Raw genomic sequence first — 72,089 nt, forward strand, 5'->3', positions numbered from 1 at the left:
TAGCAGCACTGAAAGTTCCCAACTCCAATCGTTCAAACAAGGAAAGAAGTTCACATTCTTAACAAACACAAAGAGAGGTAACACTCGCGTTGATGCAGCAGGCACATTCACTTTTATCCTGGGCAAGGCCTTCCGAGGTTTGGGCGTAGCGACTCTGGCCTGCTTTGGAGCCTTCTCAGATGGCTCGAGAGTGGACGTCCGAGTGCGCTTTGGGACTTGCGTGCTTGGCGGAGCTGCTTTTCCACGTCCATCCGCTAATTCGTGTGTCTGCTTGGAGCGATGCTCAGAGTGGGGCGGTGAGTCAACCTCCTCACTGCTATCGGAATCTTCACTCTCATCTTCACTTTCGTCGGCAGATTGCCAGTCATCACTCCCTGCATCACTATCCTCTCCCTCATGGAACTGCTCCCCGTTGGGCATCAAGTACATCTCGGTATAAATCTGCAAGACATGAGTTAAACAAGCATCAGTAAATTCAAAGACAGTTGCAAGTCAGAATATGGAAACAATCGATAAGGACCTGACCTTTTCCGGCTCATGGTTGGAGTCAAATGGTCGAATCCTCCTGGACCCCCTAGGGTTATCCTTGTTCCCAGTTATGCTCCACAGCCACTGAGCCACCGTCTCCTCAGCAACCTCCTCTGGGTGAATTCGAGCGGTCTTCGGTGCCCGAGTACAACCACATCGAGTGATCGCGGGCTTGGAGAGGCTGGATGCGTCGACTGAGGAACACCTCTAACAGATCCATGCCGGTTACACCCTCCCGGACTAAATTGACAACCTGGTCAACTAAATGTGAAACCTCGCCCCTCTCCTCCGGAGTCACGGTCAGCGAAGAAGGTAAGCGAGGTCGATCCATGGTGAAAGGGGGAAGGCCGGTCGACTGACCCGGAGTCGGAACGTCCTTACAATAGAACTAGGTCGACTGCCATCCCCGAACTGACTTGGGAAGAGTAATGGAAGGGAAAGTACTCCTACCTCTCGTCTAAATCCCTAGACCCCCACACATCTGAATTACATGCGTCTTTTCGTTAGTCGGATGGGCTTTCTTCACCGACTGAGATTGGCAAGTAAAGATATGTTTGAACAGACCCCAGTGTGGATGACAACCCAGGAAGTTTTCGCACATCGAGATAAACGCAGGAAGATACGTGATGGTGTTTGGAGGGAAATGGTGGATTTGAGCACCAAAGAAGTTCAAGAAACCCCGGAAAAAGGATGCGGAGGAAGGGAGAAACCGCGGACGACATGGGTTGCAAGAAGAACGCACTCACCCTCATGCGGCTGAGGTTCAGACTCGTTCCCCGGCAACCTCCAAGGTCCATGAGCAATCAAGCCCGCATTGGCCAGATCCTCCAAGTCTTCCCTCTAGATCGTAGATCGAATCCTGTCCTCCTGGATCTAACCAGGCGGCAAACCAGACCTCAACGACGACCACCGAGTCGTCTTCTTGCCCTTCGCCGCCATCGCCGCCTTCTTCGAGCGCTCCAAGGCCATTGTCTTGTCCTTTCCCATGGCGGCGGAGTGCGCACGGGCGAGCGAAGACGACGAGGGTGGTGGAGGACGCGGTGGAGAAGCAGAGGAGGAAGAGGACGATTGGGACGCACTGTGCATTGCGTCGACCCGAGCGCTATTTTATGAGGCCGCTTCCGAGTGGCTGACGAATGGGCCCGAGCAATCTTATCATATCCTACAGCAGACGCTCGCCCGATATGTGGCAAAAAAGGCGGTGCAAAGATCGAGGCGACCCTGCCTATCCACTCCGATGACTGCGGCACGCTCCGGCCCGTGCGCTTCTCCAAAATTTTGAATCCCGGGAGATCCGGGAACCGCAGAGTGACCAATCCCGCCGAAGATTTTGGACCATAGCACACTCGAAGACTATCAGCAAAACTCACTCGACGACCTCTGTATTGATCAAGGCGATTGAAACGAAGTTGAAACCCTGACATAACTCCCTGATTTCGGTGAAATGCCTCCGAAGCATGGAATCGGGCCAGAACCAACTTCAACTCTCTTTTTCACTCGGACCTCAATCCATTCGGGGGCTAATGACGATGCCATGAACCTAGGGTAGGGTCATAGGCCTGACCTATACGTCCTACCCAAGTTCACTACCCTAGAGTCAAGGACATTCAAAGTACAACAAAGGATACCGACTGAAGTCACCTTGGAGTGCAATCCACTCGACCAGTTATCCCACTCGGATACCGCAATTCCATTCGACCAAGAAAAATTCATTCGACCATACAAGAAACCACACGGAGTACAGAAGACCTAAAGCCACTCAGGGATGGCAACGGTCAGGCGTTCAGTCCGTAGTCTTAAAGATCATTTACGGCTCTTTATAGCTAGCGTTACCAGTAACGCCCTGTCTTAATGTATATTGAATCTTGTGTAACGTGGGATGGCTGGGGTCCTGGCGCACTCTATATAAGCCACCCCTCCTCTGGCACAAGGGTTCGCACCCCGTGTAACACACACACACACACACACACACACACACACACACACTCACACACACACACTCATATTCCAGTCGACAGCCTCAGGGCACCGAGACGTAGGGCTTTTACCTCCTCCAAGAGGGGCCTGAACTCGTAAACCCACGTGTACAACCTCGCCGTAGTTAGGACTTTGCCTCCTAATACGTACCCCCTATTCTTACTGTCAGACTTAGTACCACGACAGAGACCTTTAAGACCCTGCATCAAGGTCATGACCGTGTCAAGTAAGCTCACCTCTAGTCGCTCATGAGAAGCTACGGGTGTGTGAAGATGGAGAAAAGCGAAACGGTTGGTCAATTCGCCGCCCGTGTCACACCCTCGTCAACAACATACGTGGTTGTGTTTCAACCATAGAAGAAGATGCGATCGCCTGACAATTTTTGATGTTTTTTATAAATATAAATGTTTTGGTTATCGACTTTTTTCTTATACATTTTGCATTTTTGTATACATAAGGAACGTATTTTTATACACATTTCCATTTTTCAAGTACAATGATTAACATGTTTTTCAAATACATATTTTAATGTCTACTTTTTTCTTTCATATTTTATATTTTTCATGTAAATCTAAACATTTATTTTGTATTTGTTTACAATTTTTGAAATACATGTTTTAAAAAAAGTAAACACAATTTTCGATCTTTTTTTCAACATATGTTAAATATTTTTCAAGTACACGTTGAAGCACTTTTTTCCCAAATGTTATCAACATTCTTTTAAAATTTGCGCAAACAGTTTTTTACACTTCACAAACATTTTTTCCAAAGCTTAAATAATTGTTTGTGGAATATATGTATTTTATAACTTTACTCAAAATGTAAAATTAAACCAATATAAATGATTTTTTTAATAAACATAGTGAAGAAATGCACAAACCTGTTACTGGGCTGGCCCAACAGGGACGTTGCTTCAGGCGACGCTAGATTCCATCTGGCTACAAGCGCTATATACATAATGTTCTCAAAGATCTTAAAAAAAACGTAGTCTTCTCAAAACAAAACAAAATATAGTCGAGAACAAAACCAAAATCACTAGTTGAGGAGTACTCGTTGCAAAGATCACTCCAACCTTCCCAGTATACGACAAGTGGCGCGCTGCATGTGCGTCATTTGTCGCAACCTGAAAGTTTTCCTTCTTTCGTAGATCCGTTTATTTAAAACGTTTTATCTCTTAAACCGTGCGTCCAAATCTAGAACCGCTTTCACCGTCCGATTCCTCGTGTCGAGATCTTTAAAACTAGATCTCATGTTGATAGGTTTTGGCAAACTTTTTCTTCACAAAAAAAACCGAACGAAAAACCGAACCGGGAGCACGGGTTTTTTTTCCTTTCAGAAAGAGGCACGCCCGTGCCTCTGGCGGAAGCAAAACCGTGACTCTCGCCGAAGGAAAAAAATAAGAGAAAACGTGTTTTTCTTCGTTTCCGAGGAGGCACGACTGTGACTCTCGCGAAAGCACAACCGTGCCTCTCGCGGAAGCAAACCCGTGACTCTCGCGAAAGAAAAAAATAGAAAACACTTTTTTCGTTTCGGAGAGGCACGACCGTGACTCCCGCGAAAGCACAACCGTGCCTCTCGAGGAAGCAAACCCGTGACTCTCGTGAAAGGAAAAATAAATAGAAAATGCGTTTTTTTTTCATTTCCGAGAGGCACGGCCGTGACTCTCGCTAAAGCACAACCGTGCCTCTCGCAGAAGCAAAACCGTGACTCTTGCGAAAGGAAAAAGAACAGAAACGCGCTTTTTTTTCATTTCCAAGAGGCACGGGCATGACTCTCGCTAAAGCACAACCATGCCTCTCGCGGAACCAAACCGCGACTTTCGTGAAAGGAAAAAAATGCGTTTTTTTCGTTTCTGAGAGGCACGGTCGTGACTCTCGCGAAAGCAAAACTGTGCCTTTCGTGGAAGCAAAACCGTGAATCTCGTGAAAAAAAACACGTTTTTTCGCGCAATTTTTTTTCGAAATTTTATTTTGGTCGAAAAGTTAAGGAAGACAAGTGGAAACCAAAACGTCGAAAACTCCGAAAAAAATCGTTTAAAAGGTCGAAAACGCGTGTGGAAAATAAAAAAACAAAATTCGGAGGGAGTGCCTAAAGGGCGATACGTGATGAACGACTGAGAGCGTGTCAAGTGACGTTGATCGTTACGAGGCTCTCAAAGGAGTACTCGTTAACTAGTTGCTCTCGGTCCCTTCAAAAAAAAAAACTAGTTGCTCTCGGCAAAAACATAGTCTTCTCAAACAAAACAAAAACATAGTCGAGACCCCCTGCTCAGCCCTTCGGGCGCCAGAAACGCACGTTGGCGCTCGCGCGGGATAGACGGGCCGCGGGCCAATAGTGCTTTGTCAGTCTCTCAGTCGCCCAGCTCGTTCCCTCCGCCGCTCGCACGTCTTTTTCTTTATCTGAGTTGGCGCTTTCACTGGCACATACGTACGTTTTTTCCCTGGAAAACGTTTAAGAGCAACCGGCTGATAACAGCGCGACATAAACCTCCTTCAACGTCTGCCACACGTCCCTGTAGGACCCGCGCACCGCTTCTCCATCCTCAGCGTTATCCCCCCGCGAGCTCAGCCACACAAAGATCGTTGGGAACCGGATCCTTTAATATTGTGAAGAAAAGTTAAAAAAGCTGTAATACCCTAACTTTCCTTCTTTCTATCCATATGATTATGGCTAAAATAATTTAAATTAATTTACAAATTGATGATCTACCATGTACATTTATAGTAATTACATGTAAACAAATTAATGGTGAAATAAAATTAATTTTAAATTATTTATATCTACAGTAAATACCAACAGTAAACAACCTACTAACTACTCCCTCCGTTCCTAGATATAGGGTGTATAGTTATTGGCACGGAAATTAAAGAGCGCACGTGGAGCAAAATTTTCACAGGTTTTGAGTGAGATTACACATGACTAATTGACATGAGAAAATAGAGAAGTTTACATGATATAAGGAAATGTAATTAAATCCCTAAAAAAATTATCCAAATGTGTGGTGCAACACAATACACCTTATATTTTGGATTTTTTCTTAAAAATCTATACACCTTATATCAAGAAACGGAAGAAGTACCTACTAACAGTCCCTAACTTTTCTTCTTCATTTTACACTAGGCAAACATGGTAGCACGCTAGAGGATCCGGTTCCGGTTCGTTGACCCTCGCTCCTGTGAGATCTAGCTAGCTCGTTTTCCTCCCTCCGGCCAATGCTCTCCTCCATCGCCCGCCCCATTTTTTCACCGGTGAATCGAAGCAGCAGCCGAGCGCGGTCGTGTGTGGGAGGCGCCGCCGTTGGCTTCTTTTTTTAAAGGAGATGTTGCAGACGCGATGCTGCCATCGTGGAGATGAGGCAAACTCACCGGCGCTGGATGGCCAGCCGGAGACGCTGCAGACGCGATGCTGCCGTAAGGGCTCGTCGCCGACGTTGCAGCACCGACAGCCTGGGGGGAGGGGACGTTGCTCGTGTGCTACAATGGGCATCTAGGAGATGACGCCCGCTGCAAGCCCGCCCATTGACCCTGGTGCAAGGGGATCACCAGCGTTGCATTGGGGGTCGCGCTGAGGGTCGCACGGTGGCGCTGCAATGGAGCGCTCGCTGGTGGCTCCCGGTGCTGCGATGCAGCACTCGTCGGCAGCCCAAAGCTGCGATGGAGCCTCGTCGGCGGATCCTAGTGCTGCGATGAAGCACTCGCCGGCGGCCCAGAGTTGCCATGAAACCTCGGTGCTGCAAAGGAGCTTCGTCGACGGCTTCGGGTGCTGCGATGCAACACTCACGGGCGACCCCGGAGCTGTGATGTAGCGCTCGGTGTTGCAATGGAGCATCGCCGGAGTTGTTGGAGCTCCGTCCCGGCTACAATGGAGCTTCGTCGGGGGTCGTCGACGGTGCTACATCAGAGTTCTTTTCGTGCCGCGGTGCCGTCGGTCTGCAACTGACCACCTGTCGCATCGGGACGTCGACGCTCAGCTAGTGCTGCAAGGGTGCGGTGCTGAAGGCTGGCCGGCGAGCTGCAACAGCCGATGAAGCAGAGGAGGCTCGCCGGAGTTGCGATGAAGCATCGGCGGGGCCGTCGGAGTTGAAGTGAAGCGCGTGTGGTTGCAATGAATCGCTGGCGGAGCTGCAATGAAGCGTCGCCGGAGCTGCAACGGAGCGCGCTGGAGATTCAATGAAGCGTTTCAGGGGCGTTGAAGCTTTGTCGGCGCTGCAATGGAGCGCCGCCGGGTGTCGTCAATGCTACCATGGCAGCTGCCACAGCGGAGGACTTCAGAGAGAAGCGGGTTGTCGAACTGGTTGAGAGAAGACACGAGCTGGTTCATTGAAGCCCACCTTGTATTGAGAAGTTGATGCCTCTCGATTGTAACCCTATGCATATTGAATAAAACTCTCTTTCTATCGCAAAAAAGAAAAATGTGTTGAGCGCAACAAATAGGAATTGCGTACATGGTCGCACGCATTGGGTCCTGTCCTGACTGCTTGAGCCCAGGATGAGCGACGAGGTGGGCTGGGCAAGCTACGTTTGTCATCTCATCATCCAAAAGAAAAACAAAAGAAAAAAGGACCGGCTCTGTTTGCCTGATCAAGAGAGATCAGGCCGTTCGTCTTGGTCGTGCATTTCGTACTTTGCCCTAGCTGCTAACCCACCACTCCAAGTTCCATGCATCCGGCACACCGTAACTTGGCTAGATCCCATGCGCACAACTCGTAAAATTCGTCGGTCAACCATGGCGGAGTTCTCGCCCCGCCACCGGGTAATCAACTCCTATCGGTGGGACGTCGAGCGCCTCCTCGGCCGCCTTATAGTCATCATCCCTGCCACCTTCGTCGACGCCTGCTTCGTGGCGTGGCCACGACAACGCACTATGGCAGGGCAAGGAGAGGGGCCAATGCTACCAGCCGCTTCTTGACCGAGATGATGTGTTGTGGCAAAGCAAGGAGAGGGACCAATCCAGTGCGAAGGAAGAGGCTTGTTGGGAAAGGGAAGGAGCGGTGTTGCTGGCCACGGCCGCCACCGCCGCATGTCCATTTGGGGAAGGATGGAGCCCGTACAGAGGTGGGGCTCGGGAGCGTCGATCGCCTTGCATCACCCTTTGGGGTGTTCTCGAGATGGGAACAGACATCTTCTTTTGCACTGCTGCGATATTCCTGTGGAGCTTTGTTCATGAGGCTCTGGTCGTGTTCCTACAAATCCATGTCAACCAGACCGGGAGGAGGAGACGCCTCTTCTGACTTGTGTCCGTGGAGTTAGCTTGAACCCGGTGGCCGACGCGTAATAAGAAAGTGATTGAGCGAGCCTTCTTTAGGCAGGTCTCTAACTCTATCTTTAAATCCTTCAATTTTTGTAGCACCAACACCCGCTTTCGAGACACCGGGTCGTGGCCGGCATGGGCCCACGGCGGACAGCTACCGTGCACCGTCTTGCTTCTTCATAGATCACCCAAGCTTCCGTCCAGTTGGTGGTATTTTTTTTTCATTTTTCATTTTTGCTTTCTTTTGGGCATGTTTGTGTTATTACCCCAGTAGACTACTAATTTTTTGGCGCCGCACTTAAACTTGTTGTATCGACGTGTTAGTTGCTTTATTTATAAAGTGGGTGAAAGCTTATTTCGAGAAGAGAAAGTATTCATTACTATAATACAGTAACAGATTTGCTATTAAACATCTAGATGTGAAATAGTTATCTTACATCTAAGTCCAAAATCATTGGATCTTGTTTGTCTTTAAGATTCCCGCAGATTATTCGGCTTGCTCAGGCGCCCGCTGGAGTCGCATTTGTCGCGCGGCAGCCCGTGTTCCGTGCGAGGTGGGGCGGCCAGTCTCCAGCCCGTGTCCTGTGTGGGGCAGTTCTGGCCTCTTGTCGCTCGTTGTGGGCTTTTCCGTTTTATGTTTGTCCCCTGTTTTTGTGCTTTGTGCTTTCAGCCAGGGGAAAACGCGAATTTTTGTTGTTGAGGAAAGTGTGCCTAGTCGTTGTATGTCCTTGTAAATTTCCTGCTTCATGACAATTGTTTATTTTTTTGTCTCCCACGTGTGCGAATGAGGTGCTCTGTGAAGGGCTCTTTCTACCGGTTTTGGGAGAAGCTTCCAATCCCTTTTTTTTATTTTTCTTTGTCTTTTTTGTTCAGGGCTTTCTCTTTTTATTTTTTTTTGTTCTATTTGTCTTTAAGTTTGGCTATTTCACATTGCTATCTCACATTTAAGTCTAGAGCCGTTGGATCTCGTCCTGCTTTGAGATTCGCGCGAACGCGGTTGGATCGTTGTTGGCTGGCGCACGCTCGCTGCGGTCTCGCGTGCGGCCCGTGTCGAGGTCGTTGTTGTGGTTTGCCGGTCTGTTGTTTTGTTTTTTCCAGGCTGTTTGGCCTTGCTTTGTTCCTTTTTTGTCGGCTTGATACGGTGAGACATTGCTTTTTTTAATTTGTTTTTTTCTGCTACAGAATAATAAGTGGCAACGGACGCCTCTGCTCTCACTCTCTATTTGGCACTTCCTCTCCTTTTCTCTCTTCCCTTTGTTTGAGCGTTTTTTTTCTTTTGTCATTCTTCTCCTTTTCCATTTTTCTAATTCATGGTATTTTTAGGACACGAGCATTTTTTGAAGTGTGCAAAAACTTACTAAAATTCTTGAATTTTTTAATTTGTGAACACTTATTTGAATTTATGTTTTTTAAATTCATGAATATTTATAAACATTTGAACATTTTTTCAATCAAATTTGTTGTTGTTTTTTGCGCAAACATGACCCCACTTCATTTTGGTGTGGTTTGTCTGATCTATTCATTGTAATCTTTGCGCAAATTCGACCAGATGTTGTTTTTGTTGAGCGTGTCTAGTTTGTCAACCGGTTTTTGTAGGCCCATTTTTTGCCTCTGTTTTGTTTTTCCATGGTCATTTTTTGGGGGATTATTTTGCCATTTCTTATTGACCTTTTTCTATAGAAGCGGAAGAGACATGATGCCATGTTCGTTGTCTCTCCTGTTATCATCTTTGTTATGCGGCTGCAACTGGGGCCCGATCTGTTTTGTCCCAGTTGCAAGCTCATTATGACTCATAATTGTGGCCAATTTTTTCTCCCATTTACAAGTTCACTCTCGACTCAATTGGGGACCAACCTTTTCTTTGACCCAGTTGCAAGTCCACCCTTCACTCGCAATAGGGCCCAACCTTTTTTGTTCGAGTTGCAAGTTCACCCTCGACTCGCAACTGGGGCCCAACCTTTCTTGTTGGAGTTGCAAGTCCACCCACGACTCGCAACTGGGCCCGAGCTTTTTTAGTCCCAGCTGCAAGTCCACCCTCGACTCGCAACTAGCAAATGACCTTTTTTGTCTCAGTTGCAAATCCACCCTCAACTCGCAATTAGGGCCCAACCTTTTTTGTTCGAGTTGCAAGTTCACCCTCGACTCACAACTGGGCCCAACCTTTCTTGTTGGAGTTGCAAGTCCACCCACGACTCGCAACTGGGCCCGAGCTTTTTTAGTCCCAGCTGCAAGTCCACCCTCGACTCGCAATTAGTACATGACCTTTTTTTGTGCCAGTTGCAAATCCACCCTCAACTCGCAATTGGTGTCTGACCTTTTTTGTCCCAGTTGCAAGTCCACCCTCGACTCGCAATTAGGCCCAAACTTTCTTATCGGAGTTGCAAGTCCACCCTTGACTCGCAACTGGGGCCCAAACTTTTTTAGTCCCAGTTGCAATTTTACCCTCGACTCGCAAGTAGGGTTTGACCTTTTTTGTACTAGTTGCAAATCCACCCTCAACTCGCAATTCGTGTCTAACCTTTTTTGTCCCAGTTGCAAGTCCACCCTCGACTCACAACTAGGGCCCAACCTTTCTTATCGGAGTTGCAAGTCCACCCTTGACTCGCAATTGGGGCCCAAACTTTTTTAGTCCCACTTGCAATTTCACCCTCGACTCGCAAGTAAGGTTTGACCTTTTTTGTACCAGTTGCAAATCCACCCTCAACTTGCAACTTGTGTCTTTCCTTTTTTGTCCCAATTGCAAGTCCACCCTCGACTCGCAACTAGGGCCCAACCTTTCTTGTCAGAGTTGCAAGTCCACCCTCGACTAGCAACTGGGGCCCATGCTTTTTTAGTCCTAGTTGTAACTGGGGCCTAAGCTCTTTTCTAGATGCAGCGATGGAAATGTGTACGACCATCTCCTTGACTTGTAACTGGGTCTATAGTTTGTTTCATCCATTTGTAAGTCGACCCTTGACTCGTAACCGGACTTATCATTTTTATAGTTGTCCTAGTTGCAAATCCACCTCGACTTGTAACCAGGCTTGTAGTTGTCCGAGTTGCAAGCCCACCCTCAACTAGCAACTGAAGCATGTGTTTTTCCATCCCAGTTACAAGTCCACCCATGACTCACGACTGGGCTCATAGTTTATTCCAAACCAGTTGCAGGTCGATCATTGACTCACAACTGGGCTCATATTTTGATAGTTGCCCCAGTTGCAAGTCCACCCTCGACTCACAAATGAGCTCGTAGTTATCCCATTTGCGAGTGCATCCTCGACTTGCAACCGGGCATGTATTTTCATTTTTTATCCCAGTTGCGAATCCATGCTCGTCTCGCAACTCGGCTCATACTTTGTTATTGTCCTAGTCGTAGGTCCATACTCGACTCGTAAATGGTATAGTAATTTTGGGTAGTTGTCCCACTTGCAAGTCCACCCTCAACTCGCAACTAGGGTCAGGCCTTTTTTCGTCTCAGTTGCGAGTCCACCCTCGACTCACAACTGGGGCCCATCCTTTTTTGTCCCAGTTGCAAGTATACCTTCAACTCGCAACTTGGGCTCGACAATTTATTTCCCAGTTGCAAGTCCACGCTCGACTCACAGCTGGGGCCCGACTTTTCTTTCTTCTAGTTGTAAGTCCAGCCTCAACTCAGGACCGACCTTTTTTCCCAGTTGCAATCCCATCCTCGACTAGTACTTGGGGCCCGACTTTTTTCCCCCAGTTGCAAGTCCATCTTCACCTCGCAATTGGGCCCCGACCTTTTTTTGTCGTAGTTGTAAGTCCACACTCAACTCACAACTAGTACCAAACTTTTTTAGTTGCAAGTCCACCATCACCTTGCAACAGGAATATGACCTTATTTGTCCCAGTTGCAAGTCCACTTTCGACTCGCAATTGGGGCCTAACCTTTTTTGTCCAAGTTGCAAGTCCATCCTCAACTCGCAACTAGGGTTTCGACCTTTTTTGTCGCAGTTGCAAGTCCACCCTCGACTCACAACTAGGGGGCCCAAACTTGTTTGTCAGAGTTGCAAGTCCACTCTCGACTTGCAACCGGGGTCCGAGGTTTTTTAATCCCAATTGCAAGTCCACTTACGACTTCCAACTGAAGCACGACCTTTTAATAATTTTTTATTCATAGGTTTTCCTCTCCGTTTAATTTTTCTATTTTCAAAAGTCGATCTCATTTTTTTCATTTTCATTTTCTGAATCTTTTCCTTTTTTTGGGTAAATTCACAACTTTCAAAACATGTTCCAAAATTCATAAGTTTTTCATTTTCCAAAATTGTTCGTGTTTATCAAAAAATTTGAAAATTTGAAAATGTGTTCATGCTTTTCAAAAAATGTTCACAAGTTAAAAAAATGTACGTGCTTTTCAAGACAAGATCAAAATGTTTTATACAATGTTAACGTTTCCAAAAATTGTTTGCAAATTTCTAAAAATGTTCAAATTTTTGAAAATGTCTAAATTTTTTTCAAAAAAATGTCCATGTTTTCATAAAATGTTTAGAAGTTTGTAAAGTTATTTCTTCTTTTCAAAAAATGTCCATGTTTTCATAAAATGTTTAGAAGTTTGTAAAAGTATTTCTTATTTTCAAAAAAATGTTTCTAAATTTTTTTTAAAAAAATATCATTTTTACAGAAACATATCTCAATTTCAAAATTTGTCGTCTCTATAAAAAATTACATTTTCAAGAAATGTTCTCATTTTGACAAAAATATTACATAAATACAACATAATATTTTATTGCGATGGCGCGTGTCTCGCTTGAAGCAGCGATGCCCAAACGGCATTGCAAAATACACAGTAATATTTCTGAGTGTGCTTATTTCTGTCTTCTTTTGTAAGTAATAAAAAGTAAAACAGGCGTAGTATTTTGTTGTGTACCCAGTAGTATTTTGTTGTGTACAGTGACTAGTACTAGTACCCAGTAGTACTCCCACCAGAAAGGTAACAAAGTCAATGGGATTACACCAGTGAGCGTAGCCTAAGCTAAAAAAACAGTGACCATAGCCGGGAGAACAAATGTGCGTGCAGCGCAATATGGAGCAAGCGGCGGATGGGCTGGCTTTAGGAAAGAGGACAGGACGTGGTAGTGGGCCTCGTCAGCACACGTGGTTGACAGCCTGGCTGACGCGTGCATTTTATCAGGCGGAGGAAAAGGAGAGCTCCTATGCGCCGCTCGTTGCGGCGAATTGTCGACCCGACGCACAGGCGCGTCTCTAGCTGGGCCGGCCCATTAGCGCAACGCAGTGAAATATCCCCAAAAATACTCCGCTCGATGAAGGGATCGAACCAGGGACCTCCATTTTGTATGCACTAGCCTAGCCAACGCGATAGACAAGCATTCTTGGTTTGCCATGGCGCGCGAAGCTAAATGTAATGTAGATCCGAACATTTTCTCAAATTCCTAACGCAAAAATTATTTTGAAAACGTGTTTTTTAAAAAGCGAACACTTTCCAAATTTTAGTAGAAAAACTAAAAAGCTTGAACAAAGTTTTGACAAAATGAACATATTTTAAAATCCCGAACATTTTTTGAATTTAGAGAACAAAATTTTGAAATCAAGAACAAAATTTGAACATGAACATTTTTTAGAGCATGGATTTTTTTAATCTTGAGAACAAATTTTGAAACGGAGAACAAATTTGGAAGCGCAGATTTTTTTAAAGCATGAACATTTTTTTTCTATCTTGAGAACAAATTTTGAAACTTAGAACAAATTTGGAAGCGCAAAAAGTTTCTTAAAGCACGAACATTTTTTGAATATTGAGAACAAATTTTGAAACAGAGAACAAATTTGAAAAATCCCGAACAAATTTGGAAGCGCGAACATTTTTTGAAAACGTGAATGAAATAATTGAAGTCTGGTACATTATATCAATTTGGAAAGTTTTGAACTTTTTTGTGTAACGAGAACAATTTTTGAATTTTGAGAACATTTTTTAAAAAACTGAAAATTTTATGGAAAGGCAAACAAAATTTGAATATTTTGAAAAAAAAGAGAAAAGAGAAAAGAGAATGAAATAAGAAACCAAAGAAAGAAAACAAACAAAAAAATGAAAAAAGAAGAAAAGAAAAAAGAAACAGAAAGGAATTTGCAAATCTGAAGAACAAAAAGGGAAATAGAAAGAGAAGAAAAAGGAATTGAAAAATGAAATAAGGAAACAGAAAAACAAAGAAAGAAGAAAAAAATAGAAAGAAAAAATAAACAGAAAAAGAAAAAACTGGTCCAAGAACCCTCTGGAAGGTTCCCAAAACCGGTCAGGAACCTTCCAGAAAGTTCCCAAAACCGGATAATGTAGCGCGTGTACTATCTTGTAGTTGGGCCGGCCCATCGTGATCGCTAGGTCGCTCGCGTCTGTGCGTTAGCTCGACATTCTGCCGCAATGAGGGTCCGTTAGGATATTCCGAGGAAAAGTACCCTAAAAAAAATCAGGCGGAGGAAAGGAAGTCTTCTCTCCGACAAACTAACAGGCCCAACACACACAAAAACAAACAAACAAGTAAAAGAGACCACAAAAGTGCTGGTGTCATACTTAGATGTGAGATATTATCTCACATCTAGATGCCATATATTAACCCATACATTAATATGCTACACTGTTGTTTCCTTCATCGTTTTCAAGAGGACATACTAAACTGACAATTGTCAATATAATATTTTGCCAAGTTTCTGGGTCTTCATCATGTTATCTATGACTTATAATTTTTTTGTGTAAATTGTTGTTCCGCGACATGCAATTTCCAGATCTCATTTCAAGGGGCAATTCGCCATTGTGGTCCTTAAACCCCGGCATGGCGAGAGCATTTGCAAGTGTCCCTATCCGTTGGTTCATTGCAAAACACCAGCACATCCCACCACCGAGGTGTCACGCACGTACACTTGAGAGCACGGGGCAGAGGGCAGCAAGCAGCACAAGCAACACGCATGTCAACAGCACTCTCTAGAAGCAAGCCGTGTTGCCGGAAAGGGGCCGATGGTGGCTCGCTCTCTTCGGGAGCGTGGGCCGAGGCCGAGGAAAGGGGCCGCAGGCCCGAAGCCCAGGACGGCGATGGGGTCAGGCACCTTGAAATACCCCGCCTTGGCGCCCGGCGTAACCGCCGCAACCAACAGCCAACACAGCTCGCCGGAGCGCCAACCGCCAAGAACCCCCACTTCTCGCCACCGCGCAGCGCCCACCGCCTCTGCTCTCCAGCGCCGGCGAACGATGGACAGGTTCCACGACAGGCAGCACGTGTGGCTGCGGAGCCGCGTGCACGGCACGTACCTCAAGGCCAACAGCGACGGGAAGACCGTCTCCCTTCGCGGCCGCCGCGCCTCGCTGAAGGCCGCGTGGACGGTGCACATCTACCAGGGTGAGGGCGACGCCGTGTACCTGCTCCTCCACAGCGCCGCCTACGGCCGCTACCTCGCCGCCACGGCCAGGCGCGCGCCGCTCGGGCTCGGCCACAACGGCTTTCGCGCCGAGCAGCGCAACTACGATGAGCCGGACGTGCAGGCCATCATGTGGGAGGCCGTCGGGGCGGGCTCCGGTGACGACGTCATGCTCCGCAACGTCGGCGGCTGCTACCTCCGCGCCAACGGCAGGTACCTCCGCTGGAACACCGGCGTCAGCGTCGAGGACATGGACAGAGTCAGCAACATGGCGCACTGGATCGTCGAGCCCATCCCCGCCAGAGAGGCGGGCATGCCTGACCTTCCTGGCCCGCCCGTGAGTTCGCCATGACCTGACGACCAGCTTCTCGAATTGCCAATTCATTCGCTCAAGAGCAATTCCTGATCTGTTCTTGCCGAATTCCTACTTCTTGACTCAACTGCAGAACCGCGTCCTCTACATGGTGCTCGGCCAGGCGTGGCGGACGATCGTGTTCGTGCGAGCGAACGCCGAGGGGTTCTACGACGAGGGCAACTGGCACATCTTCCCTTTCAGGGGGAGGTCCGTGAACCACCTGAGGAATGAGCTGGCGGACCGCATCGCCTTCATCGACGGCCAGTACCCCGACGGCATCGCCATGTGCGTCCGGGCGGGCCTCTAAGGGAGGCCGACTCCACTCGTCGTCGATCTGCCCCGCTACTCTGGCCACGCCGAGGCCCACCAGATTGTCGTGATGATGTCCGGGACCCCTGGTGAGAGCCTCCCTCCATGTCACAACTCACAACTCATACTACCTAAAGATTTCCTGATGGTAGTCTTGATTGATTTTGTTATGCACAATTTACAGATTCACTTTTGGTGCAGTTACTATTTGCTGCATGGCTAATCTGCTTGTGTTTGAATTTTTTTTTACTGAAACTGTTATAGTCTGAGAAACAGTTTACTGAAACTGTTATAGTCTGAAAAAAAGTTAATTGAAACTGTTGTGTCTGAAACTTGTTAGGTGTTGGGAATTGTCTGCAACTGCAGTAATCTTTTAGATAAATGAAAGATGATCTGTGGAAGTTAGTCAGTTGATTCATCTCTTTTCAGAATTAACAGAGAAGATGGTGATATCCGTTTGATTTGACCCATTTTACTTGCATTGAATAACCTGTGAACAAAATTTAGGTTCCAACAACACTAAACTGAATCTTGTCTCTGCACATAAGTTGTATTCAGGTTTTGTGGGCTGTATTCTTGGTCTTGTTATTTTTTTGCATTACTCTGAGATTTAGATTGTTCATCTGCTTCCTACTGATCTTCTTTAGCGAGAAAAGTAATGTTGGTCTCGAATCTGCTACACACAAAGCACAGATGTCGGTGTAAATACTATTTTGCTGCATGAACACGATATTTGGAGTCTTACTTTATTGGAGTGCTACTGCTAGTGCTAATTTGATCGTGCTTGGAACTTGTCTGAAATTGCTGTAGTCTGTAAGGTAAAAGTAGTTGGATGGAAATAGTAGGTGCCATGTGGATTTATCAGTCTGTGACTCTGTACACATGGTAAAAGATGGTCTGAACAGTTCTGTCTTTGATTCAGATAATTCAGTTCGTCCATTTCGTAACATTTTCCACTATTAGAATTATGGACCCTAAAAAGCGAAATCAAGTTCAGTCATCTCATTTTACCTTTGCAGAGAAGATACTAATTTTTTTAACCTGTGAATAAACTTCAGTTAGTATCTTGCAATATTTGCATAAAAAGTTTAGTTCCATGCACATAATATCGTTTCAGTTTTTCTTGTTTATATCGTTATTGATTATTGGTCTGCCGCGTAACTGGTTCATACTTTCAGCTGATGTCAGCACAAATCATGATGGGCTAGTTAACTAACGTTATTGCGGGAACAAATCATTATGGAACTTAAAACTCCAAATCAGTTGATTCATCTATTTTCAGCATTAACAGAGAAGATGGTGATATCCGTTTGATTTGGCCCATGTAGCTTCCAACAACACAAAACTAAATACCGTATTATTTTTTATTTTGCATAACTCTGAGATTTAGATTGTTCATGTACTGTTGGTCTCGAATCTGCCATGCACAGATGTTGGTGTAGATACTAGCTATTTTGCTGCATGAACATGATATTTGGGATTTTACTTTAGTGGAGTGCTAATCTGATATTATGATGCGCTTGTCTGACACTGTTGTAGTCCTGTAGAAAAGTAAAGTAGTTGGATGTAGAAATGTAACAGTAGGTGTCAATGCCATGTGGATTTATCAGTCTGTACACATGGTAAAAGATGGTCTGAACCTAGTTGCACACTTCTGTCTTTGATTCAGATAATCCAGTACGCCCAATTCATAACATTTGCCGATTAGAATTATGGACTCTAAAAGCCAAATCAAGCTCAGCCATCTCATTTCTCCTTTGCAGAGAAGATACTAATTTTTTCACCTGTGAATAAAATTCATATACTCCCTCCGTAAAGAAATATAAGAGAGTTTAGATTACTAAAGTAGTGATCTAAACGCTCTTATATTTGTTTACAGAGGGAGTAGTATCTTACAATATCCTTGCACATAATATTGTTTCAGGTTTTGTCTTGTTCATTCCGTTATTGATTATTGGTCTGCTGCCTAACTGGTTCATACTTTCTGCTGATTCAGCGTATGATGATCTGCGATACCCGGATGTGGACGCAGTGTAGAGAAAGCTCAGAGCGGGAGGCCTGACAGTTAACCTGTTCATAAGTTGCGTCGCCTCAGATACGACGACAACAGAACTGGATGCCCACTTTTTGCCTATATATACGTAGATATAGGTTCAGAAAACTCAGCAGCTCCTGTGTTTCTTCTGCTAGCTAAACTTGGTGAAAACGTTGCGTCCAATGGCTGAACAACTCTGTAGTGATCAAAGATTGGTAGTGCGATGCTGGTTGTAGTAGTCGTTTCAGTGTCGCTCTTCTGAAATTCATCTCCTTAATGTGATTGTCAATGCTTCGGAGCATTTCACTGTTGGGGTTCTTGCAATGAGGTGATGAGTTGATGGTCCTGCATTCCTTTTTTACTTTGCATTTCTCTTAGATGAAGTATCTGATATCAACAACTATTTGGTAGTTCTGCTGTTAGTTGGACACTTGAGTTTACATGCCGTTCCTTGCTGTGATTTGGTGGTTTTTGATGTGTTCTCTTTAGCAATTTGCTCTTTCGTATATGACCCGCCATTCTTCAGAGAGGTTTCGTGGAAAATAAACATTCCCAATTTTGTTTTAAACAGAATTCACCTAAATGAATTTGCCCCTCTCTCTTCCCATTACCGAGACATTTCCACTGGACCTGAAGCTGCAGTAACTAAAGTAAGCAGAGGCGCAGGAAACTAAGTGTGTAATTGAAGGTGCAGTGCCTACCGTAATATGTGCTCTTGATACCACTTTTTTTGGAAAAGGAGGTTAAGTGTGTGTTTGTTTGGGCTGCAAATTTCACGGCTGCAACTGCAACAACTCCGGCTGGATCGAGCGGCTATAGCTGATAACTGCGGCCGGTTGAACGGTTGGAGCTGAGATGCAGTCATTTGGTAGTTGTGCTGTAGCAACTGCGGTTGGTGCAGGGAGGTGCTGAAATGACTGAAATGCCCTCAGTTGTGCTGTACCTTGAGTTTAAGTGTTGATTGTACTGTTATAACTGTATATGACTAGATTAAGAGCTGTTTTTTCATTGAATGTCATTTTTCGCCATCACTTGCTGTACTAGTTATATATTGCATTCCAATGGATCAAACATAGAGTATTCCCCTGGCCTCTACATCAATTGATGCATACAGTCATCTTTATTAATTATTCAATAAATGTCTGACAAGAACATATATCAAGCCACCGCTCACACCTACAAACTCGATAATGTGGGGGGTGCTCTCACTCCCCATATCTAAAACCGGAAGCCGGTGCAGCTAACCTAAAGCGTAGAAGGAGCAACACTGCCGACCGCCGCCGCCGCCTCGCGTCTGTTCGAGGAAGGAAGGAGCACGAGAACTATATCTTCCTCATAGCGAGACTATATTCGGTCTCGCCTGGAGACTTTCTTGCGTTCGTACAGTGTTGCGCCTGCCCATTCTATTAGCACGCATTCATTTGCTGGTTTTGCGTGCGCTGCGGGTTTTCTCGTTTTGTTTTTCTTATTTCTTCTCTGTTTTTTTGTTTTTTCATCGCTTTTCTGTAACGAACGAGAGGAGAAGGGGATCGAGAGGGGGTGAGGGAAGCGTGAGAGAAACTTGGTGAGGAAGAAGAACTTTACTTGCAGAGGAAAGATTAGGTGAGAGTTTGAACCGGTCACATCACATGCCCACACACAGCCACAGGCGGACAGCTATATACTCACGCGACTCACACACGCACACGCCGGGGAGGGTCCCACCCGCAGGGTTGCCAAGTCACACATGCCAAGTGGCCAGGTGTGACATTCTCTCCCCCTTAAGACTGAGCTTCTTCCTGTGAGCTTGGCCCCGAGTCCTCCCAAATGGCTGCTGTAGGGAAACGCTGCTGGAGAACCTCGTAATCTTCCCATGTGGTGGCGGCCGGCGAGCCCTCACCCCACTGCACCTTGACTTGCACGATGGCAGCATTCCCGCGCTTCATCATGCGCCGTTCGAGCAGCTGCGTTGGTGCCGCCGACGACACGGAGAGGTCCGGCACGCGCGGCAGCTCCGCATACACCGGCGTGTAGTCCGACGTGAATGGCTTGAGCTGGGATACGTGGAAGACCGGATGCACCTGACTCGCGGGCGGCAGGGCGAGCTTGTACGCCATGAGGCCGATCTTCTTGAGGACGGTGTACGGGCCGAAGAACTTGAAGGCGAGCTTGGCGCAGGGCCGGTTGACGACCGAACGCTGCGCGTAGGACTGTAGCTTCAGCAGCACTTGCTCACCGACCTGAAACTGGCCCTCGGTGCGATTGCGATCTGCCTGCTTCTTGAACCGGCGCTGAGCGCGCTCCAGCTGGGCGCGGATGTGCTCCGTGTGCGCCGCCCAGTCCATGTCTTCGCCGGCGTGCTCGTCCGCTGGCCAGGCCGGCATTGCTCCCAGATTGGCCTCCCTCCCATAGAGCGCCTTGAAGGGGGTGCAGTTGAGCGAGGCATGAAATGTAGAGTTGTACCAGAACTCGGCCATGGGCAGCCAGCGACGCCACTGACGCGGCGCGTCATGCATGGCGCACCGGAGATACATCTCCATGCACTAGTTCACGCGCTCGCTCTGGCCGTCCGTCTGCGGGTGGTACGCGGTGGAGTAGAGCAATTTGGTGCCCGCTCCGGCGAACAGTTTCTTCCACAGGTTGCTGGTGAACACCTTGTCGCGGTCTGAGACGATTGACACAGGGATGCCGTGGAGCTTCACCATGTAAGTGCATCTAGTGCCCCTTAGTGATTTTGGTGTATTGAAGATTTATAGGTTAAGGATCTAATGTGTTTATGAGTGTACACAGGTCTATAAGTCTATGAGGAGTTTGATATTTACAGAGAAAGTCGACCCCTAAAAATGAAGTTCTTCGACTGAAGACTTTGACAGTTTGAAGACTTTCTGAAGACTTTGAAAGTGAAGAAATTGGTGTGACCTTGAAGACTTGGTATTCATTCGAGGAACATGAAGCGTGAAGACTTTTGTTTTCGTAGTTTCATTTTCTCTTTCTTGAGTCATAGGAAACACCGTACTGTTAAAGGGGGTCGAGGAAATACTAAGGAGAAAATTTCCATGTGATGCTCAACTCAAATCCTACACCTACCAATCCCTTCGAGTGAAGCCATTGGAAATCTCATACAGTTCAGTCAATTTCTTCAGTGACAGAGACGCAGTTCTTCTGGTCACTGAGGACTTTGCTCTGACTGAGGAGTTAGGAATTCGCCAGTGCGAATTGCCTACACAGTGAGGAACATGATAGCCCTGAGGAATTTGTACCTCAAATTTCCGACCGTTGCTGTGCCACGCGCCAGCTGTCCCAAAATATCTTATCCATCCAACGGTCATATCATTGAAGGGCATTTATGTCTTATCATGTCGGGCTGCTCCCTAGGCTATAAATAGCCGCCCCCTACAACCACTAGCTGGTTGGCTGCTCCGCGAGAACTTGACACTTGTCATTTGAGAGCAACCCATCCTCCGAGGACTTTGAGCGAAAATCATCAAGTGAGGAAAATCCAAACCCAAACCCAAAACACCTACAAACCCAAAGTGATTGAGCATCACTGAAGAGATTGATCCTGCGTGGATCCGACGCTTGTTACCTTTGAAGACTGTGCTTCTTCCAGACGGTTAGGCGTCATGGTCTAGAGCATCCAAGAGGAATTGTGGATCGCCGAGTGACCTAGTCTGTGAAGGTTTGGAAGTCACCTGAAGACTTACCACGAGTGATTGGGCGAGGACTGTGTGTCCTTAGCTCAAGGAGAATACGGTGAGGACTGTGTGTCCGGGACTAGGTGTCCTCGAGTTTAAATACTCAGCCGCTCCAACCAGATGTACAACTGAGACAGCAGTTGGAACTGGTCTACCAAATCATTGTCTTCACCAAGCTTACTGGTTCTATTTCCTCAACACTTTCATTTCCTCATTACTGTGTTGTTGTTTGTTCATATCTGTGTTTGAAGACTTTGACTGAAGACTTTCTCAATTTCCTCAGTTCAATTTCTTCAGTCTGTTTGTCTTCATCTTGTGCTATCCTGTGTTACGCTTTCTGTACTCTGTGTTTGTCTTCATTTCATCATGATGACCATGCATGTATCTGCTATGTTTACTTCTGAGTACTTATTCCGCTGCTAGTAGTTCTTCGCTAAGGAATTTCCTCACGAGCAAATTCCTCAGTGAAGAATTTCATAAAAATCGCCTATTCACCCCCCTCTAGTCGATATAACGCACTTTCAATTGGTATCAGAGCAAGGTACTCCCTTGTTCTGTGTGATTTTGGTTTAACCGCCTGGAGTTTTAGTTATGTCGACCGCAGGTATGATCAAGGTCTCTGCTGGGTGTCCTACCTTTGATGGGACGGACTACCCCTACTGGAAGAACAAGATGCGCATGCATCTTGAGGCAATTGATAACGATCTCTGGTACGTTGTGGAAAATGGTGTTCCCTCCGTCTCTCCCTCACTGAACGCTACCGATGTGAAGAGATTCAAACAACTTAATTCCCAAGCGAAGAATATCATATGTGGCCATCCGAGTAAAGGACAGTATGGTAGAATGAGTGCTTTGGAAACTGCTAAGCTCATCTGGGATAGGCTGTCCAAGGTCAATGAAGGAGTTTCAACTCAGCGTGACTCTCGAGTTGATGTTCTTCGCAATCTCTTCAACCACTTCAAAAGACTCGACAATGAAAATGTTCAGCAAACCTTCGATCACCTCACTGACATCTCAAATGAGCTTCAAGCACTTGGTGCCACTGACATCACCGACCATGAGGTGGTGAAGAAATTGCTGAGATCGCTTGATTCCTCATTTGACACTCTGGCACTGATGATACAAGAGCGTGCTGATTACAAGTCACTTGACCCCGCTGATATCCTCGAGAGGCTTAACACTCATGAGTTCTAGCTTGCTGAAAAGAGAGATCTCTATGGTTCGAGCTATGGCAGATCACGTGCTCTGAAGGCCAAGGCAGTATCAGAATCCGAAGATGAAGATTCTGGTAGCAGCCTTGGTGATCCTGAAGAACTGAGTCATGATCTAGCACTGCTTGTGAAGAAATTCCATAAGTTCTCAAGACGTGGTCGCTTTGAAAAACCCTCAAGGAGCAATGATTCCTCATCCAGTGACTACAAGAAGAGGCTTTGTCACAAGTGCAAGAAACCAGGACATTACATTCAAGATTGTCCTCAGTGGGAAAAGGAATCAAAGAAGAAGAAATACAAGGATTACAGTTCTGATGATGCGAAGAAAAAGAAGAAGTCTTCAAAATCTTCATCGTCAAAATCCTCAAAGTCCTCATCTCACAAGAAGAGCAACTCCAAGAAGGCTCGGGCATTCATTGGCAAGGAAATGGACTCTGAAGCTGAATCTAAGGAACAAGAGGAAGAGGAGGCTTCTGAGGACTCTGAATCTAGTGTGGCGAGCCTAGCCCTCACTACTGCATTCATCAGCAAGTCTATCTTCAACTCTGAAGAAAGTGATCTCTCCAACAAGGCTGATGAAGACAGTAATGACTACACTCCTACCTATTGCTTCATGGCAAAGGGTGCCAAGGTACTCAAATACGCCTCATCTGAGTCTAGTGAAGATGAATCTGATGAAAATCTTAAGCCCAGCTACTCTAAACTTGCTAAGATTGCTGTGAAACAACAAAAGGCTTTTGAAAAGGTTCAAAACATGCTAGACAAAAGTGATGATATGTTGGGTGAAGAAATGGATCGCACTAAGGCCTTGACTGAAAATCTTCAGAGACTTCAGACTAAGTTTGACAACCTTCAAAATCATCATAACACTCTCTTATCTGATCATGAGAAGCTTTCTTATGAATATCTTCAAAAGAAGCAAGATCTTGAGGAGCTAAGAGTGAGTTATGAAGATCTTCAGAAGGAGCGCGATTCATTACTTGCTCAACAAATCAGCGCTGCTCAGGAAGAATTTATTCCTCCATGTTTAAAATGCATTGAACGAGAATCTGCTAATTCTTCACCTGAATGCTCAAATGCTTCAAATGTTACAAATTCTTCACCTGTCTCTGCTATCACTAATTCCTCATCTGAGGACATTGCTAGTATCACTGACGATGCAGGGCTGAAGGAATTGTACATGACAGGCATGTACAAAAGCCTCAAAGGGCATCAGGCTCTTTGTGATGTGCTTAAAAAGCAGATCCTCAACAGGAACCCTAGGAAAGAGGGTATTGCCTTTGAGAGGAAACTCAATGCGGATGGTACATATTGGAAGCCTGAGCAGTACCCCAAAACCTCATGGGTTGCTGCAAAGGGACCTCCAGTTGATCCATCTGATTTATCTGGCTATACATGTGAATCTTCTCATTCTTCTGATGAGTCATTTGACTCCAACTATAAACTGTTCAAGAATCAGAATGGTGAAGTATTTGCTAGATATATTGGCACTAACTGCAGGAACGGTTCCCCTATGAAGAAAATCTGGGTTCCCAAAAGTTTCCTTGAAAGTCTTCAGGTGAATGTCCTCATGACACCACCTGTGAAGAAAAGGAACCCCAGATCAAATTCTTCATATGGACCAAATTCTTCATATGGATCCAAGTCCTCATACGGACCAAATTCCTCAAGGGGATCAAATTCCTCACATGGATCAAAGTCCTCATATGAACATCATCGTGCTAACAACTCTGTTTCGCAGGGAAGAGCCAAGGGCTATGAATATGAGCATTATTCTTCTAATCATTATGTTCATAAGTCCTCGAAGAATTTCTCTGCTTATGCATATGCTTACCCTAACCCCTCTTATGTGAAACGAAATGGTTTGGCCGCTTTGCCACCATTCTCATATGGAGCTCGCAGAGTGATGAACTCTTTGCCACCCCTTCAGATGTGGGTGGTGAAGAAAAAGAACTAATCTCTTCTGCAGGGTCAGGTCTCCAGACGTGCTGTAACGTCTGAAGAATTTGCTGGGGACCTGACAAAATGCCTGAAAGGACGCAGGCTAACCATGATGAAATGAACTTTCATTTCACACGTCCTCCCTCTGTTTTATCTGTCTACTGCTTGATGAAATTGATCTGATGAATTGTGATATCATATTCTTCACTGCTGAAGTATATGAGGTCGTAAGTTGCACTAATTCATCTGCAGGATGATCAACCCAAAGCCACTGAATGGGTACTTGATAGTGGATGTACAAATCACATGACCGGTGACAAGAATCTGTTGATGGATGCTCCCTTATCAGCGTCACACATGAAGCATATCATCTTCGCTGACAAAAGCAAAAGTCAGGTATTGGGTCTAGGTAAGGTTGCTATCACAAAGGATCGACACATGGACAAAGTCATGCTTGTTGAGTCCTTAGGATACAATCTTATGTCTGTCTCAATGCTTTGTGATCTTGATATGGTTGTTGTCTTTGGCAAGTATCGTTGTGTTGTGATTATGGAAGCTGACAAATCCAAAGTCTTCGAAGGCTTTAGGAGAGGAGACTTGTATATTGTTGATTTCTCTACAGATTCACAACCTGCCATGTGCCTACTTGCAAAAGCTTCAGAAGGATGTCTATGGCATCGACAACTTGGTCATGCAGGCATGAGGAATTTGCACACGCTTGCAAAGAAGAAGCATGTCATTGGCATTGAGAATGTCAAATTCCTCAAGGATCACTTATGCGGTGCCTGTGAAGCTGGAAAGATGACCAAGGCCAAGCATCCAGCGAAGACTATCATGACCACTACTCGTCCATTCGAATTGCTTCACATGGACCTCTTCGGTCCTAATCATTATTCCTCTGTTTCAAATGAAGCATCTCAATATGGCTTTGTTATTGTTGATGATTACCCTCGTTACACATGGGTACACCTTGTCTCTTACAAAACTGAAGTGCAGGAAGTCTTCAAACGATTTTCTTCGAGGGCTTCAACCAACTTTGGTGTGAAGATCAAGCACATCAGAAGTGACAATGGCACTGAGTTCAAGAATTCGGGTCTCGATGACTATCTTGATGAACTTGGTATTACTCATGAGTTATCTGCTCCTTATACTCCTCAACAGAATGGCATCGTGGAGCGCAAGAACAGGACTCTTGCTGAGATGGCTCGCAGTATGCTCGATGAGTACAAAACCCCTCGTCGTTTCTGGGTTGATGCAATTGATACTGCGTGCCATATCATCAACAGAGTATATCTTCACAAATTCTTCAAGAAGACTGCCTATGAACTCCTCACTGACAAGAAACCCAATGTGAGTTATTTCAAAGTCTTCGGTGCTAAATGCTGGATTAGAGATCCTCATCACAACTCTAAATTTGCACCGAAAGCACATGAAGGTTTTATGCTTGGTTATGGAAAGGACTCGCACACCTACAGAGTCTTCAACAATGTTCTTCACAAGATTGTTGAAACTGTAGATGTGCGGTTCGATGAAACTAATGGCTTGCAAAGAGAGCACCTATCTTCTGTGTTAGATGAACCAGCACCTGAGGATTCTATCAAGCACAAGGCTACTGAAGATGTCATTCCTACTAAAGAATCTGCTGAAGAATTCATTCCAGAACATGAAGAACATCGAGCTGATGCACCTGAAGAAAATGCTGAGGAAATTGATGTTGAAGAAAATGCTGATCAAATTCCTCAACGACAACCAGCTCACCCTCGCGTTGCAAAAGAAGTGCAAGTGGAGAAGATCATCGATGACATTAGAGCCCCAGGTCCTCTCACACGCTCAAAAGCTTCACATCTATCTAACTTTTGTGGGCACTTTGCTTTTGTCTCTATCACAGAACCCACTAAGGTAGATGAAGCATTTCTGGAGCCTGAGTGGATTCAGGCCATGCAAGAAGAATTACATCAGTTCAAGCTCAACAATGTATGGGAACTAGTCAATCGTCCCGATCCTCGCAAGCATAACATCATTGGCACAAAGTGGATCTACCGCAACAAGCAAGATGAAAATGGTGTTGTGGTGAATAAGGCACGACTAGTAGCTCAAGGCTACACACAGGTTGAAGGAATTGATTTCGATGAAACTTTTGCACCTGTTGCTAGACTTGAGGCTATTCGCATATTACTTGCTTATGCTAACCATCATGATATCATCTTATACCAAATGGATGTGAAAAGTGCATTCCTCAATGGTAAGCTTGAGGAATAAGTATATGTTGCTCAACCCCCAGGTTTTGAAGATCCAAAACATCCTGACAAAGTCTTCAGACTTAACAAGGCCCTCTATGGCCTCAAACAGGCCCCACGGGCGTGGTATGATACATTGAAGGAATTCTTCATGAAGAAAGGCTTCACACCCGGTTCACTCGATCCCACTCTCTTTACTAAATCTTATGATGGTGAACTGTTTGTGTGCCAAATATATGTTGATGATATCATCTTTGGCTGTACTGACCAACGTTATAGTGATGAATTTGCCTATATGATGAGTGAAGAATATCAAATGTCTATGATGGGAGAGTTGAAATTCTTCTTAGGTCTTCAAATTCGTCAACAGCGCAATGGGATATTCATATCTCAGGAGAAATACCTCAAGGATGTCCTGAAGAAATTCGGCATGCAAGATTGCAAAGGCCTCAAAATTCCAATGCCCACTAATGGTCATCTATGCACTGATGAAAATGGTACTGACTTCGATCATAAGGTATACCGCTCCATGATTGTCTCTTTATTGTACTTATGTGCATCTAGGCCAGATTTAATGCTTAGTGTTTGCATGTGTGCACGATTTCAAGCTGCACCGAAGGAATCACACCATAAGGCTGTGAAGCATATTCTTCGATATCTAGCTCACACACCAACACTAGGATTATGGTACCCCAAAGGCTCAGATTTTGATCTCATTGGATATTCTAATTCTGACTATGCTGGTGACCGTGTGGATCGCAAGTCAACATCTGGTACTTGTCATTTCCTCGGACGATCCTTGGTCTGTTGGTCCTCGAAGAAACAGAACTGCGTATCACTGTCTACTGCTGAAGCTGAGTACATTGCTGCTGGTTCTTGCTGTGCTCAACTGCTATGGATGAAGCAAACACTCAAGGACTATGGCGTCAACGTGAAGAATGTGCCTCTCCTCTGTGACAATGAGAGTGCCATCAAGATTGCTCACAACCCAGTTCAGCACTCGAAGACAAAGCACATTCAGATTCGTCATCATTTTCTTCGTGATCATGTGTTGAAGGGCGACATTTCTATTGAGCATGTGAAGACTGAAGAACAACTAGCTGATATCTTCACTAAGCCCTTGGATGAGAAGAGATTTAGCAAGTTGCGGTGTGAGCTAAATATCTTAGAATCTTCGAATGTACTTTGAAAATGCACTCATCCTAACACATATGCAAAATTGATGACTTAGATGTGCAACACATGAAGAAACGTTTTTCTTCAATCAATGAAGAATAACACTCTAAGTGTGAAGAAATTAACGAAGAATTTGATTCTCAGAACCCTACGACAATTGTACGCGGTGTCTGAAATCATCATTCTTATACGGTGGGTCACGCCACCATAAAAGTTGAAAATCTTAAATTTGAGTTTTTCCTCATTTTTGAAATTCCTCAGTTTTTCAAATTCTTCAACTTTGCAAAATCTTCACTTGTACCGTCATTTTTCCTCATTGGCTATATATATATATATATATATATATATATATATATGTTTATGTCCTCTACAGCATTCACTTATAGCTATTTCTTCAAGTTGGATCTTTTCTGCTAAGTGAATGTGATCGGACCCTTCCCTTCTATGCTATACTCAATCCAATCTATTCACAAATTCTTCATGTGCGTTCTATTTTGAACTCGTTCAAATTCTTCACTGTGTCCTTGTCAGCTGAAGAAATTGCGAACGGAACGTTAAAACTAATCTTATCCAAACTTTCGGTTTTGCCGCTCAAATCGTTCTGCATCCCACGATGCATTATTTTACTCACCCACGATCTTACACGATATCCACTACATAGTACGTGGGTGACACATGTCGTGAGAAGGAGAACGGCCAGGGGCACGTTAGTCCTAAATCTTCGGGCAAGCTGTTTTTCACCGTGGCTATAAATACCCCTGTAGCCGTCCTCACTTCCTTTACCCCCGCTCGATCTCACTCTCCCGCTCGAGCTTCCGAACCCTAGCGCCGCCGCTACTCCATCGTCGCCAGTGAGGAAGAGCTTCACTGCCTCGACCTCGTCGCCATCGTACTCGCGCCGACCGCGGAAATCTTCACCTCCGCCGCCGCTGTAGACGTCTTCCTCCGCCAAGTTAGGGCGTGGAAGATCTGCATCGACGAACTTCTCTGTTTCACCTCACAGTTCGTCGTGTTCTTTGTTCAAGGTAATTAAAAGCTAATTTTACTGCCCTCTTTGATTCGAAACTTTTCTACAAAATCTTCAAAGGTGTTTTATTCTTCAAATCCTCACACACAAAACACCTCAGATGTTATCTGTTCTTGATTCATTTCCCTAAGCCTCATTTTCTTCAAGATTCCTCAATTGTGTGGATCCTCGATCTATACAACTCTGGAACCTAAGATATAAAGCGCTTAGTGAAATTCCTCAACACGAATCTGGTCAAATTCCTCAAACTTTTCCTTTATGAAAAACCCTCTGAGAACGCATATGACCTCTCCAAATTCCTCGCAACTATACTCTCTTCACAGGTACACATGTCCGCTGCTGAATCATTACGTTCTCATCAACTTAACTCATTTGCAGCGTTCCTCGAAGAAAAGTTGCATAGTTCTTCAGAGAATTCCATTGTTCAAATTCCTCAACTGAAGAAAATGGCTGAAGGAAAAAGGCCACAGAAAGGAGGAAAGAAGCCTGAGGTCATGACTGCTTTTGAAATCCCTGAGGATATTTATAAAGAGTACTGCACGCCTGATGAAGCCAAGTTTGGCAAAGAAGATAAAAATCAGCGCAAGGTGCGAATCCAGAGGATTGAACGGAGATGGGCACGTGAATGGAGGGAGTACAGATATGTCACTCCAAAGTACATGAAGAAATTCGCACTGAATCCTCCATGCCCAAGAGCCCCATTGGCACCTGGCCAAGAAGCTGATCCCACTAGCCTCAAACGCGGTGAGGATTTTCCTGAGGAATGGGCCAAGCGCCAAGCTAAACTGGCAAGGCAAGCCAGAGAAGCAGTGAGGAAATTTAATGAAGACTCTGCTGCTGCTCCTGCCACTAAGGTCTCTGCCAAGCCGAGGAAAGCCATGCTCAAAAAGCCCGCTCGAAAGCCAAGTGCTTCCTCATCAATGCCCTCACGGCCAGAATCTTCAAAATCTTCAAAGCAAATTCCTCATGCTGCTCCTGCTCCACCAAAGTCCTCAGCACCTCCTCCACAGTCCTCAGCTGTCCCTACAAAGTCCTCAGCACCTGTGCATCTGGCCTCATGCCAAAGGACTACAGGCATCTCAATTGCCTCTAGTGTCTCAGCTAGTTCCTCAGCTGCACCAAATTCCTCAGCTGGACCCTCTCTGCTGAAGAAAAAGGCTACTGCTGGACGCGGCACTCGCCCAAGTCCTCAGAAGAAGCAGGTAGTCTTCACTGTACCATCTGATGATGATGAAACTGATGAAGAAGAACTTGCTGAAATCATCAGGGACCGCCAAGAAAGGGCTGCTAAAGCCAAAGGCACACCTGTGCCCCTGCTATTGGATCCAAGGGCGATCCTAGATTATATTGATCTCTGGCATAAGGATCCCAACACACCTATGCCTGACTTCAAGCTGACACCTGGCCAAAGTCACATGTTGACTCACTTCATCCAAGAGGAGAAGTGGAAATATGATAGGGCCAGAGAGATCAAGAAATCCCAGTACCGCAAAGAGAAGCTGCTGAAGAAAAATGTTGTCAAGATGACACCTGAGGAACTCGTCAAGATGCAGGCTGAAATCAAAGCCCTCAGCGACAACTTTGACTCTTACTATGCTGATTGGCAAGGAGCCAAGGTTAGATTTGTGAAGCTGACTGATACTTTCACCAAGGGTGCAGCCTCAACACAACAAGAAGTTCCTCACACTGAAGCATCTGTTCAGCCCACTGAAGAACATGCCAGCACTGCTGATGAAGTTCAGGCTGCTGAAGAAAATGCCAGTTCCAGGGCTGATGACACTACTCCAGCCGCTGAAGAAATTGCCAGGGCATCCACTAGTGGTGCGCCTGAAGAAACTGAAGAAATCAGGGCAACTGCATCAGTTGCGCCTGAGGAAAATCAACCAGATTCCTCAGCTCCACCTGCACCTACTCCAACTCTTATTCTTCCATCTGCGTTAGATGTGAAGAAAACCAAGGCTGCAGAGCGAGCTGCTGTGAAGAAAAGGAAGGCATCAAATGCTTCAGAATCTTCAGCTCCCAAGAAGATGAAGCCAATGACCAGCTCGTTTGCAAATCCCATTGATGCCATTCCTATCTCATCCATGCCATCAAAGGACCTTGTTCCTTTTGGTGAAGATTATGAGATCCCAAGTGGATCAGATGAAAAAACTCAGTCTGCTGCTTCTTCAGAGCAGATTGATGAAGAAATTGAAGTGGATGCAATCCCTTCAACCCCAATAGTCTCATCACCAATGCCTCAGTTTGATGCTGAAGAGGCTGGTGTTGAAGAAATTGACAATGAAGATGTGGATATTGGAAGCACAACTCCATTGATGAATGACGACTTCTGGGGAAAGTCAGCATCCCAATTCCCCACTCTTCACTCCCCTGTAGCAAATTCCTCACTCTCCTTCACCAACAGTAAAATTGGGCTCTGAAGAAACTCATCCCACTGCATCTGTGAATGAAGAAATTCCAGCCACTAGTGCTGAAGAAACTGCTGCTGAAACTGAAAAGGTGACTGCACCTGAGGAAAATCCTGAAATTCCTCAGCCTGAAGAACCTGAGATCGTGATTCCCGAGGTAGTGGTGCAACTCACTGACACTCCTCTGCCCAAGCCAAAGGATCCGTTCTCAAGGAAACAGAAATTCAAGGCTGAAGACTTCTCTGGCGAGCACATGTTCTTCACTGAATGCAACCCATATGACTCTGCTCGCATAAGGAAGAGGCGTTTCTGGACTGCAAGCCAAGCAAATTTCTATTCCTCAGTGCTTTTCAATAAGGACAAAGTCTTCTACCATGCACATATTCCTCACGTGGATATGGAGTCCATGCCGTGCTTCACGCCAGTCCTCAGTGTTCTTCACGACGCTGGGCTACTCAATTTCTGCACTGACATGTGCGATTGGAATGAAGAACTCATTCTTCAGTTCTATGCTACACTGCACATCACCGGCAACTCTGAAGATATCAATTCGTGGGTTCTGGACTGGATGACTGAGAACACACATTATAAGGCCCCAGCATCTGAATTGCTTCGTGCCCTTCCCTTGAGTCCACCCACTGAAGATGCCCGTTGTGTGTACAACGAACCTGAGCTTTCAAATCACTATATGCAAGTGCTGATGAAGCCTTTGAAGCCAGGGCAGGCCCCTCGAACCAAATTCCTCGTCAAGGAATTGCTGTATGTGCCAAGGACTGTCTATCGCATTCTGACGAAGACAATGAGTCCCATCAAAGGCCATGACTCAACTGATGAAGAAGTCGTCGGTATCATGAAGAACATGCTTTTCAACATCTGTCATGGCGTTCCCGTCAACTTCCATGATTTCTTCATGAGGACTCTGGCCAACATTGCTATGTAACCTTTTGAGCTGAAGCCTTATGCACTTTGGATTATGAGATTCATCGGGACAAGGTCTTCACTCAACTACAAAGCTGAAACCCTCAACCACTGCAGCTACTTGCCCCCTATTGAAGTCCTCAAAAGGACATTTTCCTCAGCTGAAGAAAAGGGCAAGGCCACTGCTGTGATAGATGAAGGCATTCGTCCATTGGATGGTCAATTTCGCAAGGCTGCTTCTTATTCCACCAATGATGACTCTGCCACACATGACTCTGCTGCCAACACTGCCAAGCAAAATCCTCAAGCCACAGCACCCAGGGTGATGACTGATCATGAGTTACTCCTCAGTCTTCATCAAAAGGTTGATCGCAATCACAAATGGGTCAAGCGTCAGTTTGGTTCAATTCTTCACAACATGACTTCCACACATAATGCAGTGAAGAAAAACCATTACTACCTTCATGAAACCCTCAACCGCACCTGGGCTATTCTGTCTCAAGTTTACAATGCTGAAGATCTGAAGAAAATGGGTCTCAAAGAAGCTTTTGACTGGTCTGCACCTCCTCCGAAGAGATACAAGAAGGTCAAGGTTCCTTCTTTGGTGGCCAGCTCATATTCTTCATCACGTGAGACTAATGAAAATGAAGACTTGGACGACACTGCAGCAGGCCCTACTTCAACGACCGACCCCAACAACGCTGGCGCTCCTCCATCAACTTGAATATCTTTAGGGACGTTAGTCCTCAACTTCGATCCTTTTGGTCATTTGATGACAAAGGGGGAGAAATCTGAGTTAGTCTTCAAGCGGGTCTATAATAAGGGCATTTTTTATCTAAGTTACAACTCTCGTTCTTCCGAAACTTTTATTGGATCGAGTTGTAATCTTAAACCCGATGGTGCGCTGATACTTTTGTTGCACTATGCTTGATACTTTTGATGCGCTATTCTACATGCTTATTCCTCATTAATATTATCGCACGCATGCTGAATTTCATCAGGCACCATATTTCATCATGCATTTCAAATTCTTCATATTATATATCAAATGCGTGTATGAATTACAAGATATAGGGGGAGATCTCCATGATTCAACTCTTCAAGTGTGCATTGCTTCAAAAGCAAATTCCTCACTATGCACATCTTCAGGGGGAGTTCTTCTATATCTTGCAATCAAATTCCTCAAAATCAGTATTTACACTTCATATATTTATCCCCGTTGAAAACTTAACCTATATTATCATCAATCACCAAAAAGGGGGAGATTGTAAGTGCATCTAGTGCCCCTTAGTGATTTTGGTGTATTGAAGACTTATGGGTTAAGGATCTAATGTGTTTATGAGTGTACACAGGTCTATAAGTCTATGAGGAGTTTGATATTTACAGAGAAAGTCAACCCCTAAAAATGAAGTTCTTCGACTGAAGACTTTGACATTTTGAAGACTTCCTGAAGACTTTGAAAGTGAAGAAATTGGTGTGACCTTGAAGACTTGGTATTCATTCGAGGAACATGAAGCGTGAAGACTTTTGTTTTCGTAGTTTCATTTTCTCTTTCTTGAGTCATAGGAAACACCGTAATGTTAAAGGGGGTCGAGGAAATACTAAGGAGAAAATTTCCATGTGATGCTCAACTCAAATCCTACACCTACCAATCCCTTCGAGTGAAGCCATTGAAAATCTCATACAGTTCAGTCAATTTCTTCAGTGACAGAGACGCAGTTCTTCTAGTCACTGAGGACTTTTCTTTGACTGAGGAGTTAGGAATTCGCCAGTGCAAATTGCCTACACAGTGAGGAACATGATAGCCCTGAGGAATTTGTACCTCAAATTTCCGACCGTTGCTGTGCTATGCGCCAGCTGTCCCAAAAATATCTTATCCACATAACGGTCATATCATTGAAGGGCATTTATGTCTTATCATGTCGGGCTGCTCCCTAGGCTATAAATAGCCGCCCGCTACAACCACTAGCTAGTTGGCTGCTCCGCGAGAACTTGACACTTGTCATTTGAGAGCAACCCATCCTCCGAGGACTTTGAGAGAAAATCATCAAGTGAGGAAAATCCAAACCCAAACCCAAAACACCTACAAACCCAAAGTGATTGAGCATCACTGAAGAGATTGATCCTGCGTGGATCCGACGCTTGTTACCTTTGAAGACTGTGCTTCTTCCAGACGGTTAGGCGTCATGGTCTAGAGCATCCAAGAGGAATTGTGGATCGCCGAGTGACCTAGTCTGTGAAGGTTTGGAAGTCACCTGAAGACTTACCACGAGTGATTGGGCGAGGACTGTGTGTCCTTAGCTCAAGGAGAATACGGTGAGGACTGTGTGTCCGGGACTAGGTGTCCTCGAGTTTAAATACTCAGCCGCTCCAACCAGATGTACAACTGAGACAGCAGTTGGAACTGGTCTACCAAATCATTGTCTTCACCAAGCTTACTGGTTCTATTTCCTCAACACTTTCATTTCCTCATTACTGTGTTGTATGTTTGTTCATATCTGTGTTTGAAGACTTTGACTGAAGACTTTCTCAATTTCCTCAGTTCAATTTCTTCAGTCTGTTTGTCTTCATCTTGTGCTATCCTGTGTTTACGCTTTCTGTACTCTGTGTTTGTCTTCATTTCATCATGATGAACATGCATGTAATCTTCTATGTTTACTTCTGAGTACTTATTCCGCTGCTAGTAGTTCTTCGCTAAGGAATTTCCTCACGAGCAAATTCCTCAATGAAGAATTTCATAAAAATCGCCTATTCACCCCCTCTAGTCGATATAATGCACTTTCACACCACATTATCCCAGAAAGCCTTCGCCACCTGCGGTGCGTGGAACGGGTGGCGCAGGGGCACGAAATGGGCGAACTTGGTGAACCGATCCACCACCACCATGATCGTGTCCTCGCCATCCGACACGGGCAGCCCTTCCACGAAATCCATCGTGAGATCCTCCCATGGCGCGGTTGGTACTGGAAGAGGTGCCAGGAGTCCTGCCGGCTTGCAGTGCTCGTGCTTCGCCTGCTGACAGATCACGCACTTTTGCACGAATTCCTCGACGTCGCGCTTCAGACCGCGCCACTCGAAATGCTTGCGTACCCGCTGGTACGTCGCGGTGACGCCGGAGTGGCCACCTACCGCGCTGTTGTGGAGCGCGGCGATGAGCTTGGTGCGGAGCGCGGCGTTGGCGCCGATCCACAGACGACCTTGGCGGTGAATGACACCGCGATGCAGCTCATAGCCGTCATCGTCCGGGCTGGCCAGGGCGAGCTTCTGAAGGCGATCCTGTGCATCTTGGTCCGTGGAGTAGGAGTTGAGCACTTCCTGGATCCAAGCCGGCTGGCATGTCGAGAGCGCGGCCAGGTCGAGCTGCTTGCCGATCCGCGACAAGGCATCGGCCGCGCCATTGTCCAGTCCCCGCTTGTACTGAAACCGGAATTGCAGTCCCACCAGTTTCGCCATGGCCTTGCATTGCAGCTCGGTCTCCAGGTGCTGTTTGCCCAGGTTGTAGAGGGACTTGTGGTCCGTGAGGATGTCGAAGGGGCCGCGCTGCAGGTACGGGCGCCATTTGTCGATCGCCATCATCACCGCCAGAAACTCCTTCTCGTACGTCGACAGTTGCTGGTTGCGCACCCCCAGGGCCTTGCTGAAGTAGGCGACTGGGTGGCCTTTCTGGACAAGCACCGCGCCCACCCCTGTGTCGCACGCGTCCGTCTTGAGCTGCTCGAAGGCCGCTTGAGCTTGCTCCGTCCAGGCGAAGCCTTTCTTGGTGAGAAGCCGCGTCAGCGGCTTGGCGATGATGCCGTAGTGTGGCATGAATTTTCTATAGTAGCCGGTGAGGCCCAGAAACCCGCGCAGCTCGGTGGCGTTCGCCGGCGTCGGCCACTGCTCCATTGCGCTCGTTTTCTCCTTGTCCGTGGCAACACCCTCCTTGGAGATCACGTGGCCAAGGTAGTCGATGTGATCAGCAGCGAACATGCACTTGGACTCCTTGATGTAGAGCCGGTGTGCGCGAAGGAGCTCGAAGACGATGCGCAGGTGCTCCAGGTGCTCCTCCATGGTCTCGTTGAAGACAAGAATGTCATCCAAAAAGATGATCACAAACTTGCGCACGTACTTACCAAAGATGCATTCATCAGGCACTAGAACGTGGCCGGCGCGTTCGTGAGGCCGAATGGCATGACCCTGAACTGGAAATGTCCGTGGTGCGTCTTGAACGTCGTCTTGTGCTCGTCCTCCTCATGCATCCTGATCTGATGGTAGCCGGCGCACAAGTCGAGCTTGGAGAAGACTGCGGCACCAGCTAGCTCATCGAGCAGCTCATCGATGATGGGCAGAGGGAACTTATTTTTGATGCTCGCATCGTTAAGGCGGCAATAGTCGACGTAGAATCGCCAGGTGTCGTCCTTCTTCTTGACCAGCAGCATCGGCTCGGCGTACGGGCTCACACTGTGCGTGATCAGGCCGGCATCGAGCATTTCCTTGACCTGGCGCTCGATCTCGTCCTTCTGGAGAAGCGAGTAGCGGTACGGGCGCGTGTTCGCGGGGACCGTGCCCTCGACCAGAGTGACGGCGTGGTCGTACTGACGGTGTGGAGGAAGCCCTTGCGGTGCCGCGAACACGTCGGCGAACTCCTCCAAAAGATCAGCGAGCGGCGTCTCGCTGGCACACTGATGTCGCGGTGGCGGTGCGCACCCACATCTGTCCACCATGGCCATAGCCCAGACGTGTTGCCCCCGATCATCTTGCCCAGCTCATCGGGTTTGATCGCCTTGAGGGTGGTGGACGCCTTCGCGGGCACACCCCAGAGCGTGACCTCTTCGTCATCGTGGGTGAACTTGACCCAGTTGTCCTGCCAGTGGCACGTCATGGGGTTGTGCTGGGTGAGCCAGTCCATGACGAGGATGCCGTCATAGGTGCCAATGTCCAGCTCGCGCATCGGAGTGGTGAACGTGTGCCCCTGCATCCACCACTTGAGCTCGGGAACTATGTGGTTGCAGGTGAGACGGTCACCGTTGGCGATGCGCACATCCACCTGCGGCATCTCTTCTGTCGCCAGCCCGAGGCGATCGACGAAGGACTTGTTGACGAAGCTGTGTGAGCTACCTGAATCGAGTAGCAGCAACATGACTTGGTTGCCCACCAGTGCGCGTAGGCGGATCGTGGTCGCCGAGTCTGTGCCGTCCAGAGCGTGCGACGAGAGAAGGCAGCATTCGGGCGCGTCACCAGGAGGAGGGGGCGGCTGCGCTGCTGGCCCTGGGTCGTCGAGCAGTTGCAGCACGTGGGTGGTGTCGCCGGAGAGCACCTCCCCATGATCGCCAACGTTGATGGTGAGCAGCTGGGCCGGTTGCGCGCACCGGTGCTCTCGTGAGAAGCGGTCGCCGCACTTGAAGCATAAGTTGTTGGTGGGGCGGTAGTCGCGAAGTTGTCGTTCACGCGCGTAGTCGTCCGTTGGAGCATGGTCGGGCGCGGCCACGCGCGGCTGTGGAGGAGTCGGCGCCGGTGGAGGCCGGCTCGCTGGCGTGATGCGTGGGCGCGCGCGCGTAGTGCCTAGCTCCTCCTCCTGAATGCGCGCCAGCACGGATGCCTTGGTGATGCTCGAGGGCGCTTGGAGCCGAACCGGCGCGGCGAATTCGTCCTTCAAGCCCAGAATGAACTGGGTGACGAAGAACTTGGTGTTGATGGACGGGTCGAGCGCGAGCAGGTGATACATCTGCTCGTCGAACGCCGCGTGGTACTCGGCGACAGAGGTGGTTTGACGAAGTTGCAGCAGCTTGTGCATGACCACCTCGAACTCGTCGGCGCCAAACTCCGCGAGCACGGCGGCGGTGAACGACTCCCAGGTGATGCCGCGATGTGTTTGACGAAATGCCTGTAGCCAGTGCGCGGCCTGGCCTTCGATATACAGAGCTGCGGTGGCCACCCAGTTGTGTGGCGCGACCTTGTAGAGCTCGAAGTACGCCAGGCAGCGATCCAACCACAGGTACGACACGGAGCCGTCAAACCGAGGGAAATCGTGCTTTGGTGGCTTGTGGTAGTCGTTGCCGTTGTAGCCCGTTGTCGGAGAGGAAATGGGCCCTGGCGCGACGAATCCGCCATGAGGAGCCACAGGAATCAACGGTGGGTGATGGTCGCCGAGGCGCGTGTGGGCGGACGCAGGGCGGCTTGGATCTGTGGCCAAGTGCGGTGAGTGCGGAGGTGGCGAGGGCGGTGGTGGGAGTTGTTGCTGGGCGTTGGGCTGGTGAAGTATGGTCGTGACCGAGCCCGATGGCGAAGCAGAGCCCTCCACCGTCTTGCGGGTTGCGTCGACGTCGGCTTGGGTCAGATCGATCTGTCGGGCGAGTCCGTGCACATCCTACGAGATATGTGCGTTGAAGGCGGCCTGGACCTCGATCTGCTTGTCGTGGTCCACTTTCTGCTCATCCATCTTGGCGAGGAGGGACTCGAGCATCTTGGTGATGTTGTTGGCCTCGTCCATGGCGGCCAGCACCTGATGCGTCACCGCAGAAGCTTTGGGGGGCGCCGTTGCCGTGCTTGGAAGAGATCGAACCCCGCGACGGATTTTGGGTGTGCTTGCCGGAGCAGCACACACCGGCGTGGTGGATGTTACCGATCTACAACCAACTCGACGAGGAGAAAAATTTTGGGGTGAATTTTGGCTCTGATTACCAACTGTAACGAACGAGAGGAGAAGGGGATCGAGAGGGGGTGAGGGAAGCGTGAGAGAAACTTGGTGAGGAAGAAGAACTTTACATGCAGAGGAAAGATTAGGTGAGAGTTTGAACTGGTCACATCACATGCCCACACACAGCCACATGCGGCCAGCTATATACTCATGCGACTCACACACGCACACGCCGGGAGGGTCCCACCCGCGGGGTTGCCAAGTCACACATTCCAAGTGGCCAGGTGTGACATTTTCTTTGTTTTCTCACGGTTTTCAACTAAAAAATTCTTTTTTTCTTCGGTTTTCTCTGTTTCTTCTTGACTTTTCACTTTTATTTCTTTCTTTCTTCTTTGTTTCTCTCTTCGTTTTCTTCATTTTCTTTGTTTCTTTCTTCAGTTTCTGCTGTTTTCATCATCTTTCTTTGTTTTCTCCATTTATTCTTCACCACATGACTACATCTTTCATACACATTCGTACATTAGGTATACATCAAGAACATTATTTTATACTGGTTGAACATTTTTTATACTTCTTTAACATTAAAAAAATATGTTTGATGACCATTTTATTTATATACATTGGACATTTTTGGTATATCAGGAACATTTTCGAAATACATGTTTAACATTTTAAAAGTATAGAGTTAAAATTTTTTATGCATGCGCCCAGGATGGAACCCGAGAGGCCGGAGGCGGCGCTCGAGAGCATGGGCCGGACCGAGGATACGGCCCGCGGGCCCGAGGCCTTAAGCCTTGGACGGCCTTGAAATATCCCGGCGTCGCCTTGGCGCCCGACGTAACCGCCGCAACCAACAGCCAACAGAGCTCGCCTCTCCTCGCCGGAGTGCCAAGAAACCCCACCTCTCGCCACCGCGCAGCAGCGCCCACCGCCTCTGCTCTCCAGCGCCGGCGACCGATGGACAGGTTCCACGACAGGCAGCACGTGTGGCTGCGGAGCCGCGTGCACGGCACGTACCTCAAGGCCAACAGCGACGGGAAGACCGTCTCCCTTCGCGACCGCCGCGCCTCGCTGAAGGCCGCGTGGACGGTGCACATCTACCAGGGTGAGGGCGACGCCGTGTACCTGCTCCTCCACAGCGCCGCCTACGGCCGCTACCTCGCCGCCACGGCCAGGCGCGCGCCGCTCGGGCTCGGCCACAACGGCTTTCGCGCCGAGCAGCGCAACTACGATGAGCCGGACGTGCAGGCCATCATGTGGGAGGCCGTCGGGGCGGGCTCCGGTGACGACGTCATGCTCCGCAACGTCGGCGGCTGCTACCTCCGCGCCAACGGCAGGTACCTCCGCTGGAACACCGGCGTCAGCGTCGAGGACATGGACAGAGTCAGCAACATGGCGCACTGGATCGTCGAGCCCATCCCCGCCAGAGAGGCGGGCATGCCTGACCTTCCTGGCCCGCCCGTGAGTTCGCCATGACCTGACGACCAGCTTCTCGAATTGCCAATTCATTCGCTCAAGAGCAATTCCTGATCTGTTCTTGCCGAATTCCTACTTCTTGACTCAACTGCAGAACCGCGTCCTCTACATGGTGCTCGGCCAGGCGTGGCGGACGATCGTGTTCGTGCGAGCGAACGCCGAGGGGTTCTACGACGAGGGCAACTGGCACATCTTCCCTTTCAGGGGGAGGTCCGTGAACCACCTGAGGAATGAGCTGGCGGACCGCATCGCCTTCATCGACGGCCAGTACCCCGACGGCATCGCCATGTGCGTCCGGGCGGGCCTCTAAGGGAGGCCGACTCCACTCGTCGTCGATCTGCCCCGCTACTCTGGCCACGCCGAGGCCCACCAGATTGTCGTGATGATGTCCGGGACCCCTGGTGAGAGCCTCCCTCCATGTCACAACTCACAACTCATACTACCTAAAGATTTCCTGATGGTAGTCTTGATTGATTTTGTTATGCACAATTTACAGATTCACTTTTGGTGCAGTTACTATTTGCTGCATGGCTAATCTGCTTGTGTTTGAATTTTTTTTTACTGAAACTGTTATAGTCTGAGAAACAGTTTACTGAAACTGTTATAGTCTGAAAAAAAGTTAATTGAAACTGTTGTGTCTGAAACTTGTTAGGTGTTGGGAATTGTCTGCAACTGCAGTAATCTTTTAGATAAATGAAAGATGATCTGTGGAAGTTAGTCAGTTGATTCATCTCTTTTCAGAATTAACAGAGAAGATGGTGATATCCGTTTGATTTGACCCATTTTACTTGCATTGAATAACCTGTGAACAAAATTTAGGTTCCAACAACACTAAACTGAATCTTGTCTCTGCACATAAGTTGTATTCAGGTTTTGTGGGCTGTATTCTTGGTCTTGTTATTTTTTTGCATTACTCTGAGATTTAGATTGTTCATCTGCTTCCTACTGATCTTCTTTAGCGAGAAAAGTAATGTTGGTCTCGAATCTGCTACACACAAAGCACAGATGTCGGTGTAAATACTATTTTGCTGCATGAACACGATATTTGGAGTCTTACTTTATTGGAGTGCTACTGCTAGTGCTAATTTGATCGTGCTTGGAACTTGTCTGAAATTGCTGTAGTCTGTAAGGTAAAAGTAGTTGGATGGAAATAGTAGGTGCCATGTGGATTTATCAGTCTGTGACTCTGTACACATGGTAAAAGATGGTCTGAACAGTTCTGTCTTTGATTCAGATAATTCAGTTCGTCCATTTCGTAACATTTTCCATTATTAGAATTATGGACCCTAAAAAGCCAAATCAAGTTCAGTCATCTCATTTCACCTTTGCAGAGAAGATACTAATTTTTTAACCCGTGAATAAAATTCAGGTAGTATCTTGCAGTAGTGCATAAAAAGCTTAGTTCCTTGCACATAATATTGTTTCAGATTTTTCTTGTTTATATCGTTAGTGATTATTGGTCTGCCGCCTAACTGGTTCGTACATTCTGCTGATTCAGCGTACGATGAGCTGCGATACCCTGATGTCAACGCAATATAGAGAAAGCTCATAGCTGGAGGCCTGACAGTTCACCTGTTCATAAGTTGCGCCGCCTCGGATATGATGATAACAGAACTGGACGCCTACTTTTGCCTATAGACACATAGATATAGGTTCAGAAAACTCAGCAGCTCCCGTGTTTCTTCTGCTAGCTAAACTTGGTGAAAATGTTTCATCCGATGGCTGAACGACTCTGTAATCTGTAGTGATGCTGGTTGAAGTAATCGTTTTAGTGTCGCTCTTCTGACATTCACTGTGGGGTTCTTGCATTGATTTGATGGTCCTGCATTCCTTTCGTACTAGTATGTATTTCTCTTAGATGATGCTATGGTTTTTGCAGTGAGTTAATGGTCCTGCATTCCTTTTGTACTATGCATTTCTCTTAGATGTAGCATCTGATATGAACAATGATTTGGTTGTTCTTGCTGTTAGTTGGGCACTTGAGTTTAGATGTCCTTTGGTTGTTCTCTTTAGCAATTTACTCTTTTGTATATGACCAGGCATTCTTTAGAGAGGTTTCATGAAAAATGGACCTGAAGCTGCAGTAACCATATTGGCAGTAACTGAAGAAAGTAGGCACAGGAAATTAAGTGTGTAACTGAAGCTGCAGTGCCTACCGTAATATGTGCTCTTGATACCAAAATGTCTAGCATTTCTTAGTAGTGTGTCTTTCTTCCGGACTCTGATGATCGTAAGGTTGCACACGATCTGTGCTCTCAGCAGCCCACAGTTCAGCACTCACGTTGTTAGTTGCAGTCATTTTGATCGAAATAACAACATTCAGCATGACAGTGATTTCTGACAGAATTTGCAGGCATTTTTGTTCTTGCTTCCCGTTTTCCTATCAGGTGTTTCAGTTTAGTCGTAACACGTGGGTGTCGTGTTGATTCTTTGTCCTATTTTGTAATCCATTTCCTTTTAGGAAAATAGGGCTCCACCCTGGATTCATTTTATTCAAACGAAACCAACCGTAATCTATTTGATAGAACGAAGGATATACATAAACTCAGGACAATGATCCGGATGTGGTTTTGTCATAAAAAATGTACTATTTAGTTTTACTTTATGAATATTAATTCCAAGACTGGGGTTAGAGCAAATTCATTGGGCAATTGCCTGACTCTAGTACACAAACACACAAGGACACAACTCTGTCCAAACCGAGTTACATTGGGTGATTGGACCTCAAGAAAACAAAGCGGCATAGAAGCTTCTCTGATGCACAATTTTATTGGCCAGTATCTCTGAAGAACAACAAGAAATGGACAGAGTCTTTCTTTGGAATGTCTCAGGCTTGAAACGACCTCGATAGTCGACCAAACATGACCGGCATCCTGTCTTCGCCGCTTCCTAGTTCATGTCCATGTCAACGACGCCTTGGTTGACCTTGTGTCAGGCTATGAATCTCTGAACCTGATTATCTCTGAAGAGTATAACACTTGGAACAACGAAGAGACGAATTGGTATGAGGGTTGGGATCACTGGTAGGCTTCACTGTATCTCTTCATACCGTTTCCACCAGACCCTTCATTTGCTATAATGAATTGGCCAACGAGGGTGTCGTGCTGCTCCTGCTTAGTCCTAGTTATAAAAGCTTCTTTTTCGAAAAAGGGTGCTTTATTACTTAAAAGATTTAAGCATTACACCCGGCCTCTGGATAGCAAAAACGCGCACGGCCAAACAATGTCCTCTCACACAAACGAAAAAAATAAAAAGGTGAAATATAAAGAAACATGTAGAGTTCGTATAACGCCTAAAATGGAGGGTTGCCAATCCTCAGATCATGCTGCCACCCAAAGTCGGGTAAAAGTATCCCTCGTTGTAGCCTCCAATCGTGTACACATCTCTGTAAACAGATCTAGTTTCTCCTTACGTTGTAGAGAGGACCATAAACGAAGAGTATATTTATAGATAATCTGCATAAGAGAAGTACTTTTATGAGTCAGATACACCACTTGTGCCATAACTTGGCTCGAAAAATCTGTTTAGTGCTAAAACTTGTGGCATACATTGAACTAGTGCCATAACTTGGCTTTGGCGTGCATATGCGATGCAAATCACATTTCTATATGAACAAGGTGCTGATTAGGCGCGCCAACATGGCATGGGCCCGCTGTCAGCGGCTGGATGATGTGTGCCTGCTATTTTGCAAAAAGCACCTCGGGAATTATTTTCTTATGAAAAAGCCCCTGTGAACGACCAATATTTTCCAAACAAATGGAGGCATGTGGGGTCCATCTGTCAGCCACCCACATTATTGTGCAAAAAATTGTTGTCGCCGGGATTCGATCACCTGCCCTGCCGCTTGTAGTAGCGCCAGCCAGAGCAATAAACCCGACAGAGATGTTCTGACGAACGGATACAAAACATTTATAACCTGTCTGATTTAAGTGGGCTGGAGTTCCAGCGGTCCATGTTGCACTGTTATTTTTTTTAAAGTACATGTAAATTGTAACCGTGTGTTATAAAGAAATAGATATCAAAATAACAATGAACACTTTTATATGCAACATATTTTTTATTAAAATCATGAACATTTTAAACTTATATTACCATTTATAATGAAATAAAATATATAATTATATGTATTAATACCTGAATCTTTTTTATAATGTAATATTATTTTATATTATTATTATTTATAGCATAACAATATAATTTACATATATTCTATTAATTCCTAAGAAAGTAACGCTGCTGAGGTGGTGCGGTGGCCACTTGCACATGATGACTAAATGTCGTTGCTTCTAATCCCAGCCAACTATTTTTACATTATACGAATATATATTTTTGAAAGCATGAACATTTATATATACTACATGAATACTTTGTTAAAATTATTAATATATTAAAAATCATTTAAGAATTTATGAAAATATATAGTAACTAAAAAAATTCTTAAAACATGAACAGTTTTACACACTACCTGACTATTGTTTTAAAACTGTGAACATTTTTAAACTTATGTAAGCATTCATTAAAAAATACGTAAAAACATGAATATTTTTATATATTAAAATTATATTGTTAATACTGTGAACAATTTCAAACTTATATAAGAATTTACTGAATATATGTTTTTAGTCAATATGCAAATTATCGCATGAAGAGTTTTGTAATTCATAATTTATTATATGGATAAATGTTAAATCAATACATGATTTTATAAATTGTTTCATTTATTTCTATATACATATTATTTATAACACACTATTATAATTTACATATATTCTGTAAATTCCTGGAAAAACACAATGCAAAATGGGCTGCATGGACTGCAGCCCACTTAACAATCAGAGAATATATAGAACTAGCAGCGTCCTACGGTCGTGGGAATGCTCCATGAATGCTCCCTGTTGTCTTGTGGGCCCCTCGTGGCACCATCTAACCTAATTCATAAATTTCCAAATATTCTGAAACCTTCAGAGCGAGACCCAAAACAATTATTTCACCGACGCGAGTCTTTGTTTTTCCGCGATCCCATCTGGAGGCCTCCGCCGGTACTATGCCTGAGAGGGAATTGATCACGGGCGGCTTCTACATCAACATTTGCCGCTCCTCGATGATGTGTGAATAGTTCCCACATGACCTACGGGTCCATAGCTAGTAGCTAGATAGCTTTCTCTCTCTCACTCTCTCTCTCTCTCTCTCTCTCTCTCTATATATATATATATATATATATATATATATATATATATATATATGACCTTCAATACAATGTTCTCCTCGGAGATCTATTCGATGTAATTTTCTTTTGCGGTGCGTTTGTTAGTATCAGATGAATTGTGGGTTTATGATCAGATTGTTCATTGAAAGTAATTGAGTTATTTCTGAACATTATTATGTGTAATTGTTATAACTTTGTATATCTCTCTGTTCTACCTGTTTGGTTTGGCCAACTAGATTGATTTATTTTCAGTGGGAGAGGTGCTTTGTGGTAGGATCAATCTTGTGGTGTTCTCACCTAGTGACAGAAGGGGTAGCGAGGCACGTATTTGTATTGTTGCTACTAAGGGTAAAACGATGGGGTTTGATCATATTGATTGGTCTTATTCTGTCTACAGTATGTCATCATGCTACAAACGTTACTCTGTTTGTTATGAACTTAATACCTTAAGATGCATGTTGGATAGCGGTCGAGGGGTGGAGTAATAATAGTAGATGCAGGATCGTTTCGGTCTACTTGTCACAGACGTAATGCCTATGTACTGATCATGCCATGAATAACATCATAACTATGTGTTTTTTCTATCAATTGCCAAACAGTAATTTATGTACCCACTGTTTGCTATATTCTTGAGAGAGATGCCTCTAGTGAAACTATGGACCCCGGGTCCATCTATCCATCGTATTACAAAAACCCTGAAAGTATTGCTGCCATTTAATTCCTTTTATTTTATTTCACTTTGCAACTTATATATCTCCTATTATTAGATTTAGTCTTTGCAATTAACGAGTACAAGGGGATTAACAACCATCTTGTCTGCGTTGGGTGCTGTCGGTGTTCTGGGAACGGGGGTCCCCAGACTTGCTTGCCTGTGGCCCACGGCATGGCTATGCTAGCAGGACCGTACGGCCCATCTTCGTCAACAAGGCAATCAAGACCTTCGTGAGGGGCCAAGCCTCGCGTAGTGGACGACGCAAGACCTCCTCAGGAGTGGCCTCTCCAGGCTAGCTCACGAGGAGCGGAGATATCAACGCGGGGCAAACCTCACGAGGCTCTCGTGACGTGAGCCATGACGATCAGGATCGGGCGGGCGCCAGCGCGCGCAGCGTCCTTGTTTCCTCTTCGGAACTAAGGCGGCAAGCGCAGGCGCGGAGTACCGAGGCATCAGGCAAAGGTTACCATATCAGTGCAACAAGACCAGGACTGGAAGGACGGCAAGACGGAGGTCACCGTGGAGCCCAAGACGGCGTCACCACCAGAGCCCTTTCGCAGGCGAAGACCACTTTTGTCAGGATAGCTTGTACTAGCTGTCCCCTTTCAAATTGCCCGCCGTTGTTGTCTCCCTTCCCACTCAATATTTGGGAAGAGGACCACGGCCTATATAAGTAGAGCTAGTCACCACAGTATGGAAAGGGATGGAATCTGATCCGGTCTGGAGCCAACCCACGCTCTCACAAGAACACCTCAACCTCAGGAGGCTGTTCTTCCCCTTGTACCGTTTCTCACCAGCCCAAGAGGCAATCCACCACCACCACACTGGAGTAGGGTATTACACCACATCGGTGGCCCGAACCAGTATAAATCTCGTGTCCTTCTGTGTTGCGAGTTCGTCGAGTTCGTCCGTGAGATCTTAGCGAGCTAGGGCATGGATCGGTAGGAGCGAAAGAACTTCGCGTGCACCCCAGAGTTCGAACCTTAAGGGTTTTGCCGGAACCCGAGATCCCACATTTGGCGAGCCAGGTAGGGGTGCGCCGTAGCTTCCCTTCCGTCGCCCCGTCGTCTCCATGGCGGACGCTCGCCGCGCTCGAGCTGAGCGCCAGGCTGCCCTCACCGTCCGCGTTGCTCAGACGGCTCCTGTCGGTGGGCCACCTCGTCGTTCTCTGTCTGCCACCGCCAATGCCGCCACCGGTCCGGCGGGGAACGAGCAGCAAGCGTCCTCGCTGCACCCATCGGTGCGGCAGGATGGCCGCACCGCCACTCCATCACTGACCCCGGCTGGTTCTTCGTCTCATGCACACCGCACTCCCATGGACGCGCGGGCGGCTCTCCTCGCGGCAAACGAGCTCCTGCGCTACCGCCTGGTCGACGACCTCTACGAGGAGTGGCTCGACCGCGTCGCCGAGGTCATCTGCACCGCAGGGGGCTCCCCGGCACCGTCCCTCTCTCTACCTCACCCTCCGCCAGCCACCGGCGACGTGGCCCATGGCGCACCTCCACCACCTCTGCCCCAAGACTGCACCTTGACGCCAAGGCGCGCGGCCCCACGGCGTGATCCGCCACGCCCGGTGCCCGCGCGCGAAGAGAGGAGCTGCCAAGAAATCCCTCGGCCGCGAGAAGCTGCACCTGCGCTCCCCGCGCCACCTCGCCAAGACCGCGCGCTACCTGCGGTAGCGGCACGCGGGCCTCACCAAGACCAAGCGCCACCTCCGAGATGGGCCCCGACAACCATGGCCGGCTGCCGCGCCTTCACCCCCGAGCTGCGTAGTGTCGCCTGGCCAAGCAAGTTCAAGCCGGATCTGCCTCCTCGCTACGACGGCACCGCCGACCCCCCAGAGTTCCTGCAGCTCTACGAGCTGAGCATCGAAGCATCCAACGGCGACGAGAAAGTCATGGCGAACTGGTTTCCCATGGCCCTCAAGGATGGTGCCCGCTCCTGGCTCCTGAACCTGCAACATGGCTCGATCTCCTCCTGGGAAGAGATGCGCGACCGCTTCGTCGCCAACTTCCAGGGCACCCGCGACCGCCCGCCGCCCGCGGGTGACCTGCGCTGCATCAAGCAACAACCAGGAGAGACCATCCAGAAGTACATCCAGCTGTTCAACAACACTCGCCTCAAGATTCCCAAGGTCACGAATGAGGCCATCATCTCCGCGTTCTCTGACGGCGTCCGTGACGTCAAGATGAAGGAAGATCTCGCTATCCACGAGGAGATGTGCATGTCTCAGGAGCTGTTCAACCTGGCGACCAAGTGCGCAAGAGCTGAGGAGGGGCGCCTTTCCCTCCTCGAGCTGCCAGCTGCGGGCGTAGAGGAAAAGAAGGCCAAGGCCAAGGACGTGAAGCGCAAGGAAGCGGCCGTGCTCGCAGCGGAGCCCGACAGCAAGCGGGGCAGAGATCAGCCTGAGTCATCCAAGAATAGACGGCCATTCTGCACCTTCCACAACCTGAACACCCACAACACCAGTGACTGTCAAGAGCCCAGAGCCATCCGCCAGGGACGTTTCGGTCGACGCCCCGAGCGCAGCAACCGTGGCTACGACCATGGAGGAGGACTTGGCGGCGGACGCTGGGACGATCGTGGCCCACGCCAGGAGTGGCGTGACCGTCCTCGTGAGGACCACTGGCAGGATCATCCTCGCGAGGGCGCGTGGAGGGACCAGCCTCGTGAGGATAGTCCTTAGGGCAACGCCGGTCTCCCCCCGCTGCTGCCACCGCCAAGGAGGAATGACGACCACCACCAGGACGAGGGGGCTGGGGGCTTCCACGAGCCCTGTGCAATCGCCTGTATCTTGGGCGGAGCTCAGGCCCCAGCCTCGCAGCGCATCTTCAAACAGTTTGCTCGTGAAGTGAACGCAGTCCTCCGCAAGCTCGAGGCCACGCGCCCGCTCAAGTGGTCCCAGTGCGCCATCACCTTCAACTCGGTAGATCAGCTCAAGTGCGCAGCCACTGCTGGCGCCCTCCCGATGCTTTATTCCCTAGTCATCAGCAACGTGCAAGTTACCAAGACCCTCATCGACGGTGGTGCTGGACTCAATGTCCTGTCCGTCGACACATTCGACAACCTCCAAGTGCCATACGAGCAACTTTAGCCTACCAAGCCTTTCTCAGGGGTGACCGATGGTTCCACCACACCGATTGGGAAGGTCCACCTCCCTGTCACCTTCGGGGAACGCAAGAATTACCACACCGAGCTCATCAACTTCGACGTCGCCCACATCCGTCTGCCGTACAACGCCATCCTCGGGTATCCAGCCCTGGCCAAGTTCATGGCCGTCACCCACCACGGCTACAACGTCCTCAAGATGCCAGGAAGCGGAGGAATCATCACAGTCCCATGTGAAGAAAGAGATGCGGTGTGCTCCCTCGAGCGCGCCTTCCAAGCTGCAGCAATTGACGACCCCGACAGCAGAAGTGAAGGCCCTCCGGAGGCCATCCCCAAGAAGAAGCAGCTGCGCCGTGCAGGATCTCAGGAGGGTGGCGACGCAGCTGGAGCCTCGTCAGGATCAGCGCCCGCTCCAGGGGCGCCTCCCTCCATTGCATAGGAAGGCGCGCTCGACGCCCTCCTCGGGCAGGGCTCGGGGGCTCTCTTCTGGAGGGCCTCGGACCTTGGCAACCTCACGAGGGAGGCGCTTGGGCACCACTTGGAGGCGTGCTTCGCGACACGTTTCCCTCAGGAGAACCCAGGGCAAGGAGTGCCCACCACTCAGGAGTTCATCACCAAGACCACTCAGGAACTGCAAGACGCAAGGGCCATGCGCGGCGACCGCCGCTCACCAGGCGCAGCTCCCCATCCAGGCGAGGATGCTGGGCTACGCGTCTGCATCGACGTCCCAAGGCTCAACAGGGTCGCATCTCAGGAGTTTTTCTGGCCTTCGCATGTGGGCCGTTGCAAGGGCCCACCACACAGCTACGTTCGCATGCCCTTCGGCTTGCCGAGCGTGGCGTCAGCCTATCAGTGCAACATGCGGCATGTCCTGGCGGCTCAGGAGGCCAGGTACCACGCCATCTTGGCGGAGATGGAGATGGTCCTCAAGGAACCACCTGAGCCCCCAGAGCCTCTCGAGGCTCAGGGCCCCGGTGGCTCGTGAGGAGCCATTCCTTCGACACACGCCTTCAGCTGCACCAACTCTTCTTGGTCGACAGAACCAGGTGACATTTTCCAAGTTCGTTTAGCTGGGAGTGCCCCTCGGGCTGCATTATTCCCAGGCCATGTGGGTCCGTCCCTGTGGCATGTATCCCTTTTATTTATATCTCTAGCTTACCTCGCTGGGGGCGCCCCTTAGGCTGCATCATCCCCAAGCCGCTCGGGCCTGACCCAGTGGCATGTATCTTTCTGCATTTACCCAGGCTGATTTGCCTTCCATGCTTAATCTGCCTATGACTACCCCCTGCTCGGTTGCCACCCGCCATGGGTCCACCCCTCTGTGATGCAATCCGCTTGCGCGTTAAAAGGGGGGCTCGTGAGCATCGCGACTTAGGAGATCTTACTGGCTCTCCAGCCCTCATGTGACGCCCGGATAATTAGACTACAGTAATCCCACGTTAACGATGCCACGTCACCACAGTTACTGTTGTTAATCTCGCGTTAGTTCAAAACTGATTCGAAATTCAAATTCGAAAATAGGCAAACAACAAAGGTTTTCAAATATTAAAACTAAATTGATCGGGTTGTGTCAGATAAATCATAAGTAATTACGGTGGAGGATCCACATCATTATAAAATAATTAGAGGCACTAAAATAAATAAAACAATGACCGAAACAATAACTTAAATGTCTTTTTAATTAATAGAGAATACAAGGTACTTTACTTTTGTCCCAAACTTTTTGTGAGAACAGTTGACTTTACAAATCTAATTGAGGGGTGAGTTTCACTTTTCTAAAAACTATAAACTATTAAATAAGAAAAGGGAAACAGAAACAAATAAAGTAAATAAAAGAAAAGATTAAAACCAGAAAACAAAAGAACAAAAAAAAGAAAGAGAACCCCCCTCTCCCCTGGGCCAGGAGGCCCAACTAGCCACACAGCCGGCCCAGACCCAGGCCATTAACCCCTCCCGGGGGGCACCGAAACCCTAACCCCCTTCCCCACGATCCCCACTCTCCTTTCCCCCCCGCGCGATCTGGATCGGGGGCGCCCCAACGCACCTCGCCCCGATCCCCTTGCCCCCGAGCCCGACGCCGGGGCCCGACGCCGCCCCATCGTCGCCGGGCTGCCCCGCCCGACCACTCCGTCGCCGGAACGCCATCGCCGCCGCCTCGCTCCACCAATCCTCCCCGAACGACCTCCACGCGCTCGACACCGTCGCCGGAGACCACCTCGCCAGACTGCCTCCCCTACGTCGCCGGCGTCCCCATCTTCCTCCTCGCGCCCCGCTGCCCAGTCCCCTGCAACCCCTTGTGAGCGCCACCCCGATCTCCCTCTCTGACCCCACGCCGGAATCGTCCTCGACGGGACTCGCTCGCCCGCGTGCTCCTGCAGCTCCGCCCGACCCTTGCCCCGTAGCCTTCCCCGTGGCCTGGTGCCCGCGGCCACCCCGCCGTGCACCGCGGCCTCTGCTTCGCCTCGCTGCGCCCCCCTGCTGGCCTCGCCCACCGCCGCATGACCACGCGTCGCCGGCCATGCCACCCGGCCGCCCGCTACTCCGGCCGACCCCCCCCCCCCCCGCCACCTCGCCTGCCTCCGCCCAGCAGCCTCCCCTTCACCCCCTTCGGCACCCTAGCGGCTACCGCACCGACCGGCTCGGCCATGGCCGCTGGCTGCGTGCGTGCCCCGCCCAGCCCGAACATGTCCGGCGCGCCAAAGGGTGTGGCCTGGACATTGTCCGGCCATGTGTGGTGCTGCCCTGGACGTGTCCGGCTGGACATTGTCCAGTGGCCCAGTGCTACCGTCAGTAAAAAAAAAGATAATAAAAATAATAATTTTAATTAATTAATTAGTTAATTAGGTATTTTAATTAAGTTAATTGTTTGTTAATTAGTCTAACTAATATTAGCTAATCTAATTAGTTAGATATTCTATTAGTTAGTGTATGAGGCAATGACATGCGGGACCCACGTGCCAGTTTGACCAAGTCAACTGACTGTTGACTGCTGACATCACCCTAATGTCATGCTGACATCATAATGGCATTTCCTAATTAAATTAATTTTGATAATTTTAAAAATAAATTAAAACTTTGAAAATTAATATAAAATAAACCGTAGCTCGGATGAAAAAACTTTGTACATGAAAGTTGCTCAAAACGACGAGACGCATTCGAATACGCAGCCCGTTCATCCGCCACGCATCCCTAGCATAGCGAACACACAACTTCCCCCCTCCGGTTCATTTGTCCGAAAATGCGAAGCACCGGGGATAATTTCCCGGATGTTTCCCCCCTTCACCGGTACCACCTCGTGCCGCGTTATGGCGCACCTAGCATCACGCTTTGTCATGTCATGCATCGTCATGCATTTGTTTGCATTATATTTATTGTTTCTTCCCCCTCTTCTCTCGCTAGACACCGTGACCGACCGCCGCTGCTACCCAGTACGACTACGGTGTTGACGACCCCTCTCTCTTGCCAGACCAACCAGGCAAGCCCCCCCTTTGATCACCAGATATCGCCTATTCTTCTCTATACTGCTTGCATTAGAATAGTGTAGCATGTTACTGTTGGTTACTCCTATTCTGTTGCATAGCCTGTCATTGTTGCTACAGTCATTGATACCTTATCCGCAATCCTATATGCTTAGTATAGGATGCTAGTATATTCATCTGTGGCCCTACATTCTTGTCCGTCAGCCGTGCTATACTATCGGGCCGGGATCACTCGGGAGGTGATCACGGGTATATACTATATACCTTATACATGATACATGTGGAGACTAAAGTCGGGTCGGCTGGTGGAGCACCCGCGAGTGGATCTTTGTGGCGGAGCGACAGGGCAGGTTGAGACCACCTAGGAGACAGGTGGGCCTGGCCCTGGTCGGCGTTCGCGGATACTTAACACGCTTAACGAGATCTTGGTATTTGATCTGAGTTGGCTACGAGCTTATACGCACTAACCATCTACGCGGGAGTAGTTATGGGTATCCCGACGTCGTGGTATCAGCCGAAGCACTTCAGACGTCAGCGACGGAGCGGCGCGCGCCGGATTGGAACGTAAGCCTGCTCTTGTATTAAGGGGGCTAGTTCTGCTTCCGGCCGCCCACGCAACGTGCAGGTGTGCTATGGGCGATGGGCCCAGACCCCTGTGCGCTTAGGTTTAGACCGGCGTGCTGGCCTCTCTGTTTTGCCTAGGTGGGGCTGCGACGTGTTGATCTTCCGCGGCCGGGCATGACCCAGGAAAGTGTGTCCGGCCAAATGGGATCAAGCGTGTTGGGTTATGTGGTGCACCCCTGCAGGGAAGTTAATCTATTCGAATAGCCGTGATCTTCGGTAACAGGACGACTTGGAGTTGTACCTTGACCTTATGACAACTAGAACCGGATACTTAATAAAACACACCCTTCCAAGTTCCACAGACAACCCGGTGATCGCTTTTCCACAGGGCGGCGAGGGGAGGATCGCCGGGTAGGATTATGCTACTGCGATGCTACTGGAGATGTTACTTGGAGATGCTACTTGGAGATGCTACTTGGAGGACTTCAATCTACTCTCTTCTACATGCTGCAAGACGGAGGCTTCCAGAAGCGTAGTCTTCGATAGGACTAGCTTTCCCCCTCTTATTCTGGCATTCTGCAGTTCAGTCCACCGATATGGCCCTTTACACATATACCCATGCATATGTAGTGTAGCTCCTTGCTTGCGAGTACTTTGTATGAGTACTCACGGTTGCTTTCTCCCCCCTTTTCCCCCCTTTCCTTTCTTTCTGGTTGTCGCAACCAGATGCTGGAGTCCAGGAGCCAGACGCCACCATCGACGACGACCCCTACTACACCGGAGGTGCCTACTACTACGTGCAGCCCGCTGACGACGACCAGGAGTAGTTAGAAGGATCCCAGGCAGGAGGCATGCGCCTCTTTCGATCTGTATCCCAGTTTGTGCTAGCCTTCTTAAGGCAAACATGTTTAACTTATGTCTGTACTCAGATATTGTTGCTTCCGCTGACTCGTCTATGATCGAGCACTTGTATTCGAGCCCTCTGGCTTGTATTATGATGCTTGTATGACTTATTTATGTTTTAGAGTTGTGTTGTGATATCTTCCCGTGAGTCCCTGATCTTGATCGTACACATTTGCATGCATGATTAGTGTACGATTGAATCGGGGGCGTCACAAGTTGGTATCAGAGCCGACTGCCTGTAGGAATCCCCTTTCCAACTGCTTGGACGAAGTTGAGTCTAGCCATTGCAAAACTTTTACTAACTTGGCTGTGTGCCTTACGGGCCCACGTCGCCATTGGGTGGTATTAGGATCTTTTATTCCTCGACCTATTCTCTGGGACTCTTATCTCTCTTCTATTCGGGTTAAATGATTTTTGCTAAATCTAACATTAGGATCTCGTTATCACTTTCACCCGGAGAGCCCCTTATTAATGATGATCGTCTGCGGCACGTGAAGACCCTGAAGATACTCTTCGCTGTTAACCCGAGAACTTATGTTCATCGCATTTGCAATTCCCCTTCCACCGTCAACCCTTATGGATAACTACTTGCAGTTGTTATTCTTACATTCATCCCCAGTTGGTCTTGTTATTACCAGATACCTCGAAACACTCGTTGTTGTTTCGATAATCCTTTGAGCTTATCGCCTTGCTGTTCCTTGTCACCTGAATACCCCTATGGATAATTCTCGCACTTATCGAGTATCCGCTCATCCCCCAGTTGTTCATGTGTTTCACAATGGTCTTCGAAATACTATTTGATCCTCCAAAAATCCTTAATAGCTTATTGCTCTGCAATACTTGTCTGCTTGCATTATGGATGCTTTCCATATGTCTGGCAATATTCGTTAGTATCCTTAGGCACCGTCATTTTGATCCTATTGATTCAGCATGTGTGCGAATGCACACAATCATCTATTAACCCTTCTAAATTATCCTTCCGGCTCAGACATCATTTTTGAACATGAGCTGGTTCTCGACCAAACTAATTGTCGTCAATTGTGCCTCTGGTATATCCAACTTATCCACCCCTAATGAGAGCATTGCTTCTGATCCCTTGATTTGGGGATCATAATTCCTTTGCATTTGACAATTGAGTTAGTCAGTTGTTTCTATAATCCGGTGCACTTGCATTCCTTCTTCCTTTGATAGAGTACCGATACCCACACTAGCTCCGTTGTGGACCATCGGTTCCTTTGTTGGATTTTATGTCCTTCATAATTAATCACCTTGTGAGCTCTTTCCCCTGATACATAATGCCTTTGGTACATTGTATCCTCTGCTTGACCAACAATGCTCTAATTTCGAGCTTGTATTAATTACCCTGAAGTTTGTGGTATATGTTCGTAAGATGCCCGGATGGGTTGAACCTATGCCTTCCTTAATATGTGTGAACTCGGGAGATTTCACGAGTCGTACTCTTCTTGTATTTTGCCAGATAAAATTTCAACGCTATAACTTCATCAAAAGCGAGAAGTGAATGAAAGGGTATGCATTGGAGAAGTGGGAGTCGACCTTGAACTCTGAGTTCATGCCCATGGACCTGATGTGGAACTTATCATGGTAGCTTCTTGCCAAATATTTACTCATTCGAGTAATTCTTTCAGTGTTATTAAATTGGACCCCTTGTAGTTATGGTTCCGACCATGATTGTTCTTCTTTGATCTCCTTTCTCGGACAAGTCAAAATAATTGTCTTCTATGGATCAATACACCAGTCCAACCTTTACTTTGATCTTGTGTCGAGTATTACCCCCCTGGTATCTCGAGATTATCATGGAACTGCATAACTTTTTATGAGTTCTTCATCAAGTGCTACCTTCCCACTGATTCCAATTTTTCGCGGGCTCTGAGTTATTGAACACTCAAAGACACTGATAACTGAACCGAGTCCGCACTACAGTTCAACAACTCTTCAGTAAGCTTCTATAAGTACGAGTTTGTACCCGATCATGCCATTCCTAGCCTGTTTGGCTATATCATTGTAGTGATGATTTTAACTGTGCTACCCGGTCCTTCTTCTCGGAGCACAATTTGCGACGATAGCTAAGCTTACGTTGATTTTCCTCGTCATACCCTTTCACCTTAAACAACAAGCTTGGTTTCGAGTTTGTGTCGTACCCTTGGTTCCGATAACCTTTCACTTCATCATTACTTTGACTTGTTGACGTCGCCGATCGATTACATCTTCATGAACTCTCGCGACAAAGGTGTCGTGATCATCAACATTCTGAGCTCATCCAGGATATCAATTGAATTCATGATGAGAAATACCATCCTTGCCCTCGATGAATTGTATTATCATCGACCACTTTATTGCCTTCCCACCAACACAAGCTTGTTCATGCTTGGTGTTATACCTTGAGTTCCTTGCTATCCAGCAATTGTTCTTCTTTACCTTGGAGTATTACCATCCTTTATGTCAAGAATGTTCTGAGATTTGTTCCACCTCTTGAGAATTCTTGACGTAGAAATACTTCTCACCATCACCATTCTTTCTTGGTCCCCGTGTTAATTCCAACAAGTGAACGGTGTTGCTTGGATTCTTTCCTTCTAGCAACCCTATTTTTTTAGTTAATGGTCGAAAGTTCATTCTTAGGCTATTGATTATTGAATCACCATTCTGACATTGGTCGTGCAACCCAACCCATATTTCGGGCGCACCTTTCAACCAATGTTTAATTGTGTATGTTTTCCTCGAGCATACTTCCTTATAGCATTTGATCTGGCAAATGTTATCTCCTTGTTCACTTAATTGTGGAAATCCATCTTTTGGGAATCTCGGTGAATTGCCGTTGAGTTCACCAGACACCTCCTTGTCCTCTCCTTGGTTTAATGATGAACTATTGCTTCAGAAACCCGCTCCCATAGTTCATTTCTCGAGGATCTTGCAATGTCATTTCGACGATTTGTGTTGCACCTTTTTCCTCTCGGACCCCCTGAGTCTGAGGTTTCATGACACCAATTGGATATGAATCTCGGTCAGATATGATGGTTGGGACAACTTTCCAAGAGTTATGATGTTGATCCTTTGATGACCCGGTAACATGATGTCATGCCTAGCACCCCCCCCCCCGGCTGGAGGACCTATCATTATAGATTCCTTTTCAGCAAGGTTATCCATTCATCCATGAGGAAATTGTAAGACTTATTCTACAAGTTATTCCTAATGGATCCTTCGTGTTTCCAAAGTCTGATCTTCACCTGATGACCATGTCAATGCTATCTCAAAGCATGTCTATGGTACTCCGATTTTCAACAAGACCATTTGAAGCCCAATGCTAAATGTTTCTTGCTCAATTACCCAAACACTGTTGTATGGGCAATGTCATGAAAATTCTCTCCCCTACCTAAAGAGTTTTCTACATTATATCCTGACATGGATATCATGCTCTGCTTGTCCTTGGGAAGGATATACCCTTGAAATATGTGTTTAAACATAATTTCCTTCCATTGTTGGTTTAACCTTTCTTGTGAACTATATGATCTGAGCAGTAATATTCTCCTGCTTATGTAAACACCTAGTTGTACAATTCTGTCAGTAAGACCCTGTTACTTTTGTTGATGACATTCCGGTAACCACCGATGGACGAGAACTTTGCCTACTGGTCCGCCTCGTTCAACGAGCAGGAAAATGGTTCTCTTCGTCCCTCGCCCTTGGTACCGACATTGTTGCCAACATAACTGACATGCTACTCTCTGACATGCCTTGCTATCGTGATCGTACAAGATGTCAGCCCCCCCTTTCTACTTTTAACCCACATGGTGGGCCCATAACCCACAGGTCCCAGGAACGAAACCTGACTCTCCTGTACAACCTGTTGTCAAAGTTATTCCTCGTGCTTGACTTTGTATGTAATTCACGGGCCACTTGCCTGTTGATCTATTCTGGTATCGGACACAATACTTATTCCCGTTGCTCAGAACCCCTTTTGCACTCTGCTTCAGGCAACGAACGATTGCCTATCCGCTTGAAACTTCTTATTGCACCGTCTTACTTTGCTCTCGATAGGTGTAATTTGTTCAACTCGAGAGATACTCATATGTTCATTCTTGGGATACCCCAGATAAATTTCCCTTATAACCTCCTATCATTGTAGAGCTGCCCCTTACCTATTCGTAAGTACGATGGAGTTCCCCGGAGAAAGGACGACAACTTCATCATGATGCTTTGGAATAAAGAATTGAAGACATCAACGAAAGGGATTAACTTCTTCAAGAAGATCCATTAGAATAACCAGAACCCCCCACCCCTTACTCCCCTCTTAAATCTCGGGACGAGATTTCTTGTAGTGGAGGAGAATTGTGATGCCCGGATAATTAGACTACAGTAATCCCACGTTAATGATGCCACGTCACCACAGTTACTGTTGTTAATCTCGCGTTAGTTCAAAACTGATTCGAAATTCAAATTCGAAAATAGGCAAACAACAAAGGTTTTCAAATATTAAAACTAAATTGATCGGGTTGTGTCGGATAAATCATAAGTAATTACGGTGGAGGATCCACATTATTATAAAATAATTAGAGGCACTAAAATAAATAAAACAATGACCGAAACAATAACTTAAATGTCTTTTTAATTAATAGAGAATACAAGGTACTTTACTTTTGTCCCAAACTTTTTGTGAGAACAGTTGACTTTACAAATCTAATTGAGGGGTGAGTTTCACTTTTTCTAAAAACTATAAACTATTAAATAAGAAAAGGGAAACAGAAACAAATAAAGTAAATAAAAGAAAAGATTAAAACCAGAAAACAAAAGAACAAAAAAAAGAAAGAGAACCCCCCCTCTCCCCTGGGCCAGGAGGCCCAACTAGCCACACAGCCGGCCCAGACCCAGGCCATTAACCCCTCCCGGGGGGCACCGAAACCCTAACCCCCTTTCCCACGATCCCCACTCTCCTTCCCCCCCCCCCCCCCGCGCGATCTGGATCGGGGGCGCCCCAACGCACCTCGCCCCGATCCCCTTGCCCCCGAGCCCGACGCCGGGGCCCGACGCCGCCCCATCGTCGTCGGGCTGCCCCGCCCGACCACTCCGTCGCCGGAACGCCATCGCCGCCGCCTCGCTCCACCAATCCTCCCCGAACGACCTCCACGCGCTCGACGCTGTCGCCGGAGACCACCTCGCCGGACTGCCTCCCCTACGTCGCCGGCGTCCCCGTCTTCCTCCTCGCGCCCCGCTGCCCAGTCCCCTGCAACCCCTTGTGAGCGCCACCCCCATCTCCCTCTCTGACCCCGCGCCGGAATCGTCCTCGACGGGACTCGCTCGCCCACGTGCTCCCGCAGCTCCGCCCGACCCTTGCCCCGTAGCCTTCCCCGCGGCCTGGTGCCCGCGGCCACCCCGCCGTGCACCGCGGCCTCTGCTTCGCCTCGCTGCGCCCCCCTGCTGGCCTCGCCCACCGCCGCATGACCACGCGTCGCCGGCCATGCCACCCGGCCGCCCGCTGCTCCGGCCGACCCCCCCCCCCCCGCCACCTCGCCTGCCTCCGCCCAGCAGCCTCCCCTTTACCCCCTTCGGCACCCTAGCGGCTACCGCACCAACCGGCTCGGCCATGGCCGCTGGCTGCGTGCGTGCCCCGCCCAGCCCGAACATGTCCGGCGCGCCAAAGGGTGTGGCCTGGACATTGTCCGGCCATGTGTGGTGCTGCCCTGGACGTGTCCGGCTGGACATTGTCCAGTGGCCCAGTGCTACTGTCAGTAAAAAAATATATAATAAAAATAATAATTTTAATTAATTAATTAGTTAATTAGGTATTTTAATTAAGTTAGTTATTTGTTAATTAGTCTAACTAATATTAGCTAATCTAATTAGTTAGATATTCTATTAGTTAGTGTATGAGGCAATGACATGCGGGACCCACGCGCCAGTTTGACCAAGTCAACTGACTGTTGACTGCTGACATCACCCTAATGTCATGCTGACATCATTATGGCATTTCCTAATTAAATTAATTCTGATAATTTTAAAAATAAATTAAAACTTTGAAAATTAATATAAAATAAACCGTAGCTCGGATGAAAAAACTTTGTACATGAAAGTTGCTCAAAACGACAAGACGAATTCGAATACGCAGCCCGTTCATCCGCCACGCATCCCTAGCATAGCGAACACGCAACTTTCCCCCTCTGGTTCGTTTGTCCGAAAATGCGAAGCACCGGGGATAATTTCCCGGATGTTTCCCCCCTTCACCAGTACCACCTCGTGCCGCGTTAGGGCGCACCTAGCATCACGCTTTGTCATGTCATGCATCGTCATGCATTTGTTTGCATTATATTTATTGTTTCTTCCCCCTCTTCTCTCGCTAGACACCGAGACCGACCTCCGCTGCTACCCAGTACGACTACGGTGTTGACGACCCCTCTCTCTTGCCAGAGCAACCAGGCAAGCCCCCCCTTTGATCACCAGATATCGCCTATTCTTCTCTATACTGCTTGCATTAGAGTAGTGTAGCATGTTACTGTTGGTTACTCCTATTCTGTTGCATAGCCTGTCATTGTTGCTACAGTCATTGATACCTTATCCGCAATCCTATATGCTTAGTATAGGATGCTAGTATATTCATCTGTGGCCCTACATTCTTGTCCGTCAGCCGTGCTATACTATCGGGCCGTGATCACTCGGGAGGTGATCACAGGTATATACTATATACCTTATACATGATACATGTGGAGACTAAAGTCGGGTCAGCTGGTGGAGCACCCGCGAGTGGATCTTTGTGGCGGAGCGACAGGGCAGGTTGAGACCACCTAGGAGACAGGTGGGCCTGGCCCTGGTCGGCGTTCGCGGATACTTAACACGCTTAACAAGATCTTGGTATTTGATCTGAGTTGGCTACGAGCTTATACGCACTAACCATCTACGCGGGAGTAGTTATGGGTATCCCGACGTCATGGTATCAGCCGAAGCACTTCAGACGTTAGCGACGGAGCGGCGCGCGCCGGATTGGAACGTAAGCCTGCTCTTGTATTAAGGGGGCTAGTTCTGCTTCCGGCCGCCCACGCAACGTGCAGGTGTGCTATGGGCGATGGGCCCAGACCCCTGTGCGCTTAGGTTTAGACCGGCGTGCTGGCCTCTCTGTTTTGCCTAGGTGGGGCTGCGACGTGTTGATCTTCCGCGGCCGGGCATGACCCAGGAAAGTGTGTCCGGCCAAATGGGATCAAGCGTGTTGGGTTATGTGGTGCACCCCTGCAGGGAAGTTAATCTATTCGAATAGCCGTGATCTTCGGTAACAGGACGACTTGGAGTTGTACCTTGACCTTATGACAACTAGAACCGGATACTTAATAAAACACACCCTTCCAAGTTCCACAGACAACCCGGTGATCGCTTTTCCACAGGGCGGCGAGGGGAGGATCGCCGGGTAGGATTATGCTACTGCGATGCTACTGGAGATGCTACTTGGAGATGCTACTTGGAGATGCTACTTGGTGGACTTCAATCTACTCTCTTCTACATGCTGCAAGACGGAGGCTGCCAGAAGCGTAGTCTTCGATAGGACTAGCTTTCCCCCTCTTATTCTGGCATTCTGCAGTTCAGTCCACCGATATGGCCCTTTACACATATACCCATGCATATGTAGTGTAGCTCCTTGCTTGCGAGTACTTTGGATGAGTACTCACGGTTGCTTTCTCCCCCCTTTTCCCCCTTTCCTTTCTTTCTGGTTGTCGCAACCAGATGCTGGAGTCCAGGAGCCAGACGCCACCGTCGACGACGACCCCTACTACACCGGAGGTGCCTACTACTACGTGCAGCCCGCTGACGACGACCAGGAGTAGTTAGAAGGATCCCAGGCAGGAGGCCTGCGCCTCTTTCGATCTGTATCCCAGTTTGTGCTAGCCTTCTTAAGGCAAACTTGTTTAACTTATGTCTGTACTCAGATATTGTTGCTTCCGCTGACTCGTCTATGATCGAGCACTTGTATTCGAGCCCTCGAGGCCCCTGGCTTGTATTATGATGCTTGTATGACTTATTTATGTTTTAGAGTTGTGTTGTGATATCTTCCCGTGAGTCCCTGATCTTGATCGTACACATTTGCGTGCATGATTAGTGTACGATTGAATCGGGGGCGTCACACCTCACCCCCTGGCCTTGACCACGGCATCGCGACCTAGCATACCAGCGGCGACTGAGCTCGCTCGAGGGCCGGGACCTGAGGATGTAGATTGCTTGCACCTAACTGCATTGCGGGAACATACAGCCATCAAGACTCAAGACCAGGCTCAACCCGCCTTGAGGTAGGGCCTCGCGAGTCCCGTGCTGGCTCACAAGTGCACAGATACACCTCGCAGCCTTGCCGTGCAAGCCACGTGTCAGGGCGGGGCTGTACACGCCCCGGGGGCTCCTCCTGGAGGGGGCCCCCTTTCCACGCACAAGTGGAAGCACCATGCTCCGCGCTGGCCGTCGACACTGCCGAGGAGCGGCTATGCCCGTGCACAAGCGGAAGCACTATGCTCTGCACTGGTGATAAACAACTGAGGGCGGCTCCACGGTCGTACCGACCTCAGGGAGCCCCAGAGCTCAGCGTCCGACCTCACCGCAACGCCTCCCCTCGGGAGAGCTGCGCGAGAGGCTAGACACGGGGGCTGCGCTCGGGTCACGCCCAAGCGTACGCCACCCAACCAGGCCTCCCGAACCTGGGGGCTGCTCTCGGGTCAGGCCCAAGCGCACGCCGCCCAAACAGGTCTCCCGGACCTGGTCATTGCACGCCCCTCCCGAGGCCTCGGCGAGGATAGGTATGGAAGTTGTTTGCACGTCAAGGGGAGACTCCTGAGCATCGCGACTCAGGAGCCTAACTGGAACACCGCCATCACCGGCGGAAGGTACTCCTCCGTGGGTGACGTCGTCTTCATCGGCACCATCAGCCACAAGATCGCCGGACAAGGGTGCGGAGACAAAGCTGCGGAACTTCTTCAGCAGCGCCTCCACCTGACCTTGCACGGCTGCGGCAGCGGCTATGCTGTGATCATCAGCCACGGGTTCCAGCAGCTCGTCAAGACAAGCGTTGGGGTCGCGGAGGTACAGATGGCTGAAGACGCGAGTCAATGCAGCTGAAGACAGGACGCGAGCTTCTGCCTCCGCCATGGGACCGACACCATCAACGACTTCCTCGAGCGCCTTCACCGAGGAAGCAGCCGGGCGGGGCCGTCCTCATTGATGGCTAGCGACTTCTCCAGGCCGTGCTCGTAGAGCGTCTTCAGTGCCTTGCGAGATCTCTTCTCGAGGTCGGCAAAGGCCACACGGTCCTCGGCCAGGAACCGCGCCTTGGCGTCAAGATCGGTCTTCCTCGCCTTCACCTTCCGCTCCAGCTCTTCCAACCGGATGCGCTCGGCGGCCTGCGTCTTCCCCAGCTCCACCAGCTCAGCGTCACGATTCCTAACGGCGTCTTCCCGGGCCTTCACCTCCTCCTCCTTTGCCAGGCGGCCATGCGCTTCTTTAGTGTGTGCGCCGCGCAGGCTCTGCAACTCGCCCTCCAGCTCTTGGCAGCGGTCGCGGGCGGCCTTAGTGTCTTCCAGCGCCACCTCACAATCGGCTGCAGCGTTGGCGGCACTCCGCTTCTCCTTCTCGGAAGATGCTGCGGCCTGGCTCAGCGCCGAGCGGACCCCCAAGTCAGAGTGAAGCCAGCCAGAGGCCAGCTCCAGACGCCCGGCCACCATGCGCGGGTCCGCGCTCAGGAGATTTGCCCGCAACTGGGTCATCTCCGAAAGAGCGCGTTCCAAAACAGTAGCAGGAGCAGAAGAACCTGGGAGTGGAGGTGCAACGGTGGGAGAAGGCGACGTCGTCACCAAAGCCTAGGAGACTGCAGGCTCCGGAGCAGCCGGGACCTCTTCAACGGGGCCAGACGCCGACACTTCCGAAGCCAGCGGGGCCATGGGGGCTGACTCCTCCCGTCGATGTTCCTCCTGGCCTCGCGAAGACGACCATGCTGGGGAGGTGCGGGTGCTGGCGCCTCCTTTCTCAGCGGAAGAGGGCGCGAGCATCGTACCCTCTTTCCTCTTCTTCGTCGTGGGCAGCGGCCTGGACAGCCAAAGACGAAAGTCAAGAAGCAGCAACGTGAGCGAAAACAAGATGGAGGTCAAACACTTACTGATCCACCACGACATATTTCCGCTTGGGGAGCTTGAAGCCTGAAAGCCTCGGAGCCTGGGGAGTAGGCGCGCGGGCTCCAGGGGCAGAGGATGGCGCGGCAGAGGGGCCGAAGGTAGCTCCGGGCGGCGTCAAGGCGGAGGCAGCATCCCGAGGAACCAGCGACAACCTACCCTTTGTCGGGATGAGGGGCTGCTCCCTCTCCTCCTGGCGAGCGTCGGTCTCGGCATCATCCGGCAGGGCGCGGAGGATTTCAGCTTTGCTCAAGGGGGAGTTTTCCCCCATCTCTTCGAGGGTCGCCTCCGAGTCCCCCTCCTCTTCCTTCCCCCCGCCAAACTCGTTGGAGGACACCTCCACCGGCTTCGGTGCTGCTGGGGCTCCGGAGAGCGTCGGCGGTACCAGCCCGCATGCGTCGAAGGTCGGCCTGGAAAGCACAAGCGTCTCCCATTCCTTGCGGAGGAACAAAGGAGTGAAGGCGCTCAGCGTGTACTCCTGATTGTCCCCAACCAGGAGGCACAGGACAACAACTAGTTCGTCGCCAGGCAGGGCCCCCGGCCTCAGGCGGATCTTGTCTTCTTCATCTCCAAGCTTCCACAAGGGGCACGACCGCACCTGGAGCGGGGCGACACGCAGCATCAAGAATTCCCTCAGGAGCATGGCCCCTGTGACCTTCGTCGCCTTCGCGTTGCCTGGCTTCAGCTCGTTCTCCATCTGCCCCAGTACAGACGACGCCCGCTCATCAGTGAGCTTCTCGCAGGGCCACCCTTTGTTAAACTGGGGCGCCTCCGTTGGCAAGGCGAAACGCGGATGGGCGTGCTTGGCGTCCATCATGACCCATTTGGCTCGGATATTGTCGGCCCTCTTCCCGGTGCTCGAGATTGAGTTGGCCTTGCCAAATGCGATGAAATTGGCGCACCCGGAGATGTGTCCCTCGCTAACACGAAGTTAGAAGAAGTGGCGTAGAAGCGCCACGTATGGCATCACGCCCAGGTACGCCTCGCAATAGTAGGCGAAGATGGATAGGAGGAGGATAGAGTTGGGGTGGAGATGCAGTGCCTGCAACCCGTAGTGGTCGAGGACCTCAGAAAAGAAATCGGAGAAGGGGGAACCAATCCGACAACGATGCTTCTCGAGAAGAAGGGGAAGAAGGTGCTTCCCTCAGGCTCCGGCACGTCGGAGGCAAGCCGGAGCTCCGTCTTCCCCCCTTCGTTGCTCTCCCCCGCTGTCAGCAGGCGCACGGAGGCGAGGCTCTTTTCCGTGACAGTGGGCACTTCAAGAGCTGGCTCTTACCAAGCCGGTGCCGAGGAGGTCTTGGTCTTGCGCGGCGCCATGGGTCGCAGAGGCGGAGCAAGACTGGAGCAGATCTGGAGGTACCGGTGGCGGAGAGTGAGAAAGGGGATCTGGAGCAAGGCGAGGAAGAAACAATGAAGGCAAACACTGTCTGTGCCAGCCTTTGTCAGGTCGGGCAGTTGCCGAGGCAGCGTGGGGAAGCGCAGATGCCCACGTCCAATCAACCGCCACGCTTCGACCAAGGCCGTAGGCTTTTGGGGCCCGCGGCGCTCCGTACTTGACCTTTGGCTTCGCCTCGAAGCCAAGCTCGAGCGCACCTTGGGCCCGGGGGCTACTGTCGGCATTCTGGGAACGGGGGTCCCCAGACTTGCCTGCCTGCGGCCCACGGCGTGGCTATGCTAGCAGGCCCGTACGACCCATCTTTGTCAACAAGGCAATCAAGATCTATGCGAGGGGCCAAGCCTCGCGCGGTGGACGACGCAAGACCTCGTCAGGAGTGGCCTCTCCAGGCTACCTCGCGAGGAGCGGAGATATCAAGGCGGGGCAAACCTTGCGAGGCTCTCGCGATGTGAGCCATGATGTTCAGGATCAGGCGGGCGCTAGCGCGCACAGCGTCCTTGTTTCCTCTTCGGAGCTAAGGCGGCAAGTGCAGGCGCAGAGTACCAAGGCATCAGGCAAATGTTACCATATCAGTGCAACGAGACCAGGACTGGAAGGATGGAAAGACGGAGGTCACCGTGGAGCCCAAGACGACGTCACCGCCAGAGCCCTTTCGCAGGCGAAGACCACTTTTGTCAGGATAGCTTGTACTAGCTGTCCCGTTTCAAATTGCCCGCTGTTGTTGGCTCCCTTCCCGCTCAATATTTGGTAAGAGGACCAGGGACTATATAAGTAGAGCTAGCCACCATAGTAGGGAAAGGGATGGAATCTGATCCGGTCTAGAGCCAACCCATGCTCTCACAAGAACACCTCAACCTCAGGAGGATGTTCTTCCCCTTGTACTGTTTCTCACCAGCCCAAGAGGCAATCCACCACCACCACACTGGAGTAGGGTATTACACCACATCGGTGGCCCGAACCAGTATAAATCTCGTGTCCTTCTGTGTTGCGAGTTCGTCGAGTTCGTCCGTGAGATCTTAGTGAGCTAGGGCATGGATCGGTAGGAGGGAAAGAACTTCGCGCGCATCCCAGAGTTTGAACCTTAAGGGTTTTGCTGTAACCCGAGATCCGACAGGTGCAAGTATTTGTTCTTGTATGTGTAGGTACTGCTAAAGGTCGTTTGTGTGGATCTCCTATTGGTTCGATAAACCTTGGTTCTTTACTAAGGGAAACACTATCTGCTACTATACTACTTCACCCTTCCTCTCCAGGGAAATCCCATAAGTAGCATGTACTTCCATGCCAATTCCTCTAAATAAGGTTATCTTTAGTTAGAATGACTCCGCGAGGAAGATACCATGCAAAGATTTTAATCTGAAGAGGTATCTTCATCTTCCAGATCTTCTTGTTATTATTAACTGGCACATCAGACTAGAGTAAAGCTCTATACATAGACTCCAATGAGAATTGTCCATTTCCATGTAGGTTCCAACGAAATACATCGGACCCATGTGACAACTACATTATGGACAACCGCAGGAGCAGGATGTTCCACAATTGGAGTCTGGGTCCAACTAAATGTCTTTTGAATGTCACATTTGCCGAAAATGATCCCATTACCGTGGCGATAGTATCACCCTTGTGATGCACAATGTTTTATAGAGCCAGATATTGTTCCTGGAGTGTGGCATTTCCTAGCCACTTATCCTCCCAGAATCTAATTTCTGAGTCGTCCTTAATCGAGAAGGATCCATAGCAGAAGAAATATTTCTTTGTATCCATTAGACCCGCCCAAAAGTGAGAATCCCGAGGCTTCCAATATACTTGGGATACCGTCTTGAAACCTACATATTTCCTCCTTAGGAGGGTTTACCATACACCATCTTCCGTCAGTAATTTAAACAACATTTGTCAATGAAGGCCCTATTCTTAACCTCAAGGTCATGAATGCCCAACCTGCCTTGGACTTTGGGACGACAAACCACACTCCATTTAGCTAGTAAATATTTCTTTCTCTCGCTATCTCCTTGCCAAAAGAATCTTGTTCGGAAATAATCCAATCTATGTAAAACTCCTTTCGACAACTGGAAGAAGGAAATCATATATAGTACCAATATTACTTAGTACTGAATTTATGAGGACCAATCTTCAACCCAGCGACAGCACCTTACCTTTCCAACTGCTAAGTCCTTTGTTGCAGTCCCTGCTTGATGTGTTTACATTCAGCATCTGTGAGTCTTTGATAATGTATCGGTATCCCCAAATATGTGATCGAAAACTGGCCAAACTCGCATCCGAATATGTCTCCGTACAGGTAGGCCTCGTCATGTGCCTCACCAAAGCAAAACAATTCATTTTTATGAAAATTGATCTTAAGACCTGAGAGTTGCTCAAATGCTGATAAAATTAATTTCAGATTTTTCGCTTTCTCGAGGTCATGGTCCATGAAGAGAATCTTATCATTGGCATATTGAAGGATAAAGAGACCGCCATCAACTAGATGATTTGCTACCCCATCAATTTTTCCATCAACCTTGGCATTCTCAATCATGACTGCTAGCATATCCACCACTATATTGAATAGCATGGGCGATAATGAGTCACCTTGTCACAATCCCTTCTTTGTTTGGAAATAGTGGCCAATGTCATCATTGACCTTAATGGAAACACTACCTCCAGAAACAAAGCTATGGATCATAGAGCGCCACTCTACAAATAATGTTGGGGAACATAGTAATTTCAAAAAAATTCCTACGCATACGCAAGACCATGGTGATGCATAGCAACGAGAGGGGAGAGTGTTGTCCACGTACCCTCATAGACCGAAAGCAGAAGCGTTAGCAGAACGCGGTTGATGTAGTCGTACGTCTTCACGATCCGACCGATCAAGTACCGAACGCACAACACCTCCGAGTTCAACACACGTTCAGCCTGATGACGTCCCTCGAACTCCAATCCAACCGAGTGTTGAGGGAGAGTTTCGTCAGCACGACGGCGTGGTGATGATGATGATGTCCTACTGACGTAGGGCTTCGCCTAAGCACCGCTACAGTATTATCGAATTGGACTATGGTGGAGGGGGGCACCACACATGGCTAAAAGATCAAATGATCAATTTTTGTGTCTTTGGGGTGCTCCCTTGCCCCTGTATATAAAGGAGCGAGGGGGGTGCGGCCGGCCAGGAGAGGGTGCACGCCAGGAGGAGTCCTACTCCCACCGGGAGTAGAACTCCCTCCCTTTTCCTAGTTGGATTAGGACTTGGGGGGGGGGAAGAGGTGGAGGAGAAGAAGGAAGGGGGGGGGGGCGCCGCCCCCCTCTCCTTGTCCTATTCAGACTAGGGGGAGGGGCGCACGGCCCTTGCCCTGGCTGCCTCTCCTCTTCTCCACTAAGGCCCACTAAGGCCCATTAACCCCCGGGGGGTTCCGGTAACCCCTCCTGTACTCCGGTAAAATCCCGATTTCACCCGGAACACTTCTGATACCCAAACATAGGCTTCCAATATATCAATCTTCATGTCTCGACCATTTTGAGACTCCTTGTCATGTCCATGATCACATCCGGGACTCCGAACAACCTTCGGTACATCAAAACATATAAACTCATAATATAACTGTCATCGAAACGTTAAGCATGCGGACCCTACGGGTTCAAGAACTATGTAGACATGAACGAGACACGTCTGCAGTCAATAACCAATAGCGGAACCTGGATGCTCATATTGGCTCCCACATATTCTACGCAGATCTTTATCGGTCAGACCGCATAACAACATACGTTGTTCCCTTTGTCATCGGTATGTTACTTGCCCGAGATTCGATCATTGGTATCTCAATACCTAGTTCAATCTCGTTACTGACAAGTCTCTTTACTCGTTCCGTAATACATCATCCCGCAACTAACTCATTAGTTGCAATGCTTGCAAGGCTTAAGTGATGTGCATTACCGAGAGGGCCCAGAGATACCTCTCCGACAATCAGAGTGACAAATCCTAATCTCGAAATACGCCAACCCAACACGTACCTTCGGAGACACCTGTAGAGCACCTTTATAATCACCCAGTTACGTTGTGATGTTTGGTAGCTCACAAAGTGTTCCTCCGGTAAACGGGAGTTGCATAATCTCATAGTCATAGGGACATGTATAAGTCATGAAGAAAGCAATAGCAACATACTAAACGATCGGGTGCTAAGCTAACGGAATGGGTCATGTCAATCACATCATTATCCTAATGATGTGATCCCATTTATCAAATGACAACCCATGTCAATGGCTAGGAAACTTAACCATCTTTGATCAACGAGCTAGTCATGTAGAGGCATACTAGTGACATACTGTTTGTCTATGTATTCACACATGTATTATGTTTCCGGTTAATACAATTCTAGCATGAATAATAAACATTTATCATGATATAAGGAAATAAATAATAACTTTATTATTGCCTCTAGGGCATATTTCCTTCAGTCTCCCACTTGCACTAGAGTCAATAATCTAGATTACACAGTGATGATTCTAACACCCATGGAGCCTTGGTGCTGATCATGTTTTGCTCGTGGAAGAGGCTTAGTCAACGGGTCTGCAACATTCAGATCCGTATGTATCTTGCAAATATCTATGTCTCCCACCTGGACTAAATCCCAGATGGAATCGAAGCGTCTCTTGATGTGCTTGGTTCTCTTGTGAAATCTGGATTCCTTCGCCAAGGCAATTGCACCAGTATTGTCACAAAAGATTTTCATTGGACCCGATGCACTAGGTATGACACCTAGATCGGATATGAACTCCTTCATCCAGACTCCTTCATTTGCTGCTCCGAAGCAGCTATGTATTCCGCTTCACACGTAGATCCCGCCACGACGCTTTGTTTAGAACTGCACCAACTGACAGCTCCACCGTTCAATGTAAACACGTATCCGGTTTGCGATTTAGAATCGTCCGGATCAGTGTCAAAGCTTGCATCAACTTAACCATTTATGATGAGCTCTTTGTCACCTCCATAAACGAGAAACATATCCTTAGTACTTTTCAGGTATTTCAGGATGTTCTTGACCGCTGTCTAGTGATCCACTCCTGGATTACTTTGGTACCTCCCTGCTAGACTTATAGCAAGGCACACATCAGGTCTGGTACACAGCATTGCATACATGATAGAGCCTATGGCTGAAGCATAGGGAACATCTTTCATTTTCTTTATATCTTCTGCAGTGGTCGGGCATTGAGTCTTACTCAACTTCACACCTTGTAACACAGGCAAGAACCCTTTCTTTGCTTGATCCATTTTGAACTTCTTCAAAACTTTGTCAAGGTATGTGCTTTGTGAAAGTCCAATTAAGCGTCTTGATCTATCTATAGATCTTGATGCCCAATATATAAGCAGCTTCACCGAGGTCTTTCATTGAAAAACTCTTATTCAAGTATCCCTTTATGCTATCCAGAAATTCTATATCATTTCCAATCAGCAATATGTCATCCACATATAATATTAGAAATGCTACAGAGCTCCAACTCACTTTCTTGTAAATACAGGCTTCTCCAAAAGTCTGTACAAAACCAAATGCTTTGATCACACTAACAAAGCGTTTATTCCAACTCCGAGAGGCTTGCACCAGTCCATAAATGGATCGCTGGAGCTTGCACACTTTGTTAGCTCCCTTTGGATCGACAAAACCTTCCGGTTGCATCATATACAACTCTTCGTCCAGAAATCCATTCAGGAATGCAGTTTTGACATCCATTTGCCAAATTTCATAATCATAAAATGCGGCAATTGCTAACATGATTCGGACAGACTTAAGCATCGCTACAGGCACTACAAAAAAAATACACTTCCGTGATGATACGTGTTTGACACAGTAGGTCGCGTTTTCTGTCATGCATGTACATCCATGACAAATTTATGACAGAATCAAGATAGTCATACCTGTGCTATCGTAGAAGTGTTTCATGACATTACCAAAATTATCATCACGGAAGTGTCCACTTCCATGACGATAAATCGCGCCTCACAGAAGTGCTTTCGCCAAGGGTGACCGACACGTGGCATCCACCGTAACGGAACGCCGTTAAGCTATCGGGTCAGGTTTTGGATCCGATAACCCGTTAACAG

At 48.2% G+C, this 72,089-nt stretch overlaps 2 protein-coding genes across 2 annotated transcripts; both read left to right on the forward strand.

The window, feature by feature from the left end:
• Nucleotides 1-14,791: 14,791 nt before the first annotated feature.
• On the forward strand, nt 14,792-18,102 carry LOC123153063 (uncharacterized). Its single transcript, XM_044572368.1, has 3 exons — nt 14,792-15,451; nt 15,561-15,867; nt 17,775-18,102. Exons 1-2 carry the CDS (start codon nt 14,792-14,794, stop codon nt 15,774-15,776), a joined length of 876 nt encoding a protein of 291 aa, XP_044428303.1. The 3' UTR covers nt 15,777-15,867; nt 17,775-18,102.
• A 21,735-nt stretch (nt 18,103-39,837) lies between these two features.
• Nucleotides 39,838-42,276, forward strand: LOC123152470 (uncharacterized). Its single transcript, XM_044572003.1, has 3 exons — nt 39,838-40,482; nt 40,592-40,898; nt 41,996-42,276. Exons 1-2 carry the CDS (start codon nt 39,979-39,981, stop codon nt 40,805-40,807), a joined length of 720 nt encoding a protein of 239 aa, XP_044427938.1. The 5' UTR covers nt 39,838-39,978; the 3' UTR covers nt 40,808-40,898; nt 41,996-42,276.
• The last annotated feature ends 29,813 nt before the right edge of the window (nt 42,277-72,089 follow it).

The sequence above is a fragment of the Triticum aestivum genome, chromosome 7A (genome assembly GCF_018294505.1).
Source record: "Triticum aestivum cultivar Chinese Spring chromosome 7A, IWGSC CS RefSeq v2.1, whole genome shotgun sequence".
Classification (NCBI taxonomy): Eukaryota; Viridiplantae; Streptophyta; class Magnoliopsida; order Poales; family Poaceae; genus Triticum; species Triticum aestivum.

What these genes read in the sequence shown, in the direction of transcription:
- LOC123153063 (XM_044572368.1), top strand. Translation starts at nt 14,792, where the DNA reads ATGGGGTCAGGCACCTTGAAATACCCCGCCTTGGCGCCCGGCGTAACC. An exon ending in CTGACCTTCCTGGCCCGCCC is followed by an intron (nt 15,452 to 15,560) that starts GTGAGTTCGCCA and finishes ACTCAACTGCAG; the next exon opens with AACCGCGTCCTCTACATGGT.
- LOC123152470 (XM_044572003.1), top strand. Translation starts at nt 39,979, where the DNA reads ATGGACAGGTTCCACGACAGGCAGCACGTGTGGCTGCGGAGCCGCGTG. An exon ending in CTGACCTTCCTGGCCCGCCC is followed by an intron (nt 40,483 to 40,591) that starts GTGAGTTCGCCA and finishes ACTCAACTGCAG; the next exon opens with AACCGCGTCCTCTACATGGT.